General features: G+C 32.4%; 3 protein-coding genes and 2 non-coding genes across 6 annotated transcripts; all 5 read left to right on the top strand.

Annotated features, from left to right (window-relative positions):
- The first annotated feature begins 23,014 nt into the window (after positions 1-23,014).
- On the top strand, positions 23,015-23,086 carry TRNAN-GUU (transfer RNA asparagine (anticodon GUU)). The gene has a single exon. It is a non-coding gene; the product is annotated as a tRNA-Asn (tRNA).
- A 378-nt stretch (positions 23,087-23,464) lies between these two features.
- TRNAY-GUA (transfer RNA tyrosine (anticodon GUA)) lies at positions 23,465-23,547 on the top strand. Its single transcript has one exon. It is a non-coding gene; the product is annotated as a tRNA-Tyr (tRNA).
- A 770-nt stretch (positions 23,548-24,317) lies between these two features.
- On the top strand, positions 24,318-24,810 carry LOC137835058 (protein CYSTEINE-RICH TRANSMEMBRANE MODULE 9-like). The gene is made up of 2 exons (XM_068643395.1): positions 24,318-24,477; positions 24,668-24,810. Exons 1-2 carry the CDS (start codon positions 24,453-24,455, stop codon positions 24,808-24,810), a joined length of 168 nt encoding a protein of 55 aa, XP_068499496.1. The 5' UTR covers positions 24,318-24,452.
- A 30,966-nt stretch (positions 24,811-55,776) lies between these two features.
- LOC137835057 (protein CYSTEINE-RICH TRANSMEMBRANE MODULE 9-like) lies at positions 55,777-56,895 on the top strand. Its single transcript, XM_068643394.1, has 3 exons — positions 55,777-55,999; positions 56,435-56,591; positions 56,669-56,895. Exons 1-3 carry the CDS (start codon positions 55,966-55,968, stop codon positions 56,712-56,714), a joined length of 237 nt encoding a protein of 78 aa, XP_068499495.1. The 5' UTR covers positions 55,777-55,965; the 3' UTR covers positions 56,715-56,895.
- A 6,620-nt stretch (positions 56,896-63,515) lies between these two features.
- On the top strand, positions 63,516-68,698 carry LOC137835054 (eukaryotic translation initiation factor 2 subunit gamma-like). Of its 2 annotated transcripts, none has more exons than XM_068643390.1 (9): positions 63,516-63,670; positions 64,798-64,966; positions 65,234-65,295; positions 65,691-65,803; positions 65,886-65,988; positions 67,017-67,244; positions 67,323-67,541; positions 67,767-68,027; positions 68,161-68,698. In XM_068643390.1, exons 2-9 carry the CDS (start codon positions 64,861-64,863, stop codon positions 68,467-68,469), a joined length of 1,401 nt encoding a protein of 466 aa, XP_068499491.1. In that variant the 5' UTR covers positions 63,516-63,670; positions 64,798-64,860; the 3' UTR covers positions 68,470-68,698. The 2 variants fall into 2 exon arrangements, with proteins under 2 accessions (XP_068499491.1, XP_068499492.1); XM_068643391.1 differs by having other exon boundaries at positions 63,552-63,670; positions 64,765-64,966.
- The last annotated feature ends 3,391 nt before the right edge of the window (positions 68,699-72,089 follow it).

Raw genomic sequence — 72,089 nt, 5'->3', positions numbered from 1 at the left:
ATACTTCTCCTTCCATCGTGTACACCAACTAGACCATCTATCATAGTTGGAATGTCTACCAGTGCCATACCCCAAACTTCTACCCAACATACATAACCTCTACCTTCACCTAAAGATAACCACCTCGCCTTAACCTCATTACATTCATATTTACACTCGTCACCACTATTAGACGATTACTTGTTAAACTCAGTAGGTGATACCAATAAACTGTTTAAGCATCCTTAATTTACCCTTATACCACCTTGACTTAGACCTTACCACTTCATATGCCCTGTGAACAACCTCAGCTCCCACCTACTGCTCAAGGTTCCATCATAGCATATGTTTTTCATAGTCCACCAATGTTCTATATGCCTTAGACAAACCTTCTTGGTGACACCATATTTGCACCACAATGGACCAAGGACCCCATCTTTTATTATAGAGGGGGTGGTTGATTAGCTACAACTTCCAATGCCCTAAAGCCTTATTAAGGAGTCTTTCTTTCTCACTCTTTTATTAATTATCTTGTCATTTTAGTTGATTATTATTACTTTGAGGATAATGTGCAATTTAAGTGTGGAAGAGGAGAATTATAGTCTTAGAAACTATTTTACTTTAGTTTTAGTTTTGCTAAATGACTTTTTGATTACATAATAATTTTTTTTTTGCATCTCTTCATTGGATTTCCAGGGGTGTCTAGTAGTTGGAAATTTCATAATTCTTGAAAATCTGAGTTTCTTGATTTGTGTTGTTTAGATTTCTTTAAAATTGATGAATAAGTTGGTTATGAAAATTTTGTGTTGAATCTTTTGTGATAGACTATCCCTAGTGGGATTTTGAGCTTTGCTAATAGATCGTCTGATGGTTTGCCTCTTAAACCGTGTAATGCTCTTTTTAATGTGTTTTTAGTCATGTTTACTTTTACTCTAAAACTAGTTTGATTCTTTGTTTTGAAACTGTGTTTTACATGCATTGATTGATATGATTGATGCATCCTTTGTTCAATTTAACCCACTAGCCATAACCTTCATGATAATCTATTTGTTAACCCTTTGATCCTATAGCTTATTGCACACCTGAAACTCATTAGTGGGAGTACAAATATAGGTGTGATGAATTTATTTTGTACTATAGAGCTAAGACCACTTGTAGACCTTTTCATTTAGAATGAGTTAGGTGTTAGTCTTTGATAGGAGATACTCATAACAAGTATTTCACAAGGCTTCTATTTGATATTCTATATTTGTATTCATTTCAGTTTAGGTCTACATGTTGATTCTAAGTGTTTTGAAATAACTTACATAGATTTATTGATTTTGATGATATATTTGTTTTATGATTGATTATGTATATTGATCTTGGTAGGGTTAGCCTAGCTTTATGCATTCTTTATACGATTTACCATTTTAAGTGTTTAAAATGTCTCTAAATCTCAATTCGAGCTCTAAGTTTGTATTCGAGCTCATTCATCTTACTAAATTTGATTGTGTACTGCTAGGAGCCGAATGGTCCCAGAACGTATCGATACTTGATACCGACTGAACAACATGAAAGTGAACATATTACTTAAATCGCATATTAACATTAATTAAACCGTACGAAAATTAGGAAATACGAAGATTAATTGTGACACGGGCCTTAATCTAGGCCCAATAGTAAAGGGGTCCATCAGATACTATGAATAGACACAACAACCTAGGGAAAGGTATGACATTATTATAACATTAATTGCACCCGAATACTGAATACTCACTTGAGTGTCGGAGAAGCTTTTGCCATTATACTAAGTACTGGAGAAAATGACATTGCAAGTCCACGAGACACTTTTGTTAGTGTTTAAAATGTCTTTAAATCTTTTCAAAAATATATATATTATTTGTATTATTTCAAAAATAATTGTACCATGTCTTTCCAAATATATATTCGTTCTAGCTCTAAGTTTGTATTCAAGCTCATTCATCTTACTCAATTTAATTGTGTACTGCTACGTGCTGAATGGTCTTAAGACGTATCAATACCCAGTACCAAATGAACAACATGGAGGTGAAAGTATTAATTAAAATGCATATTAACATTAATTACACCATACGGAAATTGCGTGAAAATATTTTTATAAATTCTTATAGTTGGATCACAATATATTTTTTTACATTGTTAATACGTAATAATAAAATTAATTACTTTTTCATATAAAAGTCCTTTAGTTTTTATATTTACACTTTTTTAATTTCCATAATTTTATTTTACTTTCATATAAGTAAGGAATATGAACATCAATCTACTAAAAGTATAAAAATTATTATTTTAAAGATAAAAGTATGGCAAACAACAATTAACATATATAAAATGAAATATATAAATCAATTAAAAAAAATCATTAAATAACAACTCCTAAGTATCAAACTATTAATGAGGGAAAACCACATGATCCAAAGTTTAGGTCAACTTTGTGGGTGGCTGGGATTAGTTACACTACCCAATCCATATTTTTCCAGAAAAAAGCTGCTGAACAGGAAGCATCTAGACTTGCTTTGGAAATTATCCTTGGGAAGACCAGAGATGAAGGACTTTTGATGTACAAAATCGTTTGCAAGAGTTTCCGACAAGGTTAGACTTTGCAATTCCTGTATATCAAATTGTTAATGAGGGACAACCACATGATTCAAAGTTTAGGTCAATTGTCTGGTTGGCTAGGATTAGTTACACTTCTCAATCCACATTTCCCTAGAAAAAAGTTGTTGAAATGGAAGCATCTAGACTTGCTCATGGAATTATCCTTCATAAGACCACAAATGAACAACCTTTGATGTACAAAAATTGTTTGCATGACGGCAAGGTCATACTTTGCGATACCTGTATATCAAACTGTTAATGAGGGAAAACCACATGATCTAAAGTTTAGGTCAATTGTGTGGTGGCTGAAATTAGTTACACTTCCCAATCCACATTTCCACAGAAAAAAAGTTGTTGAATAGGAAACCTCTAGACTTGCTCTGGAAATTATCCTTGGGAAGACCAGAGATGAAGTACCTTTTATGTAAATTAATCGTTTGCAAGAGTTTACGATAAGGTTAGACTTTGCAATTATTGTGTATCAATCTATTAAGAAGGGACAATCACATGATCCAAAGCTTAGGTCAACTATGTGGGTGGCTGGGATTAGTTACACTTCCCAATCCCCATTTCCCCAAAAAAAAGCTTCTGAACAAGAAGCATGTAAACTTGCTTTCGAAATTATCCTTGGGAAGACCAGAGATGAAGGACTTTTGACGTACAAAAATCGTTTGCAAGAATTTACAACAAGGTCAGACTTTGCAATTCCTGTATATCAAATTGTTAATGACAGACAAGCACATGATCCAAAGTTTAGGGCAACTGTGTGGGTGACTGGAATAGATATACTTCCCCATCTACATTTCCCCATATAAAAGCTGCTAAACAGGAAGCCTCTAAACTTGCTATGGAAACATTCCTTGCGAAGACTAGAGATGAAGGACCTTTGATGTACAAAAATCGTTTGCAAGAGTTTACAAAAAGGTCAGGCTTTGCAATTCTAGTGTATCAAACTGTTAACGACAGACAAACACATGATCCAAAGTTTAGGGCAACTGTGTGGGTGGCTGAAATTAGTTACACTTCCCAATCCACATTTCCTAAAAAAGAACTGTTGAACATGAAGCATCTGGACTTGCTCCAGAAATTAGCCTTGGGGAGACCATAAATGAAGGACCTTTGATGTAGAAAAATCGTTTGCAAGAGTTTACGAAAAGGTCAAGCTTTGCAATTCCTGTATATCAAACGGTTAATGACGGACAACCACATGATCAAAAGTTTAGGGCAACTGTGTGGGTGGCTGGAATTAGTTACACTTCCCAATCCACATTTCTTCATAAAAAAACTGTTGAAAAGGAAGCATCTAGACTTGCTCTTGAAATTATACTTGGGAAGACCAGAGATGAAGAACCTTTGATGTACAAAAATCGTTTGCAATAGTTTATGACAAGGTCAGACTTTGGAATTCCTATGTATTAATCTATTAATAAGGGACAACCACATCATCTAAAGTTAAGGTCAACTGTGTGGGTGGCCGGTATTAGTTATACTTCCCAATCCACATTTCCCCAGAAAAAAGTTGTTGAATAGAAATCATCTTGATTTTCTCTTGAAATTATCCTTGGAAAAACTAGAGATAAATGACCTTTGATGTACAAAAATAATTTGCAAGAGTTTACGAAAGGGCCAGACTTTACAATTTATTTGTATCAAACTGTTAATGACGGACAACCACATGATCCAAAGTTTAGGGACACTGTGTGGGTGGCTGGAATTAGTTACATGTCCCAATCCACATTTTCCCAGAAAAAAGCTACTGAACAGGAAGCATCTGGACTTGCTTTGGAAATTTCCCTTGGAAAGACCAAAGATGAAGGACATTTGATGTACAAAAATCATTTGCAAAAGTTTACGACAAGGTCAGACTTTGCTATTCATGTGTATCAATATGTTAATAAGGAACAATCACATGACCCAAGGTTTAGGTCAACTGTATAGGTGGTTGGGATTAGTTACACTTCCTAAATCCACATCTCCCTAGAAAAAAAGCTACTGAAAAGGAAGCATCTAGATTTTCTCGTGAAATTATCCCTGGGAAGACCAAAGATGAACGAGATTTGATGTACAAAAATCATTTGCAACGTTTTACGACAAGGCCAGGCTTTGCAATTCCTGTGTATCAAACTGTTAATGAGGGAAAACCACATGATCTAAAGTTTAGGTTAATTGTGTGGGTGGATGGAATTACTTGCACTTCCCAATCCATATTACCCCAGAAAAAAAGCTGTTGAATATGAAGCCTTTATACTTGCTATGGAAATTATTCTTGCGAAGACCAAAGATGAAGGAACTTTAATGTACAAAAATTGTTTGGAAGAGTTTTCGACAACGTCAGGCTTTGTAATTTTTGTATATAAAATTGTTAATGAGAGACAACCACATGATCCAAAGTTTAGGTCAACTATGTGGGTGAAAAAATTAGTTACAATTTTGAATCCATAGTTCCCCATAAAAAAGATGCATAATAGGAAGCATCTTGACTTGCTCTTAAGTTATCCTAGGAAAGACCAAAGATGAAACACCTTTGATTCGTTTGAAAAAAGTTAACGACAAGGTCAGACTTTGCAATTCCTGTGTATCAATTTGTTAATAAGGGACGACCACATGATCCAAAATTTAGGTCAATTGTGCGTGTGGCACGAATTAGATATACTTCCCAATCCACATATCCCCTTAAAAAAGTTGCCAAAAAGGAAGCATCTAAACTTGCCTTGGAAATTATCTTTGGGAAGAACAGATATGAACGACCTTTGATGTACAAAAAAATGTTTGCAAGAGTTTATGACAAGGTCAAACTTTGCAATTCCTGTGTATCAAATTGTTAATGAGGAAAAACCACATGGTCCCAAAATTTAGGTCAACTATGTGGGTAGATGAGCTTAGTTACACTTCCTAATCACATTTCCACAAAAAAAAAAAAAAACTGGCAAAGAGGAAGTATCTAAACTTGCTCTAGAAATTATACTTGAGAAAAGCAGAGATGAAAACCTTTGATGTAGAAAATCATTTGCAAGAGTTTACGACAAGGTCAGACTTTGCAATTCCTTTATATCAAATTGTTAATGACGAACAACCGCATGATCCAAAGTTTAGGGAAACTGTGTGGGTGACTGGAATTAGTTACACTTCCCAATCAACATTTCCCTAAAAAAGCTGCTCAACAGGAAGCATTCGAACTTGCTTTAGAAATTATCATTGGTAAGACTAGATATGAAGGACCTTTGGTGTACAAAAATCGTTTGCAAGAGTTTACGATATTGTTAGGCTTTGCAATTCATGTGTATTAAACTGTTATTGGTGGATGGACAACCACATGATCCAACGTTTAAGGCAACTGTGTTGGTGGTTGGAATTAGTTATACTTCCAAATCTAAATTTCCCCATAAAAGAGTTGTTGAATAGGAAGCATTTGAACTTGCTCTAGAAATTATCCTTGGGAAGACCAGAGATGAAGGACCTTTAATGTACAAAAATAGTTTGCAAGAGTTTACGACAAGGTTAGGCTTTGTAATTCTTGTGTATCAAACTGTTAATGAGGGACAACCACATGATCCAAATTTTAGGTCATTTTTGTGGGTGACCGAAATTAGTTACACTTTTGAATCCATATTTCCCAACTAAAAAAGCTGTAGAACAGGAAGCATCCACACTTGCTCTTGAAATTATCCTTGGGAAGACCAAAGATGAAGGACTTTTGATGTACAAATATCATTTGCAAGATTTTACGACAAGGTTAGACTTTGCAATTCCTGTGTATCAATCTCTTAATAAGGGACAACCACATCATCTAATGTTTAGGTCAACTATGTGGGTGGCCGGAATTAATTACACTTACCAATCCACATTTGCCTTTAAAAAAATTGTTGAACATAAATCATCTTGATTTGCTTTGGAAATTATGTTGGGAAAACCAAAGATGAAGGACCTTTGATGTACAAAAATCGTTTTCAAGAGTTTACAAAAAGACCAAACTTTGCAATTTCTGTGTATTAAACTGTTAATGACGGACAACCACATGATCCCAAGTTTAGGGCAATTGTGTGGGTGGTTGGAATTAGTTACACGTCCCAATCCACATTTCCCCAGAAAAAAGCTACTGAATAGGAAGCATCTGGACTTGCGTTGGAAATTATCCTTGGGAAGACTAAAGATGAGGGACCTTTGATGTACAAAAATCGTTTCGAAGAGTTTACAACAAGGTTAGCTTTTTAATTCATGTGTATCAAACTGTGAATGAGGGATAACCTCATGATCCAAAGTTTAAGTCAACCATGTGGGTGACTGAAATTAGTAACACTTCCGAATCCATATTTCCCAAGAAAAAAGTTGCAGAATAGGAAGCATCCAAACTTGCTTTTGAAATTATCCTAAGGAAGACCACAGATGAATGATTTTTTATTTATAAAAATTGTTTACAAGAGTTTATAACAAGGTCAGGCTTTGCAGTTCCAGTTTATCAATCTCTTAATAAGGGACAACCACATGATCCCAAGTTTTGGTAAACCTTTTGGGTGGCTGGAATTAGTTACAACTCGCAATCCACATTTCCCCAGGAAAAAGTGCTCAATAGTAAGCATCTAGACTTGCTCTGGAAATTCTCCTTGGGAAGACCAAAGAAAAAGAAAATTTGATGTACAAAAATTGTTTGCAACAGTTCACAAGAAGGTAAGGCTTTGCAATTCCTGTGTATCAATCTGTTAATGAGGGAGAACCACATGAACCAAAGTTTAGGTCAACTGTGTGGGTCGTTGGGATTAGTTACGCTTCCCACTCCATATTTTCTCAGAAAAAACGTTACTGAAAAGGAAGCATCTAGACTTGCTCTGGATAGTATCCTTGGGAAGACCAGAGATTAACAACCTTTTATGTACAAAAATCGTTTGCAAGAGTTCACAACTAGGTCAGACTTTGCAATTCATGTGTATCTATCTATTAATGAGGGACAACCACATGATCCAAAGTTTAGGTCAATTGTGTGGGTGGTTGGGATTAGTTACACTTCCCAATACACATTTTCACAAAAAAAGGTGTTGAACGTGAAACATCTTGACTTGGTCTGAAAATATCCTTGGGAAGACCAGACTAGAGATGAAGGGCCTTTGATGTACAAAAATCGTTTGCAAGAGTTTACGGCAAGGTTAGGCTTTGCAATTTCAGTGTATAAAATTGTTAATGAGCGACAACCACATGATCTAAAGTTTAGATAAACTATGTGGGTGACTAGGATTACTTACATTTCCCAATCCACATTTCCACAAAAAAAGTTGCTTAACAGGAAATATCTAGACTAGCTTTGGAAATTATTCTTGGGAAGACCAGAAATGAAGGACCTTTGATGTACAAAAATCATTTGCAAGAGTTTACAACAAGGTCAGACTTTGCAATTCTTGTGTATCAAACTGTTAATGATGGATAAGCACTTGATCCAAAGTTTAGCACAACTGTGTGGGTGGTTGAAATTAGTTACACTTCCCAATCAACATTTCCCCAGAAAAAAATTGTTGAACATGAAGCATCTTGACTTACTTCGGAAATTAGCCTTGGGAAGTCCATAGTTGAAGGACCTTTGATGTACAAAAACCCTTTGGAAGAGTTTACGACAAGGTCATACTTTGTAATTCCTGTGTATCAAACTGTTAATAAGGGTCAACCACATGATCCAAAGTTTAGGTCAACTATGTGGGTGAAGAAATTAGTTACATCCTTATTTCTCCAGAAAAAGTTGTAGAACAGGAAGCATCTAGACTTGCTCTTGAAATTATCCTAGGGAAGACTAAAGATGAAGGACCTTTGATGTACAAAAATAGTTTGCAAGAGTTTACGACAAGGTTAGACTTTGTAATTCCTGTGTATCAAACTATTAATGAGGGATAACCACATGATCCAAAGTTTAGGTCAACTTTGTGGGTGACCAAAATTAGTTTCACTTCCGAATCCATATTTCCCCACAAAAAAAGTTGTAGAACAGGAAACATCTACACTTGCTCTTGAAATTACCCTTGGGAAGACCAAAGATGAACAACCTTTGATGTACAAAAATCGTTTGCAAGATTTTACGACAAGGTTAGACTTTGCGATTCCTATGTATCAATCTATTAATAAGGGACAACCACGTGATCCAAAGTTTAGGTCAACTGTGTGGGTGGCCGAAATTAGTTACACTTCTCAATCCACATTTCCCCAAAACAAAAGCTACTAAACAAAAATCATCTTGATTTGCTTTGGAAATTATCCTTGGGAAAACCAGAGTTGAAGGACCTTTGAGGTACAAAAATAGTTGCAAAAGTTTACAATAAGGTCAGGCTTTGCAATTCCTGTGTATCAAAATGTTAATGAACGACAACCATATGATCCAATGTTTAGGTCAACTGTGTGGGTAGGTTAGATTAGTTATTTTCCCAATCCACATTTCCACGGAAAAAAACTTTGAACAGGAAGCATTTAAACTTCCTCTGGAAATTAGCCCTGGAAATATCAAAGATGAAGGACCTTTGATGTACAAAAATCATTTGCAAGAGTTTATGAAAGGTCCGCCTTTGCAATTCCTATGTCTGAACCTGTTAATGGCGTATAACCAGATTATCCAAAGTTTAGGGCAACTATATGGGTTCCTGGAATTAGTTATACTTCCCAATCCATATTTCCCCCTAAAAAAAGTTGTGGAATAGGAAGCATGTGGACTTGCTCTGAAAGTTATCTTTGGGAAGACCAGAGATGAAGGACCTTTGATGTGCAAAAATGATTTGCAATTGTTTACGACAATGTCAGGCTTTGTAATTCTTGTGTATGGAACTGTTAATGAGGAACAACGATATGATCCAAAGCTTAGGTCAACTATGTGGGTGACCGAAATTAGTTACACTTTCGAATCCATATTTCCCCACAAAAAAAATTGCAGAACAGGATGCATGTAGACTTGCTCTTGAAATTATCCTTGGGAAGACCAAAGATGAAGGACAAGGTCAAGCTTTGAATTCCTGTGTGTCAAACTGTTAATGAGGGACAACCACATGATCCAAAGTTTCGGTCAACTGTGTGGGTGGTTGGGATTGGCTGGGATTAGTTACACTTCTCAATCCACATTCCCTAGAAAAAAAGTTGTTGAATAGGAAGCATCTAGACTTGCTCTGGAAATTATTCTTCTGAAGACTAGAGATGAAGGACCTTCTTATGTACAAAAATCGTTTGCAAGAGCTTACGACAAGGTCAGACTTTTCGATTCCTGTGTATCAAACTGTTAATGAGGGACAACCACATGATCCAAAGTTTAGGTGAATTGTGTGGGTAGCTGAGATTAGTTACACTTCTCAATCCACATTTTTCCAGAAAAAAGATGTTGAACAGGAAGTATTTAGACTTGCTTTTGAAATTATCCTTCAGAAAACCAGAGATGAAGGACCCTCTTTTTTTCAGTCAAGTTACCAATTACTACAGTAACTAGAGTTCCTATGAACCAAGTCCCTCCATGCACTTCAGTTACCTTAAGAATCCAAAGACTAAGGTTCATGTAGAAAAAATCGTAGATCCTTGTTAAAATCCACTAAGTGTTATTAAAATTCTGATCTGGTGACCTTTTTTTATTAAGCCCATTTGGTACTTGTTTTGGCTTCAAACTTTTGTTGAGAAGACATAGTTTTACTCTCATGTGGGGTTGTTCTACCATCTTCACCCGCTAACATGTCTTGACTAGAAGCTAGTTTTAATAATTTTATAGGACTGGCTCAAATATTTTGTACTAATCTAAATTTTCCCCTTTAAATATTGTTGCATAAAAAAATTAGATATTATTTTAGAAACTAAAATATTATTGATATATAATGTAATTTCTATTTTTAATAAAAATTTATAAAATAATTTTTAAATTGGTATCTAAATTAATTACCAAAATTTTAGTTACTAATATTTTAGATTCTAAATTAATCTATAAAAAATTAATAGAGACTAATTTAGAATATATAGTAGGTAGTAGCTAAAATTTTGATAACTAATAGTTAAATACAATTAAAAAACAACTTTATAAATTTTTATTAATAATAAAAATTATTTAAATATTACTAAGTTTTAGTTTATAAAATAGTTTCTAATTCAATTAATATAATAATTTATTAATTTGTTTTTAAAATTAATTTTTATTTGATTATTTTTTTTGTAGTAAATATAATTATTATATTTTAAATTTATTTTGAGTTCACTATTTTTGTGAACGTTATAAAATTGAACAATATTTAATTCTCTACTTTTTGCAATTATGTGACAACTAAATTCTATGGTCAAAAGTCACAATGATTTAGGTTTCTTTCGCAATTATTTTGACAACTTAACAAAAATGCATTTTAACACTATTTAAGCACTCATGTTTTTAACACTATTTAAGCACTCATGTTTTGACTCCTTTATTATTATAATAAAATAATTGCTACATACTGAAATAGAACAAAAGGAACAAGCCAAAGGAGTTGGTTTATGTTGGACCAAAACGAATAAAAAAAGGGTTTTATTCAATTCCTTTCCAAAGTACAAATTGAATATATTTGATATAGAGATTAGAATAGGGTAGCCTTCCCTAACTAATAAGGGCTTATCTGGGCCACACTCACTAGGCTTGTTGCAAGGCAAATTATGTTTGTTAGTTATTGGTGTTTCAAATGTAACATTGCATTTGACCATTAAAGGTTATATGTGAATCTTTATTATTTTTTTAAATTTATCTTGAGACATAAACACTTGTGCATATCATTAGAAGAATTATTTACAATTTATTTATGCATTCTTACAAGATTTCAGTCATTTATATAAGTTATGAAACTAAATTTTAGTTTAGAGTTGGCTATACATTTTCAAGGATCTTTACTTTATATTGGATATGAATTTTACATTTCTTACCACATTTAAATAAATTTGAATGATCTTATTTCATATATATTTTTAAATATTTTGTTTAGATTAAGTTATTCAAATTGATTGAGTTTTAATTTCTTGATTTAGATAAATAATTTCAAATATCATTCAATTTTTTTTTTAGAAAGTATTTTATTATAAAATAATTTTTGATAATTTAAAAATATCAATATTGATGATCTTTTCTGGTTTATCTTTGTTAAAAAAATTCTTCAACAAAAGTTTGTCAAGGTTTTTTCAATTTAAGTGTGGAAGAAGTTTGTTCATTCATACACTCAAAATTAGTTCTTTAATCATAATTATTTGGATTAACATTGATCAAAGTTATTTTTAACATTGCTTATTTTTAACTTTTTTCTTTCGATTTTCTGACTTAAATTCGGTTGAAAATTTTTTTTATATAAAAAAAGAATAGTTTGATTGTATATTAAATACTTTTACAATTTTGGGAGAGTTGCGTTTAATGGTGTTGAGAGAAACACGAGTTTTTAAGACCATCTATGAATATATTTTCAAGAACTTAGTCTTTAAAAGCTCTCTTTTTGTTAATTTAGATTTAACAACATGCAATATAGTTGAGCTTAAGGAAAAAAAGGATTTATGTTGTATGTTTTTATACTTGTTCTTCTAAAAAAGTAGATTACGTCTAGTTTTAGATCAATTGACCAAATTTTACTAGACATATTTGACAATGTTTCAAAAAATTTATATCATGTCTAGCTTATCTTAAAAAAAGACATTGTTTTATTTAGATTTTTGAAGAAAGTAGTTGCAAATCCCTTCTTTCCATTGAGAAACTCCACTTAGGTTTTCATCTTCAAGTTTGTGTCTGTCCATACAAAGATGTAAAGATGCATTAAGTGCACTTAATCAACATTAAATGTTTATATATCCTTCAAAAAAGATCCCAATAGCTAGCATGAATTATCAAGCCTAGATCATAGTGCTTTTACCCAAACTACTGTGAAGCAAAAGAGTGTACAAGACAAATAGCCTTTCCAGGATTGACACAAAAACATGTCAGGATGTGTGTTGGCGTAAAATTGCTTTAGTGCCTCCTTCATATCTTTGATGTAGACATAAGCTTTAAGAGATCTTTTTGGTAGACTTGAAGATGAAAACATTTCCAACAACAATAAGCTTATCAAGAATTTGTGAAGTACCATGTTAAATTAAGACTGTGGGTATATCATCTGATTAAGACTTTGTTTTTTTAGACGAAGCAAGAGAACACAATGTGTTACAACGTCTATTAGATGGAGCACTTGCCAATTTATCCTTGATATTAAAGATATAACATGAACAAATGAAAACATGAAAATGACTTAGGTTCCGATGGAGGACCATCCCAGCCACCAAAATAATTAAACTCAGAAGAGATGAAGTTTTGATTAGAAAATTCTCCTTTTGAAGTCTTGTAAAAATTGTATAGAGTAGAAGGTTTTCAATTTTTGTCTTTAATTCTATTTAGGAATTTTGGGCCTTGTATTTGGGCCATTTTAATATAGGAAATGTAGAGAATCAAAAGCCCATAAGGAAGCATGCATGGCACACACATGACGCCACTTGAGCATCCTACATGAGGCCTTCTTTTTCCTTCCTTCCTTTTCCACATGTGACTTCTCTTCTTATTCTTGGAGCATATGAGGCGCCTCCTTCCTTGCCTTCTCCACTCCCTTGTGTCACATGTCAACTTATGAATGGAGAGCTTTTGGAGACATGGATTGCCACATGACAATCCACAATAGAGAGTTTTTAGGTGCCACATGTCACTCCATTAATGGATAGTTTTTTATAGCTTTAATGGTCACTTTGGCTCTATAAATAAGGAGTTCTTCTTGTACATTTTGAAGACTTGAATTGAGTAATGAATTTGTGCATGTTTGGTTTCAAAATTTCCATCAAGTCTCTCCTTTCTCTTACTCTCACTATCTAGTTGAGTAGCCTTAAAGATAGCTAGAAGGTTGGCTTAACCTCCTTCCTATCACCTTTCTCCTATAACATCCATTGTTCCAAATCTGTTCTTGACCCATTTCTGTTCAATTCTTTCGCTGCCATGGTTTCTTCATTCATCTTAATCATCCAAAACTGGAGAACTTTAGAAGGAGCCAAGGAGAACTCCATCATGTTGGGTTTTCTATATTTCTCCACAGTTCATTGGAAGTCTACAATATAGGTTTGATAAGTACTTTGGTTGGTACATAACAAGTAGTGTTTATTATCTCTATCTAGAAGCGTTTTGGCAAAGAATTCTCATAGAGCATGATTCTAGCCGTCTCCTGTAGAGATATATTCTTTCTTTCTAGAGCCAATTTTTTTAGGTGTTCTTGATTAAGAGAAATTGTGGTGTATGCCATTATACTCACAACACACCTTAAAATCTCCATTTTCAAACTCAATCTCATGATCACTTCTGATGCTAAAGGAAACTTTGCCTCTGTCATGTCTTTTTAGGTCAAGAAATGTAAACTGTGTTCCTGTCATATGTCACAAACATCCACTGTCGAGGAACCAATTTAGTCTTTAGCTTCTTCCCATATAACAAATTCACAAATAGGGATCATCACATGTTTTGGTACCCAAATATTCTTAGATCATTTCCTTTTAGCCTTAAGTTGTTTCCTATTTTGTTTACATCTTATACTTGTTTGTCCAGACTTCCCAATGTTTCCGCAAGCACCCTTTACATATTTAGAAAAATATTTTTTTCTCTCTTACTTTTTAGATTGTACCCTATACCAGACTTATTGGATGCAAGTCTGGAAGTTGAAAATAAAAGATTTAGAGGTTTAAAGCTTTTAATTTTTTTTTTTGAAAATCATGCTTACAACATGCAAACTTGTTCTTTCAAACTTTTAATCTTTTCAAGATTTGACCTTTTGGATTGTTCTAGGTTTGATATCTTCTTATCTGTTGCAACATGATCTCTTTTAAGTTTTTCATTTTCAGAAATCAAAGCTTTGAACTTTTATTTCAATTTTAAGTATTGTTCAAAGATTGAGTTGCATCTTTTGAAAGTATAATGTGAGAAAGATCATTCTCGTCATCTTTATCACACGATGAACATAATGAGTTTGAAACTACCTTTTCTTGTGTATCTGCCATCAAGTAGAGGTTGGCATGCTTAACATCTAATGTAAAGATCCAAAAAATAACCTTAGAGTAGAAGTGATATATTTTAAATGACACTTGAATATTTTATTATTAAAATGAAAAGAGCATATAAATAGAAAATTTAGTTATTCATGTTTCAGTTTAAAAGAACCACAATCTTTCTAAAAGTTCATTTTTCCTTTCCTCTCCCTTCTCTTTAAGATTCTGACATCCTCATTCATTAGTTTAACGATTGGAGTCTTCCATTAGACTCCTGACAGCGAAGACTACAAGACTGTCCAATCAGAATCTCTGATAGAATAAGTTCATTTTTGCTTTTCTCCTTGAGTCAAATTTTGAACTTGTTAGGTTTGTCTTTGTGTAAGCTTTTTATATGACTCTTTTAGCTTCAGGGTTAATCTTTGCTAACTCAGGGTCCTAGTTATATAGTTAGATTTTGATAAGGACTCTATGGTGAAGGTTAATTACCTTTAAGCTTTTGGTAGATTTGGAGCTCTTAGTGAGCATCTGCTGAAGTTCAGGTAAGGGAAACTAGTCTTATTTTTTTCAATAGAACCTTGGGTTAGAAGATCTAGATGTGGGGTGACATAGTCACCATTCTTAAAATTTCTTGTAGGATAGTTTGTTTCAAGTATATTAGAAGTTGATCGAGATTAGAATAAGAAATTTTATATATGGTAGATGTTATAAAATTATATTGTGTTTGATTTGAATAAGTAATGAATGTATTTAAATAGTTTGATGAATCACTTAAATGATCGTGTTGTTGAGTGTTGGTTGTTTGATTTTGATTTAGAGTAATTATCAAACCCTTGCAGGGAGTTTATTACTTTGGTTTAGTATATTTATATTTGGATTGTTTAGAAAATTTTAAAATATGATGTGATTGAATGGTGCATTAATGTACGTAATGAAGTGAAAGTGTGATCAAGACATATTATTTTTAGAAAAGGAAATATCGTGTTGAGATTATTATTAGGGTGTATTGATTTGTGAGTGTCTTGTGAATGAGATGATCATGACTCTACTGGTATAATGGAATTATATAGATGAATTTATTCAGTTGGTGAGAGTCGAAGGAGCTTCATTTGGCTGAGTCTGAGATTTGAAAGAACTGATAAGAGCAAATCAAATGGATTTGTTTTCTCATATAAGATGATGAGACATTTAGATGATTATGTGCATGGCTGTGTGGATTCACAATGAGTAGTATGACAGGTACAGGTTTATGGATGTTAATTTCAATACACGAGTCTTCGAGAACTAGAGTCAAGTGTCTGATTATGTGAGTCAGTAGAAACCTGACAGAAGTAATGTGGATGATGAATGTGATAGACACTTGATGAATTTGTGAAATGTGTGAACATTGATGGTTTTATGTTGATATTTAAATTTTTATATTTGAAGTTTCAAAAATAGCTAGGTTATTGTACTTTGTTTTTTGTTTTTCTTCTTTATCTGTGATGATCGTGTTAATTTACACGGGAGCAGATGAGTATAAAGCTCCTCAAAGAGCAGCCATATGAGATATTTTTTTATTTTTAATATTTTGTTTATAATAATTTGTGTATATATTAAAATTCCTATAAAAAATGATATATTTTGAGATACAATATGAGATATTTATATATGTTTATACATTAATTAGAAATTATATGCATAATATATCCTCAAATATGGGTAAAAATAGGGACGTTACATCTAACCCTGAGTTTGATGCTAAATTTGAGTCTTCCCATGTGGCCATCATACTTTTTTCTTAAACATTGGCTTATTTTTTAGCTTCGGACACTCAATCCTCATGTGGCCAAACTTTTTACACTAATAACAGATCATTTCTTGTGAGTGTTCATCCTTCCTCGGGCAAATGAAGTTTTGTTTTATTTTTTTGTGAGGAAGCCTTTTGTTTCCTAGTCTATTTCTTTTAGGCATCTTCTTAAACTTTCTAGACATAAGCAAGATTTCCTTAATGGTTGAGTTTTCGGACTCAACCTCAGACATGCCTTCTTCTTCTTCTTCTAGAGTATTAAGAGCTGTAGTCTTCTTAGTATGGACATGTACTTGCTTCGACTTAGCCTAAATCCCTTTGTCAATCGTTGTTGTATCCTTCTGTTGATCTCTATCTTATAGATTTACTTCATGTACCTTCAAGATTTTGATAAACTTATCCCAAATGAGCTTCTTAAGATTGCAACCCTCTATAATGGTCGTTATCTTGGGCTCTCATACCTTTGACATGTTGTCCATTAGTTTTAGGCTTATTTGCACCTTTGTGAATATTTTTCCCAAGGCTTCAAACTCACTCAAGAGGATTTCCATCCTTCCAAACATATCATCAACCGTCTCACCATCCTTCATGGTGAATGATTCATATTGGCATGTGAGCATAACAACTTTCATTGGCTAAATTTCTTTGTGTTGTTTCCTTCATAGTTCATTTTGAGGGATTACCATATGTCCTTAACTTTTTCAATCTACACACATTCTTACATTCATTCTTAGATAATGCATGAATTGAAGTGTACCTAGATTTGTTGTTCAACTACAAGGAATTGAACTTGTCTTAGTCTCAATCCTTTTCAGGAGTATCGATCACGATATTCTCTGGTGATGATCTACCATAGCTGATAGTGTGTGGACTTCATGTACATCTCCATCCAATCTTGTCATTAAGGAAAATCTTCTTCGAGAAAGGTTGGAAGACTTATAAGGTATTCTTCTTATGCAATCAACTATCCTTCCATTCTTGCCATACTTGTTGGATCTTTACCTATAGACATTATTAGGCGCTCAACCATGTTGAGGTTAAGTTGTGATACTAAATATGAAAAATATTTCAAATACACAAGAAGAATGTGTTGAATTGTGTATTAAAACTTTTTGTATTTTTTCGCAAAGATGTGTCTGATTTTGTCCAAATAGACGCAGATCTTTTCAAAATATTAATTTTTAAAATCTCTCATTCTTTTGTTAGTTTAAATTTAATAACAGGATAGTTGAGCTTAAGGAAAAAGGATTTATGGCGTATGCTCTTGTACTGGTTTTCCTAAAAAAGCATACTACGTTTAACTCTTGATCAATTGACCAAGTTTCATTAGGAAAACTATCGTTGTAAATATACAATAAAGTATTGTTTGGAAATTAGTCACTCCTAGAAACACAATCCGAGTATTATTCAAACAATCAATCACTCCTTATTAACAACCCACAATATTATTTGGAACAATAATCACTCTTGCCAAGACTTTAATATTTTTTGGAATGCAACCACTCTTGATAAAAAGGGTTTTATAAAGAAAGGTGATCTAAAATATCACATAGAGGTAACATCTTCTGATGGATAGAAGGCTTATACACTTTTCTAATTTGCTAATGAACAAAAATCACATTATGGCGTTTGTCCATGCAAAGATGTATAAATCCATTAAATGTGATCTATGCAACATTAAATGTTTATCTCTTCTTCAAGCAACATTATGATAATTGACATTGCTTATCATGCTTATATTAGAATGCTTTTACCCAAACAATGTAGAGTAAAAGATCATACACAATAGATTGTTTTTCCAGGATTGACAAAGAGGCATGTCAATATGCATGTTGGCGTAAATATACTTTAGTGTATCATTCATGAGATCATTGATCTAAATAGGATCTTTAAGAGATCTTAGTAAACTTAAAGACGAAAACATTCTCTACAAGATAAAATAAGCATATAAATATTTTCATGAAACACCATGTTAGCTTAAGACTGTGTATGTATCATCTAGTTAAGACTTCCTTTATCAGACAAAGCAATAGAACACAATATGCTACTACATTTGTTAGATATAGCACTTATGTTTTAAATTAATTTTTTGGAAGATCTTACTGACGAAGCATATTCATGATTACACTTTGTTGTTAAACTACACTTAATTAAAAGTATCAAAGATTTGTTCGACTTTACTCTAACAACCACCAATAATCATAGTTAATGTTAGCTGCAATTTTTCTCACTCAACATTAGAAAATAAATACTAACAAACTATTAAAAAAAATAACATTAGTGTCAATGATAAAAAATAATCACTATAAATATCAACACAAAAAATAACGAGACGTTAATAAAAAAATATAATTTGGATTAACACAAAAACTGACTTCTTGAAATTGGTTGAGAAATACCTAGTTAATATTGAATAAGAAATAACAATTACAACAACAAGAATAATCCTAACAATTTAAACAAAAAAATAACTATTATAAACATCAACGCAATACACTAATCAACATCAACAACAAAAATATCATCCTAACAATATCTCATTCTTAATAAAGTCAACAACATTTTAACCAAAATCAATTAAAAAGAGAGTATGAATAAAAGACATATAATTTGATAATATGCATAATTTCAAATTCTTTCTTACATTTTAGGTGAAATTTTTAAAAAAAAAATCTAAATAATTCAATTGCTCTCATAAAAAAAATATTATTTTTTAATTTGTTTTACCTAAATAACATATTTTATCACTAAACATCCATAAAAACAATCCACTTAAAATTTCATATTCAAATTCATTATTAATGTTTTAGTATAAATATATATATATATATATAAATATATATAATTATTTTCTGAAAGTTGACATAAATGCAACATATGGTATGTGAATAGACCAAACTATTTTGCCAAAATTGAACCTTTCCTATTTTTAATGCTTAGATAATTTAAAATTAAAATTTTGAGAGAAACAACATTAAAAGTAAAAAAAAAAAAATTATAATATTAAAATTGTGTAATTTTTTATCCTTTTCAAATAATGGTTATACCAACCACACGTTCATGATGTCATGCTTCAACTTCAATGCATAGATAAAATTTTTTGACTTTAATAAAATATTTGTAAATTCTTTATTTTATTCTTTCTATTTTTACATCATAATGTTATGTATTTATTAAAATATTTAAAAATTAAGTAAAAAATATAAATATAAATAATAATGATTAATATTGTGTTAAGCCTTTTGAAAATAATAACTAAATCTTTAAAAATACTACCCTTACAAAACTATAAAAAATGCTTGAACTCTTTTCTTTTTATACAAATAATTTATACATAAAAATTATTTGACCAATATTTATTTAATAATGTTTTAATCAAATTGTTTCAACTCCCAGGTCTTATCACTATAATTATTTTCTTAATACAGGTGAGTAACAATGGGTGGACCCTTCCATAAAGTCAGAAATATCTTCTACAAGAAGGAAGCTTCTCTTTGAATTCTATTAAAACAAATACAAATGACGTGTTTGAACTATATGATATAAATATTTCATACATAATATAAAGGATATATTCTTCCACACAAAAAAGAACATGTGGAAGGCATCATATTTTATTATAATATTGAGGTTGAATTATACTTTTTCAGATTTGTTTCGATGTTTTATCTTTTAATTATTTTTTATAGAAATTTCAGCCCATTTAATTTTAAAAATATTATTTCCAATTTGGAGACACAATTTTATATAATTTATCACATTATATTTGTTAAGTATATAAACTACAGAAATTTACAAATATTGTAAAACACTATTGGAATTAAGCATGGTGAAATTTGTATGAAAATTATTCTACTAAAACTAGAAAAAATGAGAGATAGTATTTTTTTTTCATTTAAAGTTTGAGGTGCTTATTAGATTCACTTTTGATGGTGTGATTTTTTACCATGATGGTAGCTATTTTTTATTTAAATATTAATTAGTTGTTGGGTTCTATAATTACTTATAAGTGAATCTAACTATACAGAATTAAAAGGGCATTTTAGAATGATCAAATTGATTTGCATTTTAAAAAATATAGTAAAAAGACATCTGTATTGACCATATATTTAAATTAAAAAATAGTTATTGAATATATTTAATTAAGAAATAAAAAAAAGTTAATATTAACTTACTAAGAACATGTTAAGTTAAATCACCCTTCTAACTTTTGTGAGAACATTATTTAAAATAATTAAAAACTTAAAATAATAATATTTAGAAAAAGGAAAGCTTTGGTAAGCGCAGACAGAACATACCCCAAAACTTTGTGTCTATTGGTGACGGTAGTTTCAAGGGGCTGCTGCACCTTTTACTTAAATTTCCTAATATATATTTTATATAATTAAGAAAACATGTTAAAATAATTTTAATAAATTATTATAATAGAAAAATAGGTTAAGAGTTGAAGAACCCTCATGTATTATAATTTTTCCCTATATATATATATTGTGGTTCTTTAGGAATTAACTTGTCATTATGAAATTCTTAAATATCTTTTAAATTGTAGTTTTTTTAAGATATTATTAATTAGTTTACAAAAAAATTATTAAGTATAGAGATATAATATAAAATTTATTTTTCGTTATAACTTTAATTTTATCTTATATTTATAAATAAATTAAACAATTTTATAATTAATAGTTACAGTACAAAGGCTGTCTCATTTTAATAAATATAAATATATAATAATAAAGCATAATTAAATTATAAAACAACAGTATATATAGTTATTAGTTGTTAGTTAACTTTTTCGTAATATTATATTTAAATAAGCGATTTTATTAAATTTTGTTCACCTTTTTATTTTAATTTCAAAATTCAAATAAAAATATTTAATTTATAAAAAAAATTATGGTATCAGAGCACAGCGGACCGGAAGATTAGCATGTGAGGCGAGAGTGTCCGGTCTGCTTCCTTCAAGTCCTGCCGTTCAATACTGGACTTATTCTTCCGCTTCCAGGAGCAGCCTCTATCCTGTTGAGGCCTTTGACTCCGCTTGCCTCTACTTTTCATGTCAAGCGTACAAGTGTAGTTTAGTGGGATTGACTTCTAAAGACAGGAATTCTTTTTCATCTCCTCGGGCAAGACCCTGTATAAGTCGACGTCTTAACCTGACTTCCTGAGCTCAGAGATTTGATGATAGGGATTGTTCACAGCACTAGTTGTCACCGTCTAATCCTTTCATAAAAGACATTAACTGACCCACGTAGGACTGCTGAATGGAATGATTCCTCCCCCGAGGGTGATGGAAGGGGGGGCACGACCCGATCTAAGATTACTCACTCCCTGAGCAGAGTATTTTCGAAAAGAAGAGAGGAAGGGGCGTACCAAAAAGTTCTCCAATTCGATGAGGACAAGCAGGCACAACAATCCCAGGAAAGGTTCGAAGCACGTAGTTGCAAAGCTAATATTCAGAAGTTAAGTTCGTGAGATAGCTCCCCGGACCAGATATTTTTGATAGATTCCTAGTACCGACCTTCCGTTCAGTGTAGGGAATGGAAGGGATTTGCCCCAAGCCAACAAGGAAGCAAAGTACCCGTGCTATCAGTACAAGTATAAGCCGGATCGTACCACACGGGAGCAGGATCCGCGTTCCACCTCTAAACCATAGGATCGGGCAATTAGAATCATGCCACTTTTTTATCTCTATTGGCAGGTTGAAGTTTCAGGCCAAGGGCGAAAGCAACTATGACTGACATCCTTAGATGAGCTTCAGGCCACTTGACCAATAGGCAAGCTCAAGTAGCTTTCAATCGGGGAGGATCAAGTCCAAAAGAAAGAGTGAAAGATCTGTCTTTTTTCCCAGCTGTATGAAGAAACCAAGCCAACCGAAACCGATTCAAGAGCCCTTCTATTTTTGCTATTTTTGATGTTCTTTTATTATTACGCTCTTACTTTTAGCGATTCCATATCAACTAATGGAATCATAATAATCATTTCAATGAAAGGTTTAAGTAGTGCTTTTTTCTTCAATTATATGATGTTGTTCTACCTATTTGTCTGCCGAGGAACGTAGTCGCTTTCTGGTTGAGTTGAGCGTATGTCTTTGCCCAGATATTTTTCCTTTGTTTGACTAACTACTATAGTAAGGGGCCTTTTCTTGCTCGTTAGCGCTGTTTTTTGATTGCAGGGCGCTAGCTTACTAATCAATCAATAATATATATATATAGGGCTTTTTTCTTTCATCTTTCAGCTTGATCGGAATCGATTCTATGATTGAATAGCAGAAGTGCTACTTATTAATTAGTAGTAGAAACTCGGACAGACAGACAGAGAGGCAATCATACCTGCTAACTCCTAGGATGAGAAGTAGGTCCCTTGTTTTTGGCAGGAATAGTTCCATTGTTGCCCCTCGGGAGAGTGAGTCTACTTAGCGAACTGGCAGGACGCGGAGATCGATTGATCAAGATGAATCTCGAGAGTGGATGGTTGACCGCCGCCCCCTTGTCCTGGAGGCTCTCCGGCCGAGGAGGGGCTTGCTATCGTAACCTTTTATCCCGGTGTATGTTAAAAAGAGCGACGAACCCTTTTTTGTTCGGTCATAGGTTGGTGTCCAAAGAACGAGAGTCGGCTTCCTTAACTGAAGTCCGTTGTTCCTCAGTAGCTCAGTGGTAGAGCGGTCGGCTGTTAACTGACTGGTCGTAGGTTCAAATCCTACTTGGGGAGAATTTTGAGTTATAGCTTTTCTGACCTAGCGACCCCTGTCCTTCCCCTGAGTTTCTAAACTAGCAGAATCGTGGGACATCCAAAGTGGGAAGTTTATTGTTTATTTTTTTTCTATTTCTTACTCCCTTTTTTAGTTTAGGAACTTGGTTCGTTCAATTCACTTGCTCATGAACTCGCAGCTTCGCCAGAAGCGACTAGGGGGGAGCTGTCGTAGAAGCTTTGCCCTTTGTACAGAGATTGTTATGAACTGACTAGCGGAACGCTAGCTAAGCTAAAAAATAGTCTGAGTTCCCTTCAATCAAATCAATAAGCTTTATTTCAGGTTTTTATCCCTCCTTCTTAGAACCCATTGATGGAGGGGGGCCTCGGCCCGGGAAGGGGAGAGTGGCCGAGTGGTCAAAAGCGACAGACTGTAAATCTGTTGAAGTTTTTCTACGTAGGTTCGAATCCTGCCTCTCCCACTTTAAAGCTAAATAAGGACACAAATAATTGTATTCCATTCTTAGCAGAGGTTCCTTCCATCTAATCCCTCGAAGTACTTCGCTCGCCTTCGAAGAGTGAAATGATCATTCAAAGCAGACTAACTAAAGGCATAGGGCAAAGGAGCTTAGAAGGGTGAGGGTGGCGGAGGGAATAAGGTATGAAATCACTTAGATAGAAGCATGTTGGATGACGGCCCCTATCGCTAATCAGAGACGAGACTATCCTAGCGAATGTTTGTTGGGCTTATCAGACCACTTGCTATCAGACCGGATCACCCATAATATGTTATCTCACGTACTAGCTATCACTCTCGGTATGAGGGGTGTGTTGGAGATCTCACATCAATTAGAGATTAAGATATTTTATTGTATATAAGTGGGTGTAAACCTCAATCTTATGAGTCGGTTTTATGGGGTTGAGTTACGCTTAAAGTCTATTTCGTAATATTCTTGACGAATTTTTAATTTTTACATCAATTTCATTAATAATATTTTTAAAAATAAGTTACACCATTTTTGGTTCTTATAAGAAGAATATTTAAAAAATATATTAAGAGTTCAGGAGAGTTGTGAAGTTTTCAGTATAGAAAGAATGAGTATTAATTAATATATGTATTAAAAGATGAAAACTGTTTAATAAGTTGTGTATTTATTATTCTTCTTAAAGTATTTAAAACATATTAAATGAGATTTAATAAGGTATGAAAGCAAAGTTAATGCTTTTGTCTTTATTTTTTGGCTGGCACCTAAAACGCGCTTTTCTTTATTGAAGAATCTATATATACACATAACTTCCCAATCCTTCACACAATCACTTAATCTCAATCTTTCTTTTCTCTCTCTCACTGCAAAAAACTAAGATCAACTTCATCTAAGTTCTAACCATGAGTAACCAACAACAAACTCCTGGTAAGTCTTTCATATTATTTTTTAAATTATTAATATTCTTTCACCAAGATTGGCAAAAAATGTTATTTCTCATATTTTTTTTATCATGATCAGTGGATTATGGATGAATTTGATCAATCATTATTTTTGTAGAAAAAAAATAGATTTTTTTTAAAAAAAAATTAATTATATTTTTTTTTCATCATATCAGTGACTGCATACCCAGTGGACCAAAGCAACCTTGCAGCTCCACCACCACCAGTGGGTTATCCCACCAAAGATAATGATTCTGCTCAACAAACTGTTCCAGTCAAAACCACTTTCAGGGGTGATGGCTTCTGGAAAGGATGGTGAGTTAATAATTTATACCCAAAATTCTAGTTTATCTATTTTATTAGGGTATTGCTCATAGTAATATATTAATTAAGGGTATAAATGAAAGAGTTTATAAATTAAAAGTTTGTGTCAATTGAACTAATTCTATTAGAAATTATACTCAGATTGTACATATCTTTGTAATTACTAAGTACAACAATAAAAACAATTAGTATAGTGATTAAAAGTTTTTCTTATATCGAATATGTATTCGATTATTTTTTGAAGTAAAATATATTTGATTATTTCTCAAACAAATACAACAATAAAAATAATTTTATTGATATAATGGTTTATAATTTGGTGCAAACCTCATTTAAGCGGGTTCTATGATGTTGAGTTTGACTTAAAGTTTACATCTTATTTAGAGTCTATTTTTGTGAGAGTTTATTGGGTCGTGTTACCCGCTGTCATGTCGTTATCGGACCATCCATAATATATACAAGTTAGTAGTCTCGACGTGATGAATGTGTTGAAAATCTCACATTAACTAGACATAAAGATATTTCATAATATATAAGTGGGTGCAAACCTCATCTTATAACTCAGTTTGATAAGATTGAGTTAAAATTAAAGTTCACTTCTTTAATATGGTTAAAATTGTATGTGTGTTTATGAAATCATTTAATTTTCTCTTAAAACAAAATATTAATAATAAATTGACTGTATTAAATTCAGTTTTAAAAGTTTTTCTTATATCGAATGTGTATTCGATTATTTTTTCAAGTAAAATATATTTGATTATTTCTGGAACAAATATAACAATAAAAACAATTTTATTAATATAGTAAATTATAAGTGGGTACAAATCTTACTTAAGTCGGTTTTATGATGTTGAGTTAGTCTTAAAGCTCACGTCTTAATATGGTATTAAAGTCATTTAAAGTCTATCCTTACAAGAGTTTATTGGGCCTATCATGCTACCTGCTATCAAATCGTTATCGAACCACCCATAATATATAATGTCACGCAAGAGTTAATAGTCTTGGTGTGAGGAAGTGTGTTGGAGATCCCACATTAACTGGACATAAGAATGTTCATAGTATATAAGTGGGTCAAATCTCACCTTATAAACCATATTCAGTTAAACTTAAAATTCACTTCTTCTTAGATTAAAATTATATAAACAATTTCGTTAATGCATTCGATTTTCTCTTAAACCAAAATATTAATGATAAATTGATTGTATTAAATAATACTAATTTGTTTTGATTCTGTAAAAAAAATACAATTTAGAAAAAGATAATAATCTTTTGACTAATATATTTGTTAGAACATTTTCTATGTGGATGTGTTTTTGATTTCTCAAAGCATGAATCTTCTTTTTGTTGCAGTTGTGCTGGATTGTGCTGTTGCTGTGCCCTGGATTGTTGTCTCTGATCTAATATCATTGTTCTTCATGGATTGTTGAGATTGTGCTATCTGTCTTTTGTTATTTTCTTTAGAAATTAATTTTATGTTTGTCTAATGAGGATATTTGTGTTATGGGATAGAACAATTTTATTTATGTGAAGGGAATTTATATGTTGATGTTGTTGTTATACTTTGAATAGTGAATTAATAAGATGAATGATGAAATGTAATTGGAAGGTTGTTGTAATTACCTTCATTGATGGTGAATTATTAATGGTTGAATGTGACGTAGTTCATAAAAATTAATAGTAGGAAATATACTTTCATGTTTATGTATAGAAAAATTAACATAACCTATATTAAATAAATAGTTGAATAATGTATTAAATTTTATTATCTTTTTAATATTATTTTTAAAATAATAATTTTATAAAATGAAAATATATTGATGGTATAACTAAATGTCAAAAGTTACTCTTAAGATACTTTTCAAAATACATTATTAAATAAAAAACAAAAATATAAAAGGTGTAATATTTTATTAGAAATGAGGTAAAAAAAAATAGTAGTTATAAGGACTAGTGTATACGTAACTACTTGTTGACTTTTTTTACCTAATTTTGGATAAGACTGCATTTATTGGAGCACGCAAAATATCGCAGTGGGCCCCACCAAATATATTTACTACATTTAATAATGTTTTTATTCATGAAATGAAATGACTCCCTAGAACACGTCTTCTAAATATACTAATCTAATATTTTCTGTATACATTGATGGACATAGATTTCTATGCAATTTTTTTATTTTAATAATTTTCAAAATATTTTTCAAAAAATATTTTGAAAGTTAAATTTAATTACTCACTTAATATATTTTTTAAGATTATTAAAGATATGTATAATTAATTTCAGTTAGTAAATAAAAGTTATAATACTAAAATTAATTTTAATAATTTCAATATAAAAATTTAACATAAGTATTTAACCAAGCTGTGAACAATAGAGTGGTTAGATTTTTTATTTTGTTAAGTTAAATTTTTGTCATCCTTGTATCTTTTATCTAGTATTTATCCTATTTACTGGATTGTGTTAACTTAGGGATTACTAATTATAATTAACATTGTCACTATTATTGTGAAGTAATAATACAAATTTATTGTCAATTTTTCCATCACATAACACTTAAAAAAAATAATTTATTATTTGGGCAAAAAATGGAGGCTAAGTATGAAAAACCTACACAAAAGGGTGATTATCGTCAGCATAAAGTTAATAAGAATTTTAAAGCTAATATACTCGACTAAAAGATATATTGACGGGTGTGGGTGACACATGGCGGGTGTTTTTTGCGTAGGTGAAGCGTGGGCTTAGCCTATAAGGAGTTTAGAAATTTTTAAAAAATTGTGGGCAGTTTCTTCCTGCACCCCCACAATGTTATGCAAAGATCAAATTGTCCCTATTATTTTCTAAAAACCCTAAAATGCACTTGAACTGTATTTATTTTTTTGCATTATGGATTATGGAATCTGGAAGAATTTCGGATTGACACTTCCGGTAAAATTTCAGATCCACCAATCCATAATTCAAAATATGCATTTCACACTCAAAAATCCATCATTCAAAAAAAGCATTCCGGATCTACCAATCCGTAACAGAAATATGCATTCTAGATTCAAAAATCCATAATTAAAAAAAAAAACATTCCGGATCCACCAATTCGTAACAGAATTAGACTTCCGGATTCAGCAATCTGGAAATCAATAATTTATGCAAAAATTGCTTCCAAAACACCCCCTCATCTGGAAAAAAAAATATTCAGTTCCGGATTGATGAATCCGTAGCACACTCCCTGATCCCTATTTCTGGTAACCATGGTGTCCTTTTTGAAATAAAACATTAAGGTCAGTTTCAAGATTTAGAAAATTGTAGGGGTGCAGGAAGAAAAATATAGGGGTGCAGGAAGAAGAAGCCAAAATTGTGAGTTTGACCCACGCTAAGCCCATACAAAATTATATTAGCGTGGGCCAAGCCTTCAAAATGTCCAAGTAGTTATAAAAAATTGTGAGTTTGACCCATGCTAAGCCCACACAAAATTATATTAGCGTGGGCCAAGCCTAAAAATGTCCAAGTAGTTATAAAAAATTGTGAGTTTGACCCACGCTAAGCCCACACAAAATTATATTAGCGTGGGCCAAGCCTTCAAAATGTTCAAGTAGAGTGAGTTTAGCTACAAGGGGCACACAATAAGCGTAGGCTAAGCCTTCTTGTTGGCCACAAATTAGCATGGGCTTAACCTTCAAAATATTCAAAATATTTTTTATATTATTTATTTGAAAAAGTGTAGGCTTAGCCTACAAACACACAAAAAATTTCAGTTTGAAATATATTTTTATTGAAATAAATCAATTTTAAAAAGAAAACTATTTTTTTTATTAAAATAAATCAATTTTAAATTACTCTACTTCTCTTTTTCTTATTGCATTTATCCTATTTTTTACCTATTTCATTTTTTTAATATAATTATTCAAGATAAAATTATTTTAGGAAGCAATCTAATATGAAAAAATGTTTTTCTTACTAAAAAAATTTATTTATAACTTTTTCTTTATACTTTTCACTTGTCTTAAAAATTGAATATTGTTTTTAAAATGAGCAAGAAAAATATTTTTTTAATAGGAACAAGGAAAAGAACAAGAAAAAATATTTTTTAATACAAGGCCCACGATAATAAACTTAGAATTTTGTACAAAAATACAAAGGTAGAAACGTGATATCTGTGGTTTTTGATTGAAGATATTTTGATTGAAATTGAACTATAGTTACTTGAATTAACTAAGGTTGAGCTGGTAGATACCAAGACAAGCTTACCTTCACACTCTTCAAAATACCAAGAAAAACAGAAAACACGCTTTAAAAAATAGTAACTTGATGACAAACAGAAGTTGAGCTATATAAGGTTCCAAGAAACTTCTACTTTCTCATCATGTCAACCTAGAGAAGTTAAATCTTAAACAGTTTGAAACCTTTCTTGTTTTAACATAACAAGAAAGAGCCTAAAACTAAAGAGATAATCTACATAACAGATGACTACAAATATTCCCAAAGAACAAGGACACACACTCAAACAAACTATGCTTAACACCCTGCTACTAAACCTAAAAACAACAGTGCCTAGGATCCAAAAAGAACATCAAAAGCACTTTAACTGCAGCTAAAACAGCATCAAAACAACACCAAAACTACAGCATAAACCAACATTTATACAGCATAAAAGCAGCTAAAAACAGTACCTAAACTGCAGCAGAAAACCAGCATTTGCACATCATAAAACCAGCACCAAAACTGCAGCAGAAAACCAACATTTATACAACATAAAACCAACAAAAAACAGTACCAAAACTGCAGCAGCAAACCAGCATTTGTACAACATAAAAACCAGCACCAAAAATTGCAGCAGAAAACCATCATAATTCTAGCAGCTACTTCGTGATATCTAACTCCCCCTGCATAATCATAATCATAATCATAATCATAAGTTGAGCTATTAAAGCCTACCCTGCTTACAACAAATCAGTATCTGCTACTATCTAATCACCCACCAAAGGAAAATAAACTTCTACTTTCTGATTATTTTGTACATTATCAAACTTCATCAAGAGTAGTATGCGACATCAATGAAGGTAATTTCTCCAAAAGCAACTTTAGGGTGGTAATGAAACATAATCTAGTTAATACAAGGAAAAGCAAGTTATAGTACCATACACAGATATTGTTTTAAGAAAACTTACAAAATGATGAACTCAAGGCAGAGGTTGATCATCAAAGTTCTGAGCATAGTGAGGGTGAACTTGACTTGTTCTTGTTGAGGTGTCACCCTGTTGTCGCTCCATCATCATGGTTAACTTTTGCTCTATGAACTTTATTTTATCCTCCAACATTGCACACTTTTGATTTGCTTGAGCAACTATTTGAGTTGCTTGATCGTCTTTCATTTGCTTGCATCACTTGTTGATGAAGTTGTTCATTATGAGAAAAGTAATCACTAGAAGGAGCAAGTATTGAAGGTTGGCTTAGGGAAGACATTCCATGGCGAATGTTGGAAGCCAAGTCTACAGTGTCATAATATCGAACTCTACTCTTGCCAGAAACTGTAATTAATTTAGCTAAGTAAACAAAATTTTCCTCCTCACATAAGCATTTCTAAGAAAGTTTATGTTCCATCAGTCCCTAATAAACACTAGTTTCCTTACAGACATCACTAGTAAAAAATGTGGTCATGGGCAACACAACCACTCCCCCAACTTCTAAAGTTCACTTATAGAACTAGATTTATCTCCACTACATCTTGTAAATTTTCTTTTCATCTTTCCTACCAGTATTGCCCAATTGAAAACATAAAAATAGGTTGAAAGAGTTGCCTGTCAATTTTGACCTTTTCCAAGACATAATCATTGTTAACTGTGCAAAGCATTTCTTATCCTCAGAGGGAGGAACTAAGTTAGAAAGCAATAAAATATGAGAAACTATATGTAATTTTAATGGAAGAGTAATTTTGTCATTTGAACATAATTTTTTATCATATCTTACCATTATTTGGTCCATGTTGAATACAGGAAAAGGTAACATAATTTAGTTATCTAATTATCTAAGGTGCACCAAACATTTGACTGGCTTAAGCTTATCATGCTTGGATTCTATCATATTCATATCGTAAGTTGTTTTTATCCCAGTATCATCCTATCATATCTTGAACACCAAACAAACCTTAACAGCACTATGCCACATGTAGATAATTAATAATCCACAAAAAATATGTAACAGGAGACCAACAAAAAGTTACCTTGGAGAACAAGGTATCCCATGCTTTAGCAGACACTCGTTTCATTGAGGTAACCTTTGAAACTGGGACTTTCCTATGTGAGCATTGGACAAACGAGTTGTCAAGAGGACTGCATATACCTTGCAAAGTAAGCCTCCTATAAAATACTAATTCATCAATTAACTTGACTCTAATAATTGTTTGAAAGGAAAAGCACTAACACTGGAATAATGTTGTCAGCCCACTGGCGAAGCCATTCGCTAGAAATCCAATAAAATGGTTTTTCCAGTGGTTGAACAGGAGCTTAAGCTAAAACAAATCGAACCTCCTGTCTCCTTCCAGTAATACGACCCAATTCCAACTCTTTCTTGTTATTGTACTCCTGACAAGCTTCATCATATGAGGCATTGAAATTTTGAATCTCATTACAAAGATGAGATGCAAGAGAAGCACCATTTTGCAAAGCAACTTCCACACCCTCTCTTTCTTCATGCTCAGCACCACAAATTACACTCCCAATTTCACCAACATTTTTTTGTATGTTTAAGATGGTACATCAACATGTACGCATCACTAGACAAAAATGTCTCCACAAGTGAAGATTTTGAATGAGAGGCATGCAAACCATTTCCATTACTGTCAGCTATTATCGCTTGAGAACAATTAGGATGAATTGCATCAGTCTTGATGGATTTAGAGGTAGAATTTGAAGACCCTTTGCCAAATGGATGACAACCTAAATTAGTAACATGTTCATCATCAAATTCTCACCATTGCCCAGTGTTTACATCCTTAATATGAGCAATGTAATGACCACTATTAGCACCAGTTCCCTTGTGAATCAGTACAGCTGACAAGTCATACACCAAGTCGAACTGAGACAGCTCAAACATTCTATGCCGCATATCAAGTTCAGCAGGAAACGAGAAAGCAGAAGAAATTTTCTTCTTTGTTGTAGTCTGTCAACACAAATACACTATCAGAACACAAATGAATGGTAAAGAAAATCAAACATTGCAGCATATATAGGGAAACAACATTAAAAAACCACTATTTTAAGAAAGAAACATGACAAATCATGCTCCATTTCTTGAGAGATGAAGATGTGTTATGCTTCATCCGAATGTAAATGGATCTCTTGGCAATTTTGAGCAACTATGAATGACCATCCCAAGGATATATTTTTCTCTGAAAATATGCATGCGCCACTAAACTATTTTTATAATACCTTCAGCTTAAAATACTCCTTACTGCACAATTGTCCATTTCCTTAGCTTCTTCCATGAGTAACACCACTTACACAAGGCAAATACATTCTATACAAACCTAGAATACCAGCCCACATAGCTACCAAAAACCGTCCCACACAGCAACCAAAACTAGAACCCCAATCATCCCAACCAGCAGCTACAAAACACCAAAAACAGGACAATATACACCCCATTACTCACCAGAAGCATTGTTGAGACCTACTGCAATTCAATACCCCTGACTAGTTTTGGTCTTCCCCTTCAGCCAGCTTTTGGTATTCCATTATCTCCATCCATCCACAATACCTTCACATCAGCTTCAACACAAATAGATACCTTGCATATATAATGTGTTGAATAATGTTTTCAGCAATCGTGGCTGACCTAAAATCTCACACTAACTATCTACTAAACTCCTTATACCACTAAGTTAACCCTAATGGGTTTTGAGATTTGAATTCTTATCCTCTTAAAGTTGAATTTCAGTTCAAGGTCTGCTGCATATGTGCAATATTCATGCTTTCGTAAAGAACATTTTAGTATTTAACATATTAATCTTAAGGTTTTGAGATATGTGTTGTAGCAAGCAAATATTGAAAGGAAAACAAATTAACTGTTAGTTTTGAAAATTCGGATGGATGGAAAGTGTTGTGTTGTAAGGTTGTTTCAGGTTTTTTTTATATTGGTTAGATCATCTACGAAGAGATTCTTATGTATATATTGTTTCTTGACGATAGAAAAATCAAAACCACATCTTAAATGTGCATTATGCGAATCAAATTTTACTTGGGACAAAATTTGTGAATGTGCTTTGGGACAAAAACTCTGAATTGCCATGGTAGCTAGCTAGCGTCAATTATTGAAACTTCGTGGAAACTGAAAAACGTTGGAGTGCAATCAAACTTTAGAAGGTATATTAAAATAACAGAAATCATTTTCGAAATTTGTTAAGGGGAATTTGATTCTTGCTGCCTACCACAGACAATTCGAATAACGCAAAGGACCACTGTTACTCTTAACTCCCTCAGTAATCCAATGTGTATTCACTTATACCCTTTTTACACAAATTATTCACTGTATAAAGCATCATAATGACCAACAAGGAACTTAGCATCAAAATCATTCGAGAACTTAGCATCCTCTTAAATCAACATGTAAGAAGAAAAATCATCCTAGGGTTACACATACCAGCATCATAATTGTAAGAAAAAGCAAGTATATGGGAAACCTACATCAAGAACCTAGGGTTACACAAAGATTAAGTTCACGGTCGTCAAAGAAGAAGAAGGAATGGAGGAAGAAATGCGAAACTCACCGTTCACGGTCGTACGTTCACGGTCGAAGCACGGTCATGGTCAAAGAAGAAGAAGAAGGGGTGGAGGATGAATGTTCACGGTCGCACTTTCACGGTCGAAGCACGGTCATGGTCAAAGAAGAAGAAGGAGTGGAGGAAGAAATGTTCAGTAAGCTCAGCAGTTTTGTGGGCTCTCTCAGGCTCATATTCGAGTTCAGTAGACGTTTTGAAATAAATTAATTATAATTTTATTATTTTTAATTTTAAAATCATAGCGTGGGCTAAACCTTCAAAAATTTAAAATTTTATTATTATAAATTTTTTTTTTTTTAAGTTTGCATCCGTTTTGAGTGGGTTTGGTCAACGAAAAATGCGTCCACATTTGGCCCACGCAAATATGTAGAAGCTGATTACTTGTTTTCTTGTAGTGTAAATTCATTCGTGATAGAAAAAAAGGAAATTGTAATTAAATGGTAGAAGGTAAATGAAAGAAAAATTATAAAGAATTAATACAAAAAAAAGTATATAATTAGTTTAAAGTGTTAAAAAATTTCAATCTATGTCTATAATAATGTTCACTATTATAAAGATTATAACTCAAAGTTTCTTTTTACAATAAAATCTCACTTAACCTATATTAGGAGATAATTATTTCATAAGTAGTGTAAATTTTGTTTTCTATTTATTAGTAAATTTACTATCTTTTGATGATTTGATTTGTATAACTTTAATTACTTATTATTTCTTATTTTAATTAGATATTGTTTCTTTCCTTACTTAGGTTATAAATAGTTATAAATTTAGACGGTAAAAACGTTTATAAACACATTCAAAAGTATATTCAATTTTCTTCTTTCAACTTGGTATAAGAGCTCTCGACCTGGGAGACTCTGCTTCTGTAATTGTTTTATTTTCTTGGACAACCTTCATTATTGCAATTATTATTTTTTTGGACAGTCTTTATTGCTACAATTATTTTTTCTGGGCCTTCATTGCTACAATTGTTTTTTTTCTTTTCTCCATTGACCACCACCTTGCACCGTTGACTACCACTGCCACCATTGACCATCAACCACCGCCATTGACCACCACCGTTGACCGCTGCCAACCACCGTCGAAATCGCCACTGTTAAACAAAAACTCCAAATTAGTTGCAAGTGTCATTAAGGTTCATATATATAGTATAACTATCATAATTAACTTGTGCAAACACGTAACAATTTAAGACATATATATGTAATCCTTACAAACTGAAATGTCAACACACTAACAACAATAGACACTCTAGTCTTTGTAGATTTTACAAGGACTAAACACATTACAAATACCATTATCTTCTAATTCTTACAAGAGGAATGTTTTCAATCAGAGGATCTTAGGAAGTTAAATGATTATGAAACTTTCTAATCAGAATTTTAGTAACCAATTTTCACAAATTTTCAAATTGGGTCAAGACAAATATTTTGAGTGAGACTAATTTTACGTACCACTAAGCTCATTAGAACTTTAATCACCTATTCACTAGATCAAATCCAAACAATGCAATAATTTACTACTTGACAAAACTTATTTTTTCAGAGGGATTTTTCTTGCAAGCATATCAGTTCCTTCTAGAATGTCAAGGACATACTTTTTTTTGTCATATATGAATTCCCTTCTTCGATATAGCCATCTCAAGACCAAGGAAGTATTTGAGTTCTCCCAAATCTTTAATTTTGAAAGGCTCATCCAACAAACTCTTAATTCTTTAAATTTCTTGTAAGGAATTCCCTACCAGAATTACAAACACAAGTAAAATCGGGATAGTATTTGATGTTGTTCTAATAAAGATAAAATAGTCAGATTTAGATTGAGAAAAATCATAATTAATAAGAAAAGATGAAAGTTTAGCTAACAACTGTCTGTTGGCTTGTTTTAATCCATATAAAGATTATGTTATTCTACAAACTCGATTATGCTTTCCAATGATTAATCCTTGGGGTGTCATATATACTTCCTCATTCAGGTCATCATGTAAAAAGGCATTGTCTAAATCTAACTGATATAGATGTTAATGTTTAACATGTTCAATGGCTAAGAAGAGTCTAATAGTGGTGAGCTTGACAATAGGAGAAAATGTGTCCAGGGTAAGTCAATTCCCTCTAATTGTGTGTAGCCCTTTGAAACAGGCAGGACCTTATGTCTTTCAATGGCCCCATCAACTTTATGTTTTATTTTGTAAACTCATTTGCATTCAACATGATTTTTCCTGTTGGTAAATCTATGAGGTACCAAGTCCAATTATCTTTGAAAATTTGATCTCCTTCTTCATAACATTAATCCACTTAGTATATTTACAAACTTGTTCAAAATTTTCAAGTTCAAAGTTAGAGAATATTTCAAGGGTATAATTTAAATGCTTTTCGAACAGAGAATGATATAATAAAACATATGTTAATAGGATATAGAGTTTTAGAATAATATTTTGTCAACCCAAAATTAGTGGTTATAGTATTAACCTAATGGTGGTAATACTTTAGGAATGTAGGAATCTTCTTCACTCTATTAAATCTTCTCAGATTGACATTAGCATCACAATATTGTTCTAAAATTTCTTCTTTTTCATTGTGGAAGATATTTTTGTTGTTTGTTGTATTTTCCTCACTACTAGTCAAACTTCAATGAACAAGAAAACTATGATCCCCATCATGATCATTACTATTATTTTTATTTTTGTGAATGAAATTGTTATTATCTATAAGCTAAAAAATGGAATCAAGATGATGAACATAATATTGCACAAGATCATGATTGTCATCTAAAACTTTATTTGAAACTTTGTAGGGAAAATATTTTCATAAAAGATAATACTTTTGCTAATAAGAATTTTTCTATCACTACAAGAAAATCATTAAATAGAAACTAATTTTAGAGAAAAAATAATAATTAGTCATTATATTGACTAAATTGAATATTATTTTAAAGACTAAAAAATTATTCGTATCTAAAGTGGTTTCTGTTATTAATAAAACTTTATAAAATGATTTCTAAATCGATATCTACATTAATTATCAAGGTTTTAACTACTAATATTTTAGATTTTAAATCAGTCACCCGCTATCGGATCGTTATCAGACTATCCATAATATGTTGTCTCACGCATGAGTTGTCACTCTCGGTGTGAGGGGGTGTGTTGGAGATCCAACATCGACTAGATATTATAACATTTCATAGTATATAAGTAGGTGTAAACCTAACCTTATAAGCCAGTTTTATGAGGTTGAATTAGGCTTAAAGTTCACTTATTAATAATAAGTAAAAATCAACATGTAAAAGTAAAGACAAGGACAAAACCACAAAAACATGAAGGTACTCCAAGGCCATCAAATGAGTAAAGGAAAATCATCTCCTCCATAAGCCATTGATGCAGTGAAAGAAGAAAGGGAGAAGAAGAAGATGGAGGCCACAACACAGGTAAGTCAATAAACTTATTTAACTCTTGAATATGAATCTGTTTATTGGAAAAGTTGTTTGAAAAATACAAAGATCAATATAAGCATAGGCGCCTTAACATAAAAATAGAAAATCTAACTAAAAAACTTATGCAAATTAATTATCTAAACACTACCCAAGCCACTCCATCATCTACACACTAAATAAAACTCACAGCACTACACTTTTTTTTCTCATCCACCCACCATCAACCTCACACGCTGCACCGTGCTTTTCCTCACTCACGTTTCTATAAATCACACTCCCGTGCACTATTTTTTATCTCTGAAGCTCTCCTCACTCTCAAAGTACACATTCACATCACTCAAATTCTTTGCACTGGCCACGCTTTCCCTACTTCCATCCATTCATTTTTGCTCATCCCTCACACAACTTCTCTTCACATATACACACATCACACAAAAAACCCAGCAAAAAGAGAAGGAGAATGAAGGAATTTTTATCAAAATAGTGCAGTTTTCTTTTTTTAGATTTACGTAAATGGGCAAATGCAGAAAAATTACAAGAATGAGCATTTCTTAGTCAAAATTGTCAATGTAACATAAATTAAATTCATTAATTCATTCACTTTTCTTTTAATTAAAGTTGCCAACCGGATTGACAACTTCAGTTTAAATAAAATTGGACATTGGATTGATAACTTTAGTATATTTTATCTCAATTAAAGTTGTCAATTCGGTTGACAAGTTCAGTTAATTGTTTTTAAAATAATTAATATTTTTTAAAATTAAAAAATGTACATAATAATAATTTAAAAATTGTTTAAAATTACATGAAGTGAATAAAAATAAGAATATTGTGAAAATTTGTATTTTATAGATAAATAATATTAAGAAATTAAAACTAAATTTTGTTTCAAAAAAACAAAGTTACCTAAAATTAAGTTGGATTAAAAATAGGTTGTGTAATAAATGTAAAATATTTAGTACTTTTTAAATATTGTTTAAATTAAAAATATTTTTGTTGTTTTTAAAAAATTGAAATTATGTTCGTGAAGTAGCGTTTATAGTTGATACAATTATAGATAAAAAAGGGTAGCGTTTAAATAATATTTATAAAATGATAAATAAGTACAATTTATACATGATTAGAAAATAGAAATGTAGGAAAAGTCATTTATGAAAAGTTGTGCCACATGATGGTCTTCTTTGTTGTCTTCGTGGTCGTCCTTGTGGTTGTTGTTTGGATGGAAGGGTAGGAGGGGGCGGAGGTGGAATGTCATCGTCAATGCCTTCGACTTCATTGTCATCACTCTGATTTCTGGACACCTGCAAGGCATTGTTGGTCGATAATACTGCATGGATGACATTGGATTGTAGGCAGATAAGGGGTCATGGTAGAGATTGCAAAGGGATTTGATGGACCAACAAAAATTTGTTGTTGAGATGGAAATGTTGAGTAGTTGAAAGGTGGTTGATGGAATGACGATTGGAATGTCATGTGAGATTGATCCCTATATCCGAACAACTAGGTCAGTTGAACACCTACCGAACAAAAAGATTGTTGTTGAAACGATTGAACTTGAGAAGAAGACCTGACATGATGTTGATAGTGAGGTTGTGTAGTCTCTTGTGGCATATCATACTGTTTTGAAAATATGTGTTAATTTTGGATGAATGAATGAAGAATAATAAATAATTTTGTAATTGAATGTACATCGTCATCGGACGATGACTGTATTAGCGAGATGTAGCGGATAATATGGTTGATGTACCATTGCATGTATGTTGACTTGTCATGCAAATAGCTATTTCCGTTAAATTGATTTTCGTGAATTATACGATTATGACGGTCATTCCACATAGATATCCATGCGACATGATATTGTGGCCAGTATCGATCAGTTTGTCCTCTCATATCCTCTTTGTGAAGTTGATCAAGGTTGAATGGGTCACTTGGAACTCTGTCGAAATCCAAATTGACGCATAACCCTATCAACCTGATGAAATTCAACTGTTGCAAAACATATGAGAGGAACCACCGCCCGTGCAATTGGGGAAACCTCAATAGTTATCAAGCGCCTAACATAATCCACTTGATATGAAGTCCAAAGAAACTATAAATAAATGTTTGAAACATCAGTAATATGAAATTTTCAGTTAAAATGATATGTTAGTTTATATATTGGTCACAACCTCTTTAGCTTTAATGCCATCAAACATTGCTCGTATTTCTGGAATAGTTGTTCCTCCTATGTGCGTCCTATGCATCCTCTGAGTCCACCTAACGTAAGCAAAGGAATATTAAGAACTTTGTTTTCTTGTCTCGAAAATTAATACAAAAAAACATACCTTTTCCTGAGTGGGAAACCAACCCCTTATTGAACTTCTTCATCGATCAATGGTTGAAGTTGTGGAGAAATGCATGTTAGGCGTTCCCACACCCAACATTGTAAAAGCAGCGTGCAACCTCCAATATTATCTTGATTAAAGTCTATTTCGTGATCGAGCACACAATACAGAGAAGCCAATACAACTGACCCCCAACTATAATTCTTGACGTTGTTTAAGTCAACCAGCTTTAATAGATACATTAAATGTACCTTACTACCAGAAGAATCAGGAATCAATAGGCTCCCAATAAGTGTTAATATGTGGGCTCGAGCATGTTGAGCAATAACATCAATGATTGCATGATGTGGCAGTTCCTGAAAAGTATTGTTAAGCCAAGACAAATTAATTGCATTTCCTTTTACCACTATAAAGGGTTGTATAAATCCGAGCAACTACTCACACAAAGATACTAAATCACCACTAGTAATTCCGGTGACAACCTCTCCATCAATAGGTAAACCCAATATCAATTCCACATCTTCCAAAGTAACAATTGTTTCACCAAGAGAAAAGTGAAAGGTATGAGTCTCCGTTCTCCACCTTTCCAATAATGTTGTAAGTAGTACGTGGTTGAAGTCAATGTTCTTAAATTTTAACAAATATCCAAAACCAGAATGATCAATTAATTGTTTGACTCGTTGGTCAAGTATGTTCTCATGCTTTAGTACCCAAATTGCATGTCTTCGGGGTCTCAATAGTCTTTCATTACCTACCATACGTCTTTAGCAACATGTTTCTCTTGGAGTCGCAATAGGAACATATTCGCGGGAAGGCGATGAGATGCCATAAAATTCTAATAAGATAATTCCTAAAAATACAACCAATTTTTAGAGTACCTTCATAGATAATTCCTATTAAAAAGAGTATTCCCTTGTAAATCTCAAATATAAATACATTTTAATTATTTTTATTTTATTTAATGAAATTACACTTTCAATTATATTATGGTTTTTGACCATCATGGGACCTTTTTTTTTTGTTTTTACCAAAATGGGGTCGCTGTAAAAAAAATTACAAATCTGGGGCAAGTTGGCATGTTGGTACAACTTTGCCACGTCAGCCTGAAGTCGTGCCAACTTGGCATGACTTCTGCCACATCAACCTGAAGTCGTACCAAGTTGGCACGACTTTGTCCACATCATATTTTTAAAAAAAAAAATTATTGTTTTTAAATAAATATATATTATAATTATTTAGTTATAATTAAAATTATAAGTTATGTAATATTTGAAATTAATTTGATAAATAAAATTTTTATGAAAGAATAAATACTTAGGTAAAGAAAATGAGGAAATTAATAATCAAACTTGAAATTGAATTTTATTATCAAGCTTGTTTGTGCGGACAATTGCTTCTATTGTGACTTTCGGTTCTGCAATATGAACATTTCTTTTGTTTTTCATATTTTTTTATTAATCTAATAACCAAATTAATATATTACATTACCGTCAAACATAATTCATACACAATTATTCATTTTTTATTGCTTAAAACTAACACCCTTAGAAAATTATGTATCAAATTAATTTTAAACAGTACATAATTTACTACTCAATATCTAAATAAGAAAATTTTACAAGAAAATTAAATATATATATAACTTGGCACAACTTCTACATATGAAGTCGTGCCAAGTTGACACGACTTGTCCAAATTTGTAATTTTTTTGAAAGCGACCCCATTTTGGTAAAAACAGAAAAAAAAAGACCTCATGATAGTCAAAACCCCTTATATTATACACCATTATCAATAAATATTTATTTTCTTAAATTAAAGATAAAAAAAGATATTTACAGTTATGGTATACTATGAATTAAAAAAACATACTAATGTTCTTATTATTATTATTAAAAAGGATTCGTATGTTGTGAATATTATTAAAACTATTATATAACTTTAGATTCTTTTATTATATAAAAATTTGTACTGAATTAAGTTTAGGGTGCAGTGATATTTTCCTGATATTTAATTGATGTAAAACAAAAAAGATTTTAAATCATTATGTTATTATATATTAATACTCCATTATGATCTAAATACATTATGTTATTTTATATTAATACTCCACCTAAACCTAAATACAAACAAGATATTACAAACAGAAAGTCTATTTTTCTATTCTATTGTTTACAAGATTAAAGATATTATTACATTAGAACTAAATTCTTTTACATGTAATTTTTACTTATATATATAGAACTAAATTTTAGTCAAAATCAAGATATATATAAAGATCCACCCAGTGAAATATTAGAGAGAAATTACCTTTGTGATTGGATGCCACACTTAAGCACTTCCAGAACAATGACAAGGCTACAGAAATATAAAGGTGAGCATGGGTGGTGCTTGAATGTGTATTGCATAGGAGATAGAAGTTTATTAAATAGACATGCTTGTGAGTTTCAATAAGTGAAAGTTTGAATTCAAACTTCATTGGCAGAAAGAATCTCTGCCTCTGATTCTTATACCACACCAAAGTGAAAATTGTAGTCATGTGAAGATAAAGCTGGCGAGAAAATAAAGCATTGCTTGTGAGAAAATAAAGTTGGTGGTGCACGGTCTTGCAATTGAAGTTGTCAATAGTGAGTAAAACTTTTTTATATGGTGCCTATGCAAACAATGCCTATTCCAAGTAGCCAATGGTGAATGCTACTTCTTCCAAAGTTGTCAATGGTGAATGCAACTTCTTCCAAAGTTGCCAATGGTGAAGGCAACTTCTTTGTTATGAAATTGAAAAAAAAATAAATGAAACAAAGTGTAGCGTGGCGTGATGGTTTTCTATACACTGAAAAAAAAAATGTCCTGTTCGTAGTTTAAGATTTGACATATCAATAAAAATTTCAATAATTATGTTAGAATTATATTCAACTCAGACTCAACATTTGTTATATAATGGAACAACAATGGAGTCTTGTAACCTTCATTTCTCCTTTGTTCTACACTTTTTCTTCTCTTAATTGAGATATTATTTTCTCCTTCTAGTGTAAAGTTCAAAGAAAATCATAAAGGTAATGTAAATTTCCATAACATTCTTGTTTATCATCTTCTTTCCTCCTACGACTTTGATTTGGATGATGAAGATCAATTGAACAGATCTTTTTCACAATATATTTCATCTAACAGTCAATCCGAACATAACATTGACTGCGACCTCAATGAACACATGTCTTTCATGTCAAAGGAGGCGACATTGAATGCCACATAGACAACAATTACAAATTTGTTGTCGTGGAATCAAAGCCAAACAGATATATGGCTCGGTGCATACATCATGATGAAGGGTGCCAATGGAGATTACGTGCATCTTTTAGTAAAATCTGAAGTCAATGGGAGATAAAGAAAATTGATGCATAACATAGTTATTTGTTAACAAATCTTTCGGCAAACCATGTTAATTTGGACTCAACCCATATTGCATTTATGGTGCTGACTTCAATAAAAGAAAACCCTTCCGTCCCAATTAAAATCTTAATTGCAAAAATAAAAAATATGCATGGCTATACTATCACATATAGAAAAGCTTGGTTTGGAAAATAGAAAGTTCTTGCTTTGGCATTTGGCGATTGGGAACAGTCCTACAATGATCTTTCTAGATGGTTGGAAGAAGTAAAAGAAAGCAATTTGGGGGCAATTATGCGGTATATTGCTTCTCCTTGTATGGTTGATGGTATTCAAGACAACTCTTGTTACGTGTTGGATCGTGTGTTTTCGTCTTTCAAGCCTTGTATCGATGGTTTAATTTTTGCAAACCCATTGTACAAGTTGATGGGACATTTCTAACCAGAAGATACCACGGAACATTGTTGACCGCGATTGCTTAAGATGGGAATTAAAACATATTTCCATTGGTGTTTGCGATTGTTAAAGGTGAAACTCAGGAGGCTTTAATTTGGTTCTTCCAATTATTACGACAATATGTGACACCTCAGCTGAATTTGTGTATGATTACTGATAGAGGAACCAGTATAATTGCAGCATTACAATCTGAAGAAGTTGGATGGGAAGGAGACGACCTCGTTTCTATGTATTGCATACACCATATCGTATCGAATTTCAACAAAAAAATCAAAAATGTTGAGCTCAAACGACAATTGATTAACATGGATAATGACATTCCTTACCTTCTCTCATAGATAATTACGACCTTTTACCATTTAACTAATTTCATTTACTTCTTTATCACAACTTATGAGATGAAACAACCCACAGTACATGCAAACCTATCAGTTATGCGATATAAGTTCAAGCAAGCATTTTCTTGGATAGATCGCATACCGTTAGAGAAATGGACTCAAGCATACAATGGGGGAAAGAGGTATGGCCACATGACCACAAATCTAGCAGAATGCATTAACTTCGTGCTTAAGGGAGCTCGTTCCTTGCTGATTTCCGTTTTAGTTAAGGCAACTTTTGAAAAAACAAAAACATGATTTGTTGAACAAGCCTTCAAAATAGACACCATGTTACGCGCAGGTCGTTATTATCCAGAAGATATCACAACCTTACTTAGAAAAAATAAAAAAGATTCGACTATGTGTTTTGTGGAAAGGTTTAATGCAGAAAATTCTGAATTTGATGTCCAAGAATTAGCCACCCCTAACATGGTCGACGACCTCAGTCATATACAATTAGATTAAATGATTGGTGGTGTGATTGTGGCCACTTCCAAGTTGTTCGAATTCCCTGTCGTCACGCTATTGTTGTTTGTTCCTCTTGTCATTTACAAATTATGACATTCATTGATTCAGTTTACAACCTCCACACGATTAGAAAGGCATATCAAGTTGAATTCCATCCCGTTCGAAATGAGGATTATTAATCTACTTATATCAGGCCAAATTTCATACCTGATCTCCACATGCGACGTAAAAACTCGGGACGACTAATTACAACTCGTTTGCATAATGAAATGGATCAACCAATTCAGAACAAGCCAAAAAATGTTCTTACTATCGCAATGAAGGTCATAACAGAAAAAATTGTCCATTTAGATAGTAGAGTCATTCTTTGTGATGTTGTTCTCATCAAATATTTTAATATCTTATTCTTTTAATGACTTATATTCAATAATTTAATTTATTTTGTAATACATTTATTTTACATAAATACATGTATATTATTACTTTTTACATATTATATAATTTATACTTTCATATATTATATAATCTAAAAATTAATACATAAATTATATCACATTTTTTATAAGTGTATTTTTAACTTTAACAATATTTAAAAAATACTAAATATTTTTAATTTATCAAAAAAATCATTTTTAACCCAATTTATTTAAAATTATTGTAAAAAAAATCATTTTTGTACTAGTATGGGCCGAACGGTCAATACCATGTCTCGGCTCCCACAACCGAGTCGACCAAACGTCCCACATCCGTGTGGGTCGATTGACACCTTCGGTCCAATTACGCTCAATCAAGATCAGTGAAGCTAAGCCCTCATTAGGAACTAGGTAATACACCTTTAAGCGCGATCCACCTCACTAATCTGGCCCAACAAGGTAGACCCATTAAAATAATATAAATAACGTACATTCAAATAAGCAGGTACGTCATTTATTAATGTACTCTGACACCTGAGTGTCGAACCCCCTTTGCTGACTTGAGCGTTGGAGTGTCTTCTGCAGGTACCCCAATTCGGCATTCTTTGGAAGATCGAGTGATCGAGCAGCTGACACTGGAGGAGTAGCGAGAAGATCGAAAGAGAAAGTTGAAGCATAACTCAACCGCCCGGTAGGAAAGAGGAAGACGAAGTTTATCAATAGTTTTCTAAGACCCATCTCCCTAGCAGAAACAATTTTAATTCTTCAACTTTATATATCATTTTCTTAAACAAAACAAAATTAAATTTTGGTATTATTTATAAAATAATTTTTTAACTATATATTTTTATTTTAAAAAATAAAATCAACATAACTTATCAACTGAATTGATAACTTTAATTGAGATAAAATATACTGAAATTGTCAATCCAGTATCCAATTTTATTTAAACTGAAGTTGTCAATCCGGTTGACAATTTTAATTAAAAAGACAATAGCAACCGGATTAATGAATTTAATTAATGTTACCTACATTATTGATAACTTTGACCAAGAAATATCAATTTCTGAACATTTTTCTGCATTTGTCCATTTACGTGAATCTAAAGAAAAAAATTGCACCATTTTGGTAAAATTTTCGAGATGAAAGGTGAAAGGAGTTATGCACGTGAATGAAAAACAAAATAGAAAGTAGCAACCACCTCCCTTCTTCCTCTCCTAGCCACCCTCCATCACCTTAAACAACAACATCGTTTAAAGCATCAGTAACAAAAGAGACTTGGAAAACTGAACAACCTCTTCAAGAGCTGCACCAGCACTGAAACCTTCCATGAATCCTCCACACCTACATTCCACTTGCTACATTTTAATGTATATGGATGCATTGGTTTATATTAAGGACGTGTTAACTGCATTTGCGTTTCTATTTTGGGTGTGTGAAATTGTAGTTTCGTTACATGTACAGTTTTTGCTGCCCTATTTTGATTACTGTTTCCAACATACCTGTTTATTTCTTTCGATAAAGAGCAAATTGTTGCACCTACGGTGGTAAGCAACATTCATTTTATTGCCACCTTCACGAGCAATCTTAATAATTAATAAAAAAAATATAATTTGACTACTCTTAAAATTGTATATAACTCTTGAATCACTTTTTTTTTTCTTTTTCCTCAGTGGTTCACCATTCTTAGTTAATGTCGAAACTTGAGGTGAAAATTCTGTCATTGTTGTATGGATGCAATTTATAAAAAAACTAATGATAAAGTTGACACCGATTGAAATCTAAATAATTATTATTTCATTATAATATAATATTTTATTTTAAAAAAATTGTAAAATAGTTGTTTTTAATTAATAAAGTGTCAAGCAAACTTTATCCTTTGCTGAGTGTGGTCACCTTACTTTTTCTTTGCTTTAGTTGTTCACGCACCTATCATGGGTTATTTCCATGTGGGCACCATTTGGTGCCAATCTTGAAAAAATGAAGTGGGGGCCCACGATTGGGTCCAAATTGCTGAAACAATTGCATGCAATTAAAAGTGGAGAATATGAGGAGATTTAAGCAAATTCCTACACCCAATCTTTTTCAACTGCACCGAACACAATTTTAAATTCCCAAAAATACCCTTCATTTTAGGAAATGAAAATTCAGAATTAAAAATAATAATAAATCTGGAAGAGATTATTGTGTTCCGAAAATCAAAATTCAGAAAAAAAAATCAAAATCTCATTTTGGTAGAATGTATTTTTATATGTACCCCATTTTATTTTAGAGCATTTCCGTCTTTTCATCCTAAAAATGGGTGCATTGATATGGTGCAGGAAGCAATTGTCTCACCTGAAAGGGAGAGCATATGAGGCCCACAGTTTGTATATTTTAATTTTTTTTCTCAGCCATTCATTTACCAATTTGTGTAGCCCAAAGGCTCTTTGTAGTTCACGTGGATCTCCATGAGAAAGCTACTTTTTTTTTTAATTTGTTTTTTTCACCATGTGTATTCTAAATTTTGGGTCTTGGTTTTCTAGGCTTTTTTTTTTAAACCACCATTCTAATCTTAATTTTGTTAATATATAGATAAAAGTGTACCTTATTTTTGTATAAGCATGCTTATTTATAGAGTTTGTAATGGATTCTCTCGTTGATGAGTCGTATTTAATGTCTATCATAGCTTAAATGGAATTACCTGATTTGTCACATATCTTCTTCATATACCTTGGTGCATTAACTTTAGTCGGTCAAGCGACCTTTAATACCGAGTGACGTGGTTCGTTCGGCCTCGACCGGTACACTAACTCTCATATTCGAGGGAAAATCTTCAAAAAGAGTCTAGATGTAACTGTTTGGTATCTCGAGGTTGGAAGGGACAATTTTGATCATTGATCACTGCAATTTAAGCGTTGATTGGACGTGTGTTTCACAATGTATATTTAAAGTTTAACCTAATTTCCCGATCTGAGCCGATCTAACGGTTCAACTGGCCATGTCGTTTCGAGTATAATTAGTTAGACTCATTGGACCAGAGTATCTAACGGTTCAAAGGAGGGCGACGTTTCACGTTTTTGTGGTAGGACCTCTATAAATAGTGGTTCATTTCAAACTTTATGCTTTGCATATTCTCTGACTCCGAATACTAAGTGATATTATGAGTGTTGAATTGTGGCAAGGTGTTTTCCACTTTCTTTGGAAGGTTAGTCATGTCTTCTTTTGAGTGTTCATCCTCTCCATCTTCTCCTACATCTTTTGAGGGAGTTTTAGTTATTTTGAGTGAGGTTCAAGGTGAGTTAGTTGGTTCTAGTGGGCCGATCGATCTTGCTAGTTGACCGCCTCGTCATGCTGGTTATGACCGAGTATATCCTCGTGTTGTTGAGTAGATTACCCATTTTTGGCGTTTATCTGCAGTTGATGAGTTTATATCAAGAGTCATCGTGTTAAAATATGACTCACCAACAAACGTGGTTACAGCCGATAGTTGTAGTTCCTCTGAATGTGTTTGTCACGATCGGGAAGACTCACCCTAAGATTTTCTTTATGTTTATACTTGTTTCTTTACTGACCTTCATATTACCATTCCTTTTTATGAGTTTACGATTGAGGTCCTTAGAATTCTCAACGTAGCTCCAACCCAGCTTAATCCTAACTCTTGGGCTGCATTACAAGTCTTTCGACTTATTTGTGATTTGTTCTTACTGATGTCGTATCCTCAATCTTTCTTTTTTATTATAACTCTCGTCCAGTGATAAGTGCCTAATTTCAGTAATATTTCATATTAAAATATAGCACTTATGAGTATTAATTGCTAATTACATATAAAATAATCCATAATTTATGAATTTATACCTTTTTACATATTTTATGATCTTTATTTGAATAAGAGCATTTTATTCCCAAATTTACTGTTAATTTTAAGTTTTTAGGGAAGAATGAAGATGATTGGGCTAAAGTGAATAAGATAAGTTAAAAGGAAAAGGGTGGAAGGTCCAGAACACACAAAAAAATCAAAAAGTCCAACTCAGCAACGTAGTTTCTCGCTCAAGGGAGCTCATTCGCGCTTGACTGAAAATGCTCCAGTGAAGTTTTTGGAAATCAACGCCTTTCTCATTCAAGCGAGAATGCGTAAGACAGATTGGACCATTTTATGTTTTTATCCATATGCCCATCAGCGCGACACAGGAAGTCACCTAAAGGTTAAATAAAGGGCTAAAGGCTCAACCCAATGGTGCCAGATTAAGAGGAAAACACCATTGAGTGACTTGTAACCCAATTAGGAGAATAAAAGGTACTAGAAGATGTGTGGTTAATTCTACCATTTGGGATTGGGAGTAATTTGTTCAAACTCTTATGTATTGAGGTGAAATTTAAATATATGATATAATATTATGTTCTTGATTGATTATTGGTATTGTTGTTTTATTTCTAACTCTTGATATAGAATCCTAAATCTGACTTAAAAGTATTTTTAGGGTTCTAACCTAAACAACAATACTTAACATATAGACTTGAAATGTTAATTGTTATTAACGTATGAGCGAGACTCTAAGTTGTTTTTATAAGTATGCGAGAAATCAATATTTAGAAAACATTCTTAATAATTTTATATGCGAGAAATTGATATAAATGAATTTTATATGAATGAAGGAGGCCCAATCAGTGATGAGCTAGTTCTGGTGCATCCACTTGAACAACAAAAGGGAATCTCCTTTCATGTGGAAAGCTACCATAGACAATCTTTATTCTGGTGGAATTTGATAAAAACAAAATATTTCTCTTCTTAGAAGTGCCAATCTAATGGTTCACGACCTTCAAAGAAAAATAGTTGGAGCTTGGGTGGGCAGATAGTATGAGAGCAGTTTGTATGGTGGTGAACGTGGTTTTTGTGAGGATTGAGGATAGCTTGTTGGTTGTCATTGTTAAAGGGGGATGATGTTGCAGTGGTTTGAAAATACTTGGTGCCATCTGTTGGGGGAACCACATGCTTTTCGTGTGAAATGGAGGGAACTTGATCCATGAGAAAAGTGAAAGCGGATTGCATAGAGTCATTACGTGCCTCCATGACTACCTTTCGAGTATGATTGTCCTCAATCTGCACTTGAATATCAGAGAGATGTTCTTGTATGGTGTGTAGTATTTTCTCTAGATATTTTGTGTGGGATTTGGGAGGTATTGTAAGGGTAATGAAAGCACCAAATTGCTAGACTTTTGCTACAACTACATTATGGAAAAAAGAGAATTCATTAAGAAACTAGGGCACAAAACTTTTCATATTCATTTATGTTCTATAATAACGTAAATAGACATTAAGTGGGTTCAATGAGCCTTTCAGACTATTTCTTTCTTAGACTATCCAGTATCCCTTTTGTTTTACTACAATGAACTTTCATCCCCACTTCTTTCCTAACTTATAAAATTATCCATCTATCTGGGTTGTTTAATTTGTCTCTTGAACCTACTTGTATTAATGGACTGTTGGAACTAATTGAAGGAAATAAGAGAAGACAAAAGGTTGTAGCAACTAATTGAACGTAATTGCACAAAATTGTAATACTGATCTTATTCATTTTGATTTACTCAATCATATATATAATAAAATTACAATTACTGGAAGCTATAAAATAGGAATACTAACAGGCATGTAAACTGACCATTAATGCAATATAACGATAAAATAGTTTAAGGGTAATAAAATCAGAATTAATAATAATAAAATATGAATTAATAACCAACATCCTCCCTTAATTCTGATTTGGAACAACCTTCTCAATTTGAATCATGATATTGTTTTTCTCAATCGCCATCAATTCTTCATTCATAGTCTTTTGCCATTTGGGGTGTTGAATGGCATCGGCAAGTCTCACAGGTTCTGATTCTACAAGAAAAGCAAAGTGAACCAAATCTCCATTGTCATCAACTTCATCATCAAGATTTACTTCGCAATCTTGAAGATGTACAGGTTGTCGTTGCTGCCTTCTTGGTCGCTCCATCATAGTTGCAATTGGAGTTGCAACTTCAAGTTGAATTACAACTTCAGGTTGAACTGCAGGTGCTTCAAGAGTGACTCCATCTTCCATATCATCGTTCAAAACATAAATATATCGTTTTTTCGAATCTATTTCAGCTGCTGCATTCCATTGCCATTCCTCATCTTCGGCAAATGTAACATCACGACTAACAATCACCTTCTTTGTCATTGGATTGTACAGTTTGTATCCCCCATGCTTATATCCAATGAAAATGGTCTTCTCTGCCTTATCATCCAACTTCGATCTTGCTGCCTTGGGGACATGAGCATAAGTAATTGACCCAAATACCTTCAAGTGTCGCACATTGGGTTTGAATCCACTCCATGCCTCAATCGGAGTTGTGTTAGGAACACTCCGAGTGGGTGATCTGTTTATCAAATATATCGCACATGTTACGGCCTCAGCCTAAAAATAATTTGGCATACCTTTCGCTTTAAGCATGCTTCTCGCCATGTCCATGATTGTTCTATTCTTTCTCTCAGCAACTCCGTTGTGTTGAGGTGTGTAGGGACAAGTTATGTTATGCTGCAACCCAAGTTCTTCACAGTGCCTCTTGAACTCATTAGACTTGTACTCACCTCCTCCATCACTACGCACCATCTTAATTTGTCTGCCACTCTGTCTTTCAACAAATGCTTTAAATATTTTAAAGTAGTGGAATACCTCATCCTTGCTTTTCAATAGATAAATCCAGGTTTTCCTTGAAAAATCATCAATAAAAAAAATACTTATTACCTCCAACTGATGATATGTTCATCGGACCACAAACATTTGTATGAACAAGCTTCAAAGGAAATTTTGCACGCCAAGGCTCCTTAACAAATGGTATCCTGTGATTCTTTCCAAAAATGCAAGCCTCACACAATTGATCAGGATGATGAATATGGGGTAAACCATTTACTAAATTTCGTTTGGAGATATTTTCCAAACTCTGGAAATTTAAGTGTCCAAAGCGTAAATGCCATAACCACGATTCATTATTCACTATTGCATTCAAGCACTTGAAATCACCCATATGAATATCTACTGGAAACATGCGGTTTTTTGATAAAAAGGATTTAAGAATCAAACTACCTTTTTTTTTTATCAAAAATCGATAATTTATTTTCAACTCTGTGCATCACATAACCCTTCTCGGCCAGCTGTCCCATACTCAACAAATTACTTTTCATATCAGGTACATAGAAAACATCATAGATGTACCTGTGATCATCATTCTTCAATGTAATAAGAATTCTCCCTTTTCCAGTCACCGGAACGAACCTGCCATCACCGAATTTCACTTTTGTGCGAAATGAGTCATCCAAATCTGCAAACAACTCCTTCTTACCACACATGTGATTTTTTGCAACCTGTATCCAAATATCAAGTCTGATTGTTTGGAGTTTCATTTGATGTGGTTGCCATTAGTACTGCATGATCCTCTTCATCTTGTTCGTGATTACTGTCTTCTTGAGCACAATTGGCAGCATGGTTATCACCTTTTGATATGCACTTATTTGCATAATGTTCACGTTTATGGCAATTATAACACTCAACATTTGATTTATTATAAACGCCTCCTCGTCCTCCGCGACCACGTTCCCCACGCCAAGCGCCTCCATGATTTTGGCCACCACGACCTTTGCTGAAATAACTATCATGTTTATGATAGGAGCTACCAATTGAGGCTTGTGCTTGTAAAGCCTGTTCAATTGGTTTTTCAATCTTATTGTCATTCATCCGCTACTCATGCGCTCGTAGAGAACCAAACAATAACCTTACTGTCATTTTTGAAATGTCATTGGCCTCTTTAATTGCGGCAACAACATGTTCAAATCTGAGAGTTAAAGATCTCAAAATCTTTTCCACCTTTGCCTGCTCCGAATGTGTTTCACCATTGGTCTTCATCTGATTTGTCAAGGCAAGAACTTTATTTATATAGACATCAATAGTCTCTGTGGTTTCCATCTGTAGCAATTCATATTGGCGTCTTAGGGTTTGAAGACGCACCCTCTTGATCTTGTCATCACCTTTATAATTGGTTGACAAAATGATTCATCACTGGCAGTTGTTGCTCCTTCTATCTCTGCTCAAACGTCTCGTCATTCATCCCTTGATGGATGAGATACAAAGTCTTATTGTCCTTCTTCTGATCACGATGCGCTACTCGTTGTGCCCCAATTGCATTAGCAGCTAATGCAGACACTCCATTCTTAACGACATCCCATAACTCATGATAATGAAACAAAACAAAACTCTCATTTGCACACACCACCGATTGTAATTTTTTCCATCAAGGATAGGGACTGATAATTGGGTAGAGTTCATGATACCAGTTGTTGAAACTAATTGAAGGAAATAAGAGAAGACAAAAGGTTGTAGCAACTAATTGAATGTAATTGCACAAAATTGTAATACTGATCTTATTCATTTTGATTTACTCAATCATATATATATATATATATATATATATATATATATATAATAATAATAATAATAAAATTACAATTATTGGAAGTTATAAAATAAACCTATAAACTAACCATTAATGCAATATAACGGTAAAATAGTTTAAGAATAATAAAATCAAAATTAATAATAATAAAATATGAATTAATAATCAACATGGACGAGTGTGTATCATATAATTTTTTTTTTTTTATGAATTTCATTTTGCTTTTTTTTAAAATTTTCTTGTGCGACTAATAAATGACAAAAAAATTCTTTTTATGTTTATTGACTTTTTTTATATTTGTAGATGTGTTCTCATTCATTCTACGTGATCTTAGAAACCATTATCCATTTCATGTTGTCAAACATATCCAAGACACAACATGACGTACACTTAGGAGGATGTGCTTTTAATCTAAACCTTTCCAAACAAAATCATTAATTTATTATCAAAAGCTATTATGACTTACTACTTTCGTGGAATAATATAATATAAGTCATATTTTATATACGTTCATATGCAACATATGAAACTTTTTATAAAGTTGAATTTATCTTGTTGTAAATTAAAAATAAATAAAAAACTGTCAAATTTGTAAACTCTATCATATAATTTCTTTAAATTTATTAATTTATATAACTTCATTTTAACTTATAAATAAATTCATTTTATTTATTTTTATTTCTAGACCTTTTTAATAATTTATTTTATGACATATACTTTGTATATGATTTTTTTAGATCAATCCAGATTTTCAATTTCAATGTAACATACTGAATTTAAGCATACCCTTCAATAAGATTACTTCTTTTTCCGAAAAAATATATTTAAAAACCGAACACATTGAAATATATATATTTCTAACAGAAAAAAAAAATCATGACTGCACAAAGAGTATCAGAATATTTTTTTTTTTTAATTTAGAACTTATAGTTATAAATTAATTTCGGGTTGTCAATAGTGTCAGCTTTTTTTTTTTTTACTTTATCCTTTTCTTAATGTACAGAAAAAGAACTCCTTTCTATATATTCAGTTTGTCAAAAAATGTTGTTCCACTTTGGTGTTAAAACATAAGATTTAAATGCTTCTTTTAGTTACTTAAAATACTTTTTATTTTTTATATATATAAAAATCTGTATTTTATATTCTTTTAAATTTTGAAATTATTTTATAAAATAAGTAATATTTTAATATTTTTAAAATTTTAAAATTCTTACTTTTATCCTAATATTTATTTTAATATATATATATATAATGAGTTTCAAAAATAGTTTAACAATGAATAAATTAAATTAAAAAAAACATTTTAAAATGTTTCAACTCTTATAGATGAAGATGTATAAAGAGTCATTTAGGTAGCACAATACATATAACCAAGATGCCTAAGAGACACTAGAAACTTGCTAGACATTCAAAGTGGATTTTTTTTCTAAAAAACTACTTATTCAAATGCCCAAGAGACACTAAACACCACCATACCCAGCCAAAAACGAAAGGTAAAACATCTCTTGTTAGAACCACTTCAAGGCCAAAACTATGATTCTACATCATTGATTCCACTATGAAACTGGAACCTTAGTCATCTTTTAGATTGTTATTACATAAGACATTAACTATATATAACCAAAACTTAAAAAATATGATATTGCAAAAAAACTCCACTTCCTTAGATTGTGACCAACAATGGTATAGGGTGTTGTCTGAATTTCTGACTAGTTCTTAGAAACTAATGTTTTAGAGTTGTCCAACTTTCTCTTGGTCTACATAAGACTTTGTCCACTGCTAACAGTTTGCCTACATAAACCTTCATTATTTCCCTTACAAAAAATCAGCAAGTCCAAAGCTGGTAATAACAGAGAAACAACGAATTGTCACTTCCCCTCACAACATGAAAGCCCTGCATCAAGTGGCACTACATGCATTGTAAACAAGAAATTGTTTGAACTACTTGTTCACTTCCTGCAAAACCAAAAAACACTTTCCTTCTTAAGAAGATAAACAAAACAAACTTAGAGTATAGACAAACACACTAACACCGTACGAAAAACCAATGGACATTTATGTGTAGTGAAAAAATAGCAAAAGATACTTCAAACTAAGAATAAGATTTGAGACATATTAAGGGATTTTGAATCCAAACAAGAAAACACAAAAATGAAAGTAAACAATTTAGCTTTCATCCTCACCCAATACATAAGTTAAACAAATGGAAAATTTCTTCCTCAACCTTCCCTTGTTTGAAGATGACTCTGTTTCTCTAATCCCAAATGCAATTTATGACCGTCACCCTAAAACCTTTCCATAAAATTTTATTTTTTATTAACATGAAACAAATGAAAATGTTCAAAACATACCAACTCTTCATATTGAACAAACAAAATTACTATCCACTTATAAGACTTATTCCACACCTTATTTGCTATCTTATATTCTACAAATAGATGTTGGCAAATTCTTCCTTTTAAAAGGCATAGGGGACATACACTTGTAATAACCCTTCTAGTACACAGTAGGTTGTCTCTAAAAACTACCCTGTTTAGAAGAATTCTCCAAATTAATATTTCAGTCAACACAAATAATTAACGAGTCACATATTGAAATAAATAAGAATACTTGTATGCCAAATCCACATTTTAAACTGTTGAAAACCACAAACTAAATTATTTTTAAAATCATATTAAGTCTGTAAAATACTAATATAAATCATACAAGATAAGTTCAAATATATTTAGGAAAAACATTCAATCTTAGTCCAAAAATTCATCCGACGGCTCCATCCACATCTAGAAAGTAGTTATTAAATGCAGCATGTCACGCGCGTTACTTCGCGTGCCAAACACACAATGCAGCTTTCTTAGAAACTTCAAATTCAAACACGTCTTTTTTCTTTCTCCCTCTGAACGCGTTTGTCCCACACGTCAATGAACGCGCACGAAATCTTCAACTGCGTTAAGATTCATACTCCTAGCCCAATAAACCTTTATATATATCTCATTTGCTTCCTTAGTTTTCATCACATACCATTCGTTCTTCTCTTCATTCTGAAAGCAGAAAAAACCTGAAAAACAACAAAACTTCATCAACATCATGAATCACTTCAGCAGCCACCAAGAAACCCCTGGTAAGTTCTTGTGAATTCAACACTGGTTTGGTTTGATATCTAGCATCAACTAGAGATAAGAATACTCATTGTATATAAGTGGGTCATTGAATATAAGTGGGTGCAAATTTTACTACTCGTTTTATGGGGTTGAATTGGGTTTAAAGTCCACTTTATAATATGGTATCAAAGTCGTTTCGAGTTTATCCTAACAAGTGTTTATTGGGTCTATTGTGTTACTTGCTATCGGGCGATCACCCATAATATGTTGTCCCAAACACTCAGACCGTTATCAAACCACCTATAATATGTTGTCCCACGCAATGTACTCTCAACATGAAAGAATGTCATTTTATGGAGTTGAGTTAGGCTCAAAGTGTACTTAGTAATATGTTTTGAAATATGATTTTTTTTTTCTTGATAAAGTTTGATGATATGATTTTTATTTTGCTGCAGTATCATATGCACCACAGGGTCAGGTGTATTCTTCAACTCCATATGTGACTGCCCCACCCCCTATGGGTTATCCCTCTAAGGATGGTTCTGTAGGGTACCCTCAACAAAGGGTTCCAGAGGAAACCACAAGCAGGGGTGATGGCTTCTGGAAGGGATGGTAAGTCCTATTAAATTCACTTCTTCTTTTCATAACATTCAATAAACTTTGCTTAATTTTACTTTCTTTTCCTGCAGTTGTGCTGCTTTATGTTGCTGCTGGGTCCTGGATTGTTGCTTCTGATTGAATCACGTCATAGATTTGTGCCTAATACCAGATTCTTTCTTTTTTTCTATTATTTGTATTCTATTCTTTGTAGTGCTACAAGAATAAGGATCAGTTTCTGTTCCTTTATTGTACTTTTGAATGTTGTCTTTGAAAATTTATGAATTTTATGGTTAGTAATTTTTACGGCTCTCAGAAACCCTTGACTATTATTAAATTTTAATTGCTCTTGTCCTAACAAAATTATAATTGCGTGATTCTATAATTCTATTTTCAATTTAGTCAATTAAGTTTTTCTATTGTCATAACAATGTTATTTTAGTCTTTAATATATTTTAATTATACAATTTTAATTTATATATATATTATTAAGAATTTAATTAGAATATGTTCGCCCTAAAGATATCTAGGAATCTTTAACGAGAAGTGATAAAAGTGTATTATTATTTTTTCCTAAGAAAGCGTGTGAGTACTTATAAGTGTTAAAAGGATTAATAACAACTTCTTTTTGGATAGTGGTAGTGTTGATACTGGTTAACATATTGTGGGATAAGGACGTATTTTTTGGGTTATTTATTGTTCATATTTTTTAAAATTTTAAGCTAGGATGAGAGGATAAGTGATTGGTTAAGAATCAACATCTTATTATTATGTGATGTGTATATTTGATATTTTTCTAGATATAAAGATATTGTCTCATGTACTGCATTATTTTTATTTGAAGTTAACTTTGTTCATGATTATTGAACATCAATTGGACACAATTAGTTCGGTTGTTACATAACCTCTCCAAATTTAAGTCTTGAAGTGAATAGTTTTGATCAAACCCTCTGGTCATGATGAGTTCATACTATATACATAATTCTCCATATTCAAGTTAAGGCAAAGAATATTAAGTTATATGATCGTATCTCATTTAGCAACTATAAGTTTGAACAACACACAATCTCCTAGACTCAAGTCATGAAGCGAAGAGCTTTCATCTTAGATCCACATATAAGGCAATTTGATCGAATACTTGATTGCTTGAACCAGAAAAAATAAATTATTGTTCCTTGAAACAACGTGATGCTTCAAATATTATTTCATTACATAAAATTTTTTTCGTGAGAGGTAATGATGGTGCTTAATAAATGTTTTTTATTAGCGCTCAAAAACCTTTCTCTTTGTTGCTAAGTTCATGATAGACGATCTGAGTATTTATAACATATTTTCATTAGACGATATGGTAAGACTTGTTAAGTTTATAAAAAAATTCAGATTGGATGTCTTACTTGATTCTAACAATGATTTGTAGAGTTGCAGTGTATAGAGTAGACTCTTCGAGTGTCTACAAGTTTGTTCATGTTAGATGGTTTGACAAACATGTTTAACGAGTAATAAATTTTGTTTATAATTATTAAACAAAATCTTTAGAATTCATATATCTATTAAAAACGCATTCAATCAAAGAGATTTTATGTCCAAAAATAAAAATATTTGAACTAGCATAATGACTCTGTTCATCCTTGTTTCTTGTATATCTTTAAAATTCATCTTTTTCTAAACAAATTTGTCTAAATAAATATTGCGAATGTTTTGTTTAAGATATTGCAAATATCTCTTAAATCTTTTACAAACAAAAACATTTAGAAACACTGGAAATTTTTAATACTCGATTTTTGGTATCACAAAATAAGAAAAAGATTTTCAGATTATGTTTTGATTTGTTTTTATTAACTTATATTTTGAATATTTTAGAATTAGTTTTTTAAAAAAATTTGAAGCATAAATAAATTAAAAGATTGTAAGTCTAAGCTTTCTATTTTAAGCGCCTAGCACAAAAAAATATGAAGATATTGTAAAATTCATAATTAACCAATTCAATTTAGGTATCAAATGACATACTCAAAAAACTAAATAAAGAGATTAAAGGCAAAGAATGAAAGAAAGGAAAGCCAAACATAGATAAATGTGAAGTTATTAGATATATTTGTGAACCCAAAACAATAATCATCACTAAGGCTAAAGACATAAAAAAAACTTACTTGGTGTTCTCACCAACTAACCTGGATCGGACCTTGGTAGTGGACTCTGGGCTTGGATTTTTTTTTTTTTTTTTGCTGTTACTACTTTAAGATGCTAATAACTCACAGTGAGGGGAGTTTCACCTGTTGATTACACTCTGACAATCAAATCAGTGAAAGCATATAACTATCAGTATCTGAATATAAAGTATTTATATGAGTGTAGTATCGCAAGATTGAACTTACCTTTGTTTAGGGTCTCAAGCCCCTTTTACAGTATTCGTAGACCTTCCTTCAGAAGTTTAACAAACATAAAGATATTTTGTTAATATATCTCTTTAACTGTTTATTTTCGTTGAGATTTATAATAATATTTGTGCTTAACTAATTCAGTTATTTTTTATATTTTTTAATTTAATTATCTTTTCAATATAAGCTTCCAATTGTCTAGGCTAACCTCCTGACGTATCATTAGACTTACCATTTATCTTGGACTGAGCTAGGTATCTCCCCAAATTAACCTGACCAGCCAAGTTAACATACTTAAGTGCTCGGGTCGGAGCCCCGAGCACATCTGACCAGTACACTTGAGATGAACTTCTTTAGATTCTAAGAGTTCATGAAGTTCACTTGTAAGACAAAGAACAAAATGACGCGATAATAGTAGTAGAAAACGGACTACAAGCCAAATTTTCTTCAAGACAAACGATCACCAACCGAAGAGAAAATAAAGGAAATATATCTATATAGGAATCAAATTATTCAACTAACGATGAAGTCTCCCTCATATCCAAAAGGTTGAAGCAATTGCTTAAAAGAAGAAGGAAAAGAAAAAAAAAAGCTCATATAGGTAGAAGGATCAGAATCTGCATAGGACATTGTCTACTTCGAGTGCAATAACCATGGACACATGAGAAATGAATGTCTCAAGCTAAGAAGAAAGCATGGATCAAACAAGAAACTTTCGATGGCTAATTGAGAATACTCAAACTCAGGATCAAATTTTAGCACAAAAGAACATGCCAACCTCTGTCTTATGACAAATATAGAAGATGTACCATTTAAATACGATTTTTATCTTGATATTGCATCTGACTCATTGTTCGTTTGACAAAGATGATAATAATGATATATCTTTTAAGGATCTCCTTAATAGTAGCAACTCTATTTCTAAAAAATATCTTGAGCTCAACCAAAAATTTAAAGTTTTAAGTTTGAAAATCATAAACTCAAGAGAGATCAAGTAACAACTAGTGAAAGAATATTATCTCCTAAACAAACATAAAAGAAAAAATGTTGAAAAATTAGAATTGTTGCAAAGATAAGAAAATGCGATAAATATGATTTTAAAAAATTTGCTAAGAGCTCTAAAGGTCTAAATCTTCTCTTTGCAAAATTGAGAGATGTAACTTTATATATGGATATGATGTGATAAAGGTAAAAGAAAAAAAAATATCTTTATGAAATCATTAGAAGTAATTGTTAGAACTGTGGAAAATCTGGACATATACCTGACAAATGTAGACATACAAAATAATTACAGACAACTAATAAGAAATGACCCAAAAGGATTTTGGTACCTAAAGAGCTGATAATTCTCATTGCAAATTTTTGTATGGAAAATATGAGAAACGAAGTCAGTTTCTAGATAATGACTGCTCATGACACAAGCACCAAGTCTATATTCCTAGATCTCCAAAATATAAAGGCAAAAAAGTAGCATTCGGTAGAGCCAAAAAAGGTAAGATAGCGGGTATTGGGTCAGTAGGAGTATGCTCTCTAGTCTATATTCAAAATATTTTATATGTAGAAGGAATAATATATCCAAATTTCTAAATATACATTTAAGGGGATTTCTTCCTACACAACATACTTTCAAAAATATCAAAATTATTCATTCTGAATTCTATAATCGAGAATACAAAATTTGTATTCTAGATTGTGCAATCCATAATTGAGAAGAAAGCATGGTTCAAACAAGAAACGTCTGATGGATAGTTGAGAACACTCAGACTCGAGATCAAATTCTAACAGATGAATATGCCAACCTCTGTCTTATGAAAGATATAAAAGTGGTACCAATGAAATCTGATTCTTATCTTGATATTGCATTTGACTCATTGTTTTCATCGTTTGAGGAAGATGAGAATAATGATATATCTTTTAAGGATCTCCTCAACAATTGTAACTATATTTCTAAAAAAATATCTTGTGCTAAAAAAAAATTAAAACTTTAAGTTTGGAAAAGGATAAACTCAAGAGGGATCAAGTTCCAACTAGTGAAAGAATATTATCTCTTAAACAGGCACAAAAGACAAATGCTGAAAAATTAGAACTGTTGCAAAAACAATAAACATATTATAAACATGATTTTCAAAAATTTGGTGACAACTCTAAGACTCTAAATATTCTCTTTGCAAAATAGAGACATACATATGAAAAGTTTGGATCTGGATATGATGTGATAAAGACAAAAGAAAAGAAAAATATCTTTATGAAATCATTTGAAATTAATTGTCGAAATTATGGAAAATCTAGACATATACTTGACAAATGCAAACATAGAAAACAATTACAGTTAACTAATAAGGAGCCAAAAGGATTTATGTACCTAAATAGCTCATAGTTCCTATTTTAGATTTGTTGTATGGGAAAAGATTAGAAACAAAGTCAATTTCTAGATAATGATTGCTCACGAAACATGATGAGCACCAAGTCTTCATTCCTATAGCTCCAAAACATAAAGGTAAAAATGTAGTTATTGGTAAAGCCGATTAAGGTAAGATAACACGTATTAGGTCAATAGGAGTATGCTCTTTATTTTGTATTCAGAATATATTATATATAGAAGGACTAAAATATCCAAATTTCTAAATATACATTAAAGGGGATTTCTTCCTGCACCCCATTATTTCTTCCTACACCCTAATACTTTCAAAATTATAGAAATTATCCATTATGGATTCTACAATTTAGAATACAATTTTGTATTCTAGATTGTGCAATCCAAAATATAAATTTTTTATTTCATATTCACATCCCGGAATACAAGATTGCACCATTCATAATACAAATTTTCCATTCTGGAATTTTGTATTTCAAATTGCACATTCTAGAGTGCAAAATTTGTATTATGAAATTTATATTCTGAAATACCAAAAATCACAAATTTTAAATTTCAGATTTTATAATCTAGAAAGTCTCTGAATTTTATATTCCAAAATTAAGAAAACATTCAATGAAAATATCAAACATTAATTTCAATAATTTTTGAAATATAGAGATGTGAGAAAAAAAAATATGGAGTTGTAGGAAGAATTTCCCTACATTAAAGAGAGTTTCTTCCTCACCCCCATAATTTTTAAATTTCCCAAACTAGCCTTGGTCCTTTATTTGAAAAGGACATCGTGGATGAGTTGCTTTGCCACCGTTCTTCTTCTTTGTTCATCGGTGACACTGATGAAAACTCATTTTAGTTGCATAGAGTAAGAGGGAGGAGTAAGTTGCGTTGTCGAAGTGTTGATTAGCTTTTAGAGGTAAAAACTAAGTTTTTTTTAAGTGGTTGGGTAGTTATGGTGTTTTTAGGTTCCCAAAAATTGGAATTCGGGATTGTGCTGTAGATGGATCAATACGAAAGTGAAAATATAATCTATAAATTGGTTGTTCCATAAGTAAAACTTTATGTTTTCCGGATGAGGGGTGTTCCGGAACCAATTTGTTGACTTACTAATTGTTGTATCTAGAAGCAGTTTTTTAATCACGGATTGGTGGATCTAGAATGCATTTTTTTGTCTTACAGATTGGTGGATCCATAATGCATTTCAATCCAGATAACTTCTGAACACACTCATCTGGGAAATTTTTGGATCACTCAATCTAGGACTCTATTGCGGAATCACGATTCTGGAAAATAAAAACAATAGGGATGAGATGAAGAGACATCACCGAACCACCACCAAGTGAAACACGCCTCACGTTCTTGTGCGATAAGATGAAGTCACTGTGCACAGAGAAAGTCATAGAAATGTAGGTAATGTAGGTTTGTGGTGTGTGTAAGGAAGAAGAAGAAAGAGCGTGAGTAGTGTGTTTTAGGGTTTTTAGAAAGTAATAAGGATAATTTTGTCTTTGCATAACATTATGGGGAAACAGGAAGAAAAACGTAGAGCTATAGTAAGAAACTCCCTACATTAAAGGCAATTTCTTTGTGCACCTCCACAATGTTATGCAAAGACCAAACTGTCCCTATTACTTTTAAAAACCCTAAAATGCACTTGAACTGTATTTATTTTTTTTGCATTCTGGATTATGGAATCCAGACAAATTTTGGATTGGTACTTCCGGTAAAATTTCAGATCCACTAATCCGTAATTTAAAATATGCATTTCACATTCAAAAATCCATCATTCAAAAAAAGCATTCCGAATCCACCAATTCGTAACAAAAATATGCATTCTGTATTCAAAAATACATAATTCAAAAAAAAGCATTCCGGATCCACCAATCCGTAACAGAATTAGGCTTCCAGATTCAACAATCTGGAAATCAATAATTTATGAAATTTTTTCTACCGGAACACCCCTCATCCATAAAAAAGGATTCAATTTCGGATTGATGAATCTGTTGCACACTTCCAGATCCCAATTTCCAGTAACCATGGTGCCTTTTTCAAATAAAATGTCAAGGCCAGTTTCGGGATTTAGAAAATTGTGGGGGTGCAGGAAGATAAACGAAGGAGTGCAGAAGTAGAAGCCTACATTAAATTGTTGCAGCCCACATTAACAGCCCAAAATAATCTACTGGCCCAAGACCCAGTGGCTACATGTTTCTCTGAATGCGAAGGAAAACATGTTGTCGGAGCTTCCATTTTCGGAGAGAAAATCAATTTCGAAGGAGAATGCGATTTGGACTCTTTTTTCGAGGCCAAATTTAGTCACTCTCCACTCACCTACTCCTACACTCCACTAATCGGTAATTTCAATTTTTTTTTTTCATTTTCTTATTTTATCACCCTAATTTTTTGTGGAATACTAGCATGCTTGAACATTCCGCAGTACCTTCCACACAGTGGTAAATTTCCTCTGTACTTTTTGTTCCTAAGAATTGTTCTGAATGAAAAGGGACGCAAAGATATGGTTGCTGCTTTAGTTGATAATTTTGTCTAAATTTATTGATTTCATTTGGAATTTTTGCTGCCTTGAGCTTCCTTTTCCTTGTATTATCTTTTTGTTATTTATACTGCTCTAAATGCTTCTATCATCCCAAAATTTTATAAGAAACTGCCCCTAATAGATATGGATACATAAGCCAGTAGGAGTGAATTAGTGCCTTATTGTTGGAAGGATCTGGGTAGTTTGAGTTGTTAACAATGGGCTATGAAGGTTATGGGTGAATGTGAAAAGAGTGTTATTAGTGGCTATTACATTTGGTCAATGAATTTTTTCAGAACATTAAAAGACTATTTGATGTCTTCTGTCAGTAAAACTGTGGTAGAATTGGAGCACATTGTTAGATGTTATTTGAAGCCATGATTTTGTCAAAAGTTTAAAATAGTGGTGATCAACTATGTTGTTGCGCAATGTGTTAATTGCTGCTGGTAATTGAAATTATGCAAAAGGAGAATTATATTGATTCATGTGTGTCTTGAAAAGACTTAAAATATGTTTGTAGTAAATTCGTCTTTACGCTCATTCTCAACCCGGCAATCTACTCATGTTTCTAGAAAAAAAGATTGTGTGAAGGAAAGTTTTACTTGTAGGGCTTTTCTACCTGAACTGAAAGCTGAACAATATATTCATAAATGCCCCAAATCTGAAGGGGTTTCTGTGTACCCATTTTGTTATATCAGAAAATTATACCAAAAAACGTAGAACAGTATTATTTTGTTTGGACACACTTTGAAATATTTCATTTTATTTGTTGAGAAAATAATGAATCTGCGTGAAGTATACATATTTTACCCGATGAGGGGTTGTGGTAGGATAAGACAGAAGAGAATTGGATTCTGTCTAATATATTACATACATATTTCAAGAAAAGTAAAGAAATGGAAGATTCTGATGCAGGTTTTTTGTCGTCCCATGATTATATACATGCAGATAATTTAGTTGTCAAGTCATAAATCAGTTTCACCACTTAAGATCCCATTGAAAGCTGCCAAAATGTCACGGAAGGGTTTGATGGAGCAAGACTTGAGTAAGTTGGATGTGACAAAGTTGCATCCACTTTCTCCAGAAGTCATATCTCGGCAAGCTACTATTAATATTGGTAATATTTTCGCACATTTTGTGATTTAGCACTTAGAATGTAATTAAAATGCACTGATGGTGCACAAGTTGTTAATATTATTATCCAATCATAGATTGCGATATTATGTAAAAAATATTTTAACAGTCATACATAGGGTGATTTTGTAATTGGTTGGCAGTGTAGAAATCTTTACATTGATTCCCCATGAAAATTAAACTGTGCAACTGAAGTTGTGTCAGCTTCTCTTCCATGACCATATTGATGTATTGAATTGCATCCTAACAGGCACTATTGGTCATGTGGCACATGGCAAGTCAACAGTTGTGAAAGCAATATCAGGTGTCCAGGTATTCCTTTGTCTTAGAACGTTTCTCTTTCTTACAAAGTGATTTAGGTTTAACTGAAAACTACAAAACCGGTTTATAAGGTTTATAAGGTGAGGATTGCTTGTAAAACTGGCTAGTGGGTTTCTTTCAATATGTATATTATAGTTTGTCATGGATAAATTCTATTTGTATTTGAAAGCCTGATTTGGGTTCTCTTGATTGGAAGTGGTTATCTCTTTCTAGAGGTTATATGGGGTTATTTAGCTGCATTTAGATCAATATTACCTTTTTTTTGTTCTTCTGTTTGAAAAAGCAGGATTACACATAAACATGCCATGTTGTATTGTTAACACACATTTCCCTTTATCTTTGGATATTTAAACTATTGACCTATTGTTCCCATGAATGTTGTGCAGACTGTGCGTTTCAAAAATGAGTTGGAGCGTAACATTACAATCAAGCTTGGGTATGCAAATGCAAAAATATACAAGTGTGAAGATGAACGGTGTTCAAGGCCTATGTGCTACAAGTGGGTGCTTGTTTTTACATTTGCATTATGATATCAGGTTACTTTAGCTTTTGGTGAGTTGATGATAAATTGTTTCTTACAGGGCTTATGGAAGTGGGAAAGAAGATAGTCCTATGTGTGACGTGCCAGGGTTTGAAAACAGCAAGATGAAATTGCTGAGACATGTTTCATTTGTGGATTGTCCGGTGAAGTCCTGGACTTGCATTATTATTTCGGACTGCTTAATGCATAATTTGATTAGATTTTATTTTAGCTATAATATTGGAGATACCTGCACATTTGGTCAGATATAATATTGAGACATGTTTACTTGTATACATCATTTCTCCTTGGCATATTTTCTCTCCTTAAATGGAAGGAATATGTGGGGTATCGTGTGTGTATGTGCATGAGGTATGCATGAATATACACAGAAAATGAAAATTTCTTAGGTGCTCTTAACGAGCAAGAGAAGGCTCTTGCTCTTTACTTATAGATGTATTCCCCCATCTGTATTAGTCATTACTGTTTGTAGTTACACTAATATTGCTATAGAAGTGGTAGTAGTATACATTCAATGTTATATAGTAAGATAACTGTGATGCTCAAGAAGCACAATAGGTACTGGTTTAGAATATTGAAAAATTGTGTTTATTGTAGAAATATAATGTGGCCACAAGAAGGGGATATATTGGTATGACTCATCAAGGAAAAATGACAAATTTTTAAAAGTGGTTTGGATTATGCAAAGAAAGTAATTGGAAGTACTGCTTATCAGAGTAGATCACGTTACATTCTTATTTTTTAGCCTTGTGAAAAGAGGTATAGGGAGACCAAAGACATTAATATAAGGGATCTCATGGTGAGTATCCTTGAGAATTTTTGTTTCTAACTGAGTCCAACAACATTGTGTGATCTATGTGACTGACCTTACTTAGTGGGACACAACTAAGGCTGTCGTTTGTTGATAGAAAACTGTTGTATTGGTGGCATTCAAGAGTTTTGGTTTGTTCCCTTTCTGAATTATTTTTTTCAAATCTAAATATATCCCTTGCTAATCTTCCATGAGCGCCTAAGATTTCTTCATATATATTTTTTGCTTTTACTCTTGGGTATCCTTTTTATAAGCAATGTAACTACAGGTCTTCAAACAAATGGATAAATCATTTAATATATATTTTAGTTTGTTTTTACATGTATGTGATATTTGTTTTTACTTTACCAATATCTGTAGGGACATGATATTCTCATGGCTACTATGCTTAATGGAGCTGCAATCATGGATGGAGCTTTACTACTCATAGCTGCTAATGAAAGCTGCCCACAACCACAAACCTCTGAGCACTTAGCTGCTGTGGAAATTATGCGTCTACAGCATATAATAATCCTTCAAAACAAGGTTGACTTGATTCAAGAAAATGTGGCAATCAATCAGCATGAAGCAATTTCAAAGTTTATACAGGTAAGTTTTCTTTTACACAAGTGAATTCCTTTTCAAAAACCTACATGAAAATTTCCCCCCTATTTTGTGACTTACCAGGGAACTGTTGCTGATGGTGCACCAGTAGTACCCATTTCAGCACAGTTAAAGTATAATATTGATGTTGTGTGCGAGTATATTGTGAAGAAGATCCCAATCCCTGAGAGGAACTTCGTTTCTCCTCCTAACATGATCGTAATCCGGTCATTTGATGTCAATAAACCTGGTTTTGAAGTTGATGAAATAAAAGGAGGTGTAGCTGGTGGAAGCATTCTGAGGGTAAGTCTATTGGTCAATTTCCCAGATCTTATACTTGATTTGCACTGTTGCATGACTTGCAGATATTAAAATCACTAATGATGTCTGAAATGCATAATTTATATAATGTTTATTACTTACTATTTTTATTCCGAAGTCATTGAATGAAATAAACCTTGTCTGGTATTTTTGTGGCGTGGCTTAAAAGACCTCGGTCAGACTCACCTGACAAAGTTTTCTTTACAGGGTGTTTTGAAGGTGAATCAATTCATTGAAGTTCGACCTGGGATTGTTGTTAAAGATGAGAGTGGAAATATCCGGTGCACACCAATATACTCAAGAATAGTTTCATTGTATGCTGAACAAAATGAGCTTCAATTTGCTGTTCCTGGAGGCCTAATTGGTGTTGGGACAACAATGGATCCCACATTGACACGTGCTGATAGGTTGGTAGGTCAAGTTCTAGGAGAGGTTGGATCATTACCCGAGGTTTTTGTTGAACTCGAGGTAAGTTATTCGTAATTATTCATCTGTGCTTGCTGCCAGTAATGAGTTATCATCAAGTTTGAGATTTGCAATTCAATAGATGAGTTAAACTAAAAATCATTTTTTCTCAACGTTATCTGTATTGGTCTTGCAGGTAAACTTTTTCTTGCTTAGACGGCTTCTTGGGGTCAGAACAAAAGGGTCTGAGAGACAGGGGAAGGTATCGAAGCTGGCGAAAGGAGAGATGCTAATGTTGAACATAGGATCAATGTCAACGGGGGCTAGAGTAATTGCTGTGAAGAATGACTTGGCAAAGTTGCAACTTACATCCCCTGTGTGCACTAGCAAGGGTGAGAAGATAGCACTTAGTCGACGTGTGGAGAAGCATTGGCGTCTTATTGGATGGGGCCAAATCCAAGCAGGAGTCACCCTTGACGTCCCTCCTGCCCCCCATTTCAGTTGAACGCGGACAAGACACACCTGCACCGGCTATTAAAACCCTAGAACAATTTAGATATGTGGGAAAGGAGACAATTGTTGGGAACCATTTTTGTGAGGTGGCGAAGAAAACGTTTTGATTATTGTCTATTTTTGTTTTCACATTGGTATTGTTTTATTTTGCCCATGTACCTATTATTGAAGTTCAATGTGTTGGTCCTCCAGCACGTTATATGGAAGCAATGGCTGAAAAATACTGGACTCTGCTACTCATCATCAGATAATAGAATGTGCTTAGTATGGTGAATAGGTTTCTGAAGGTGTACGGATGCAATTCCGTACCTTTAGACCTGGGTCTTAACCTTTAGTTACAGTTATACTTGAGACATCAACATGCTAATCAATAGCATAATGGCTAAGCTGCAGTAGAGAGAATGTTTAAGTAAATTAATTATAAAGATTAAGACACGATCCAAGGTTATTTCTTCTAAATATGGTCCAAATCATGGGGTATTGTTCATTACTACATAATTGGTCTTGCCATGTGCTTATTAGGGGCACAAAAGCCATCTTGAAGTGTATGTGGTTCGTAAATGTTATAATTTTGATTGAAGAATTAACTTCGAACCCATGAGTTCAAAAGAAGTTTGGTTTGAAGGAGTAAGGGTGTATGTGTAGTAATTTGGTAAGGCCAAACAACATTCTCTTTTTGAGTAAGGTCAGCTCCACAAGCAAAGAGAAAAAAAGCTGGAAAATAATTCATGCTGTAATTTTTTTTTTTCAACTAATTTCAAATAGAGTTCCATGATACATTATAAATTAAAATGGAAATAAAGGGAAATTACAACAATTTGGAAATAATAACAAAACTCCAAAGTCAAGCAAGCTTCTTCCTCTCACGTTTCCGACTATTCATATTGGACCTCGCTAGCTTCTAGGCCTAGTCTCGTCACTTATAATCTGGCCAGATTTTGGGGTTGTATCGTTATCTTCGGCATTGCATTTTGTACCCAAATGTTTTTAGACTTGCATTCCCATAAGGGGTGAAATAACAAATCTTTCTATGAAAAAATACATTCTTAATTACACAAAATATATTCTAGATTTCACAATCTAATAATGCATTTACACCGTCATCAAGAGCAAACTTATAAACATTACTTTTTTTTAGAGGATACATGTAAAAGAGTATGCAAAATAAGATGTTTGGATCCATAATATATAATCCAAAAGGTATTAATACATTTTGAAATGTACATTCTGAAATGTATTTTTATATCCAAAAATACCTTCTAAAATGTACATTCTGAAATGTACAATTCAAAAATATATTTGAAAGGTAAAATTGGAAATTCAATTCTTATAGGGGTGCAACATCAATATATGTAGGTGTAGAATGCAATGGCCCATTACCTTGCCATGCAAGAGTGAGCTTGCCCTCAAGGTCAAAATTAGGGTAAACTACCCCCTTTAAGGCGGTTTGCTCCTCCAACCAATATTAACCTTCAAAGCACCCTTTCAATGCACAAGTACCTAAGATTATGACCCGCCCCCTCCCCCCATAATAGTGCGAAATCCCAAGATATGACCCTAAACCCTAAACAAGTAACCTTGAATGGTTGACATGACCAAAGCTAGAGATGTAAAATATGGGTGTGAGGGGGGGAGGTAGGTAGGTATGAGCTTTTGAGAGGCTTTTGTGCACCATACTCATGTTCATCTTTCTTTTAACTAAGAACACTACATTATTTCTCAATTAACACTTCCCTTTTTTTTCATAATAGTACATTGTATATATTATTTAGGGTTTACATAATAAATAACATAGTTTAATCCATAAGTTTAGAATTCAGTTATTTAAGTGATGGAAATCATCCAACCATAAAATCGTTGACTAAGAAGATGAAACTTCAAGGAAGATGACTTTACATTTGACAAATAGAAACAATAGGGTCTTTCTTCTTATTTTTCTTATTCTTGTACAAATTGTATAAGTGCATTTTTTCTTATATTTCTTTTAGGATTTTGTAGAGATATAAGTGACCCTCCATTGGGCCTCAATGTAGGCTTGAAAAGTCACCTAAAAACCTTAGGGAACATAGTCAAGCTCGTCCAAGGAAAATGAGAAGAGATGCATGAGGCTCTAGCTTTAGGATTGACATTCCTAACTTGGATGATAATTAATTTTGCTAACTTGGTTGTCTTTTTATTCTTAAGGTCACACATGGAAGTAATCTTCTTCTAGTCCTTTCCAAGGAATCTTCCTTAGAAGAGAGCAAATTGAGACTCTCAAGATACTTGAAGTTTTAAGATTTTCCATTGTCTTTTGTTGCTCAATGAAAAATGTGCTTCCATCAAATGGCACCAGAGCTAGGCATGGAGGTCTTCAATCCCCCTTGTTCATATTTACTTTGAGTTTAGGTTAGTTTAATTTTCTTATATGTTTCACGTTTAGTTTTCTTTTTAATTGATTCAAATTTTTTTCCAATTGCATTGAATCAATTGTATGTTCTAAGAAACTCTATTGCATGTTTGTCTAGTTTCTTTTGTTCTAGTTTAATTTCATTTTTCATATTTGTTACCTAGTTTTAATTTTTTTGAATCTTTTCAAATTGTTTAGAGTCGTGTTTAGTTCATTTACTAGTTCATATTTCTCTAAGAAGTAATCCTAAATTTTTTGCACAATTTTTCTAAGTCTTTCAACAAGAAAATAAAATATCATGTTTTATTTTTGTTTTCTTGGTTTGAGTTCTTCTTTGCAATTATTTCATTAGCATAACTAAAAAAAAAATATTTTCCCACTTGTATGTAGTAGACCGAACCTTCTATAATATCATTTCCTTGAGTTTTTAAGTTGAATCATTGGTCTTCAACATGTTATACACTTGTTAGTTGGTTTGGAGTTGATTTTAGCTTAATTTATGAATTGTTTGTTAAATTGAATTTAGCAAAGTAAAGAGCCTTATAATGTAAAAAAAAATATTTGAGATCTGAATATCAACAAAACAGGTTGAGACATATACATACCAATAGCTAAAGAGTAAAACAACTCACACCACACACTAAACACTTTTTGATGCACTTGTATGTTTTTCTAGTTTATTCTATGACTTGAATTGTATAGTAGCATCTATAAGTGAAAAACAATTAATTACAATGGAAAACTGCATTTTGCTTGTCATTTCTTTTGATTTCTTTGAGTTTTTTCATCTTTATTCTTTCATTTGAAAGTTGTTCAATTCTAATTGAGTTTTTTATGATTTTATATTCTTACTCATAAGTGGAATTGAAATGCTCAACTCATCATTTATTTCTTGAGAACTGACTTCTTCCTAAGGTAGATTTTTAGGTACTCGTGGAGAATTATTGAAGCTACTTCTTGGTGACAAGGGAAAATTGCAAAACAGAGAGCAAACACTTTAGAGAAGAACACATTGAGAGCTAGACCAAAAATACACATAGAAAACCACCAAAACTTCAAAATCAAATTTGTGATGGAAAACTCCATCATTGAGTGCTAAATATTCGTATTTGTGATTACTTGCTTATGTTAGAATGGATGGCTTTAAACTAGAGGGGGTGAATTGTTTAAAGAGGATTTTCGTAAACTTTTAAAACAAGAATGAATTTATCTTAGGAAACTAT

This window comes from Phaseolus vulgaris, chromosome 5 (assembly GCF_000499845.2).
Source record: "Phaseolus vulgaris cultivar G19833 chromosome 5, P. vulgaris v2.0, whole genome shotgun sequence".
NCBI classification, from domain to species: domain Eukaryota; kingdom Viridiplantae; phylum Streptophyta; class Magnoliopsida; order Fabales; family Fabaceae; genus Phaseolus; species Phaseolus vulgaris.
The sequence above is the reverse complement of the archived record's forward strand: the minus strand, read 5'-3'. Positions and strand labels throughout refer to the sequence as shown.

Bases quoted from the DNA above. Each gene is read 5' to 3' on its own strand.
- LOC137835058 (XM_068643395.1), top strand. From the start codon at position 24,453: ATGAGTAACCAACAACAAACTCCTG. The intron at 24,478-24,667 runs GTAAGTCTTTCA...TCATCATATCAG, and splicing joins TAACCAACAACAAACTCCTG to TGACTGCATACCCAGTGGAC.
- LOC137835057 (XM_068643394.1), top strand. From the start codon at position 55,966: ATGAATCACTTCAGCAGCCACCAAGAAACCCCTG. The intron at 56,000-56,434 runs GTAAGTTCTTGT...ATTTTGCTGCAG, and splicing joins CAGCCACCAAGAAACCCCTG to TATCATATGCACCACAGGGT. The intron at 56,592-56,668 runs GTAAGTCCTATT...CTTTTCCTGCAG, and splicing joins GATGGCTTCTGGAAGGGATG to TTGTGCTGCTTTATGTTGCT.
- LOC137835054 (XM_068643390.1), top strand. From the start codon at position 64,861: ATGTCACGGAAGGGTTTGATGGAGCAAGACTTGAGTAAGTTGGATGTG. The intron at 65,296-65,690 runs GTATTCCTTTGT...AATGTTGTGCAG, and splicing joins AAGCAATATCAGGTGTCCAG to ACTGTGCGTTTCAAAAATGA. The intron at 65,989-67,016 runs GTGAAGTCCTGG...CAATATCTGTAG, and splicing joins TTTCATTTGTGGATTGTCCG to GGACATGATATTCTCATGGC.